The 60,948-nt window shown below is 35.5% G+C and overlaps 7 protein-coding genes and 3 pseudogenes across 8 annotated transcripts; 7 read left to right on the top strand and 3 right to left on the bottom strand.

Moving 5' to 3' along the window:
• The first annotated feature begins 268 nt into the window (after positions 1-268).
• On the top strand, positions 269-1,294 carry LOC104728024 (uncharacterized). The gene has a single exon (XM_010447066.2). It carries the CDS (start codon positions 269-271, stop codon positions 1,292-1,294), a length of 1,026 nt encoding a protein of 341 aa, XP_010445368.2.
• A 14,935-nt stretch (positions 1,295-16,229) lies between these two features.
• LOC147934012 (agamous-like MADS-box protein AGL97) lies at positions 16,230-17,952 on the top strand (annotated as a pseudogene).
• A 1,705-nt stretch (positions 17,953-19,657) lies between these two features.
• LOC104728023 (putative F-box/kelch-repeat protein At4g39600) lies at positions 19,658-21,087 on the top strand (annotated as a pseudogene).
• Positions 21,088-31,878: 10,791 nt separating this feature from the next.
• On the top strand, positions 31,879-35,398 carry LOC104723555 (ubiquitin-like-specific protease ESD4). The gene is made up of 9 exons (XM_010441936.3): positions 31,879-32,967; positions 33,271-33,347; positions 33,431-33,524; positions 33,616-33,714; positions 34,023-34,112; positions 34,188-34,307; positions 34,548-34,651; positions 34,824-34,896; positions 35,060-35,398. The coding sequence occupies exons 1-9, from the start codon at positions 32,137-32,139 to the stop codon at positions 35,120-35,122; spliced, it is 1,551 nt and encodes a 516-aa protein (XP_010440238.2). The 5' UTR covers positions 31,879-32,136; the 3' UTR covers positions 35,123-35,398.
• A 281-nt stretch (positions 35,399-35,679) lies between these two features.
• Positions 35,680-36,049, bottom strand: LOC109127625 (kinesin motor protein-like protein). Its single transcript, XM_019232630.2, is given in 2 exon segments — positions 35,680-35,831; positions 35,833-36,049. Coding segments are annotated over 2 exon segments (183 nt in total). The 5' UTR covers positions 35,992-36,049; the 3' UTR covers positions 35,680-35,807.
• Positions 36,050-37,052: 1,003 nt separating this feature from the next.
• LOC104723554 (condensin-2 complex subunit CAP-D3) lies at positions 37,053-42,882 on the top strand. The gene is made up of 10 exons (XM_010441935.3): positions 37,053-38,881; positions 39,197-39,734; positions 39,898-40,079; positions 40,350-40,841; positions 40,977-41,068; positions 41,161-41,248; positions 41,342-41,456; positions 41,578-41,710; positions 41,809-41,983; positions 42,067-42,882. Exons 1-10 carry the CDS (start codon positions 37,409-37,411, stop codon positions 42,739-42,741), a joined length of 3,963 nt encoding a protein of 1,320 aa, XP_010440237.2. The 5' UTR covers positions 37,053-37,408; the 3' UTR covers positions 42,742-42,882.
• A 1,744-nt stretch (positions 42,883-44,626) lies between these two features.
• On the bottom strand, positions 44,627-47,282 carry LOC104728022 (uncharacterized; annotated as a pseudogene).
• An 823-nt stretch (positions 47,283-48,105) lies between these two features.
• Positions 48,106-52,057, top strand: PRL1 (pleiotropic regulatory locus 1). The gene is made up of 17 exons (XM_010441934.3): positions 48,106-48,363; positions 48,470-48,494; positions 48,739-48,841; positions 48,972-49,053; positions 49,161-49,226; positions 49,388-49,472; positions 49,597-49,689; positions 49,851-49,914; positions 50,056-50,141; positions 50,215-50,316; positions 50,423-50,506; positions 50,608-50,668; positions 50,821-50,887; positions 50,984-51,061; positions 51,180-51,244; positions 51,337-51,414; positions 51,666-52,057. The coding sequence occupies exons 1-17, from the start codon at positions 48,230-48,232 to the stop codon at positions 51,836-51,838; spliced, it is 1,446 nt and encodes a 481-aa protein (XP_010440236.1). The 5' UTR covers positions 48,106-48,229; the 3' UTR covers positions 51,839-52,057.
• Positions 52,058-52,811: 754 nt separating this feature from the next.
• Positions 52,812-53,787, top strand: LOC104723552 (late embryogenis abundant protein 41-like). The gene is made up of 2 exons (XM_010441933.2): positions 52,812-53,043; positions 53,423-53,787. Exons 1-2 carry the CDS (start codon positions 52,961-52,963, stop codon positions 53,652-53,654), a joined length of 315 nt encoding a protein of 104 aa, XP_010440235.1. The 5' UTR covers positions 52,812-52,960; the 3' UTR covers positions 53,655-53,787.
• Positions 53,788-54,361: 574 nt separating this feature from the next.
• Positions 54,362-57,578, bottom strand: SWEET17 (Nodulin MtN3 family protein). 2 transcript variants are annotated; one of them, XM_010441930.3, is made up of 6 exons: positions 57,282-57,578; positions 57,114-57,150; positions 56,786-56,996; positions 56,238-56,402; positions 55,335-55,454; positions 54,362-54,766 (listed from the first exon to the last, which is right to left on the bottom strand). In XM_010441930.3, exons 1-6 carry the CDS (start codon positions 57,313-57,315, stop codon positions 54,608-54,610), a joined length of 726 nt encoding a protein of 241 aa, XP_010440232.1. In that variant the 5' UTR covers positions 57,316-57,578; the 3' UTR covers positions 54,362-54,607. The 2 variants fall into 2 exon arrangements, with proteins under 2 accessions (XP_010440232.1, XP_010440233.1); XM_010441931.3 differs by lacking the exon at positions 54,362-54,766 and adding an exon at positions 55,020-55,238.
• Between the last annotated feature and the right edge of the window lie 3,370 nt (positions 57,579-60,948).

The following is a 60,948-nucleotide window of genomic DNA, read 5'->3' as shown; positions in this document are numbered from 1 at the left end:
CGAATTTGTTTATTCAAAATTTCTTTAAATTCCTTTAAATTCAAGAATATATATATGATATATTTACAGAGTAAAAAGACTATGTCTCCTCCTTGATCATAATGGTAGGCTCTGCCTGCTTGATCATATAGATCTACATTCTTGATCAGAAAGATAGGCTCTGCCTTCTCGATCATATGTTAAGATTTATATTATATTATGGAAGACTTTGCCTCCTCAAAATCTCATGAATAAATTAATAACGGACTTATTATTCATGTAGATAATTATGTCAAATCTCGCCAGACTCGAAATCCTTGCCCTTGATGTATCTGGAAAAAATTATATGACATGGGCATCGGATGCACAAATGCATCTGAGATCGGATGGGGTTTTAAGCACCATAGATCCGTCGGAAACGACGTCAGATGAGGATAAGGCCAAGGCCATGGTGTTTTTACGCCACCACCTCCACGATAATCTGAAAAACGAGTACATCACGAAAGAAGATCCTGTAGATCTTTGGCAATCACTCAAAGATAGGTTTGATCACCAGAAATATGTGATCTTACCAAAGGCTAGACATGAGTGGTTAAATCTCCGGTTCTTGGATTACAAAAGTGTCGTTGAATTTAATTCCGCTATGTTCGGAATCACCTCCAGGATGGCTTTGTGTGGCGAAGAAGTGAGCGATTATGATATGATCGAAAAAACGCTCTCAACTTTTCATCTTAGAAATGTAATCCTGCAAGAACAATACCGGACCAAAGGATACACTCGATATTCTGAGTTAATGCACGTTCTTCTTGTTGCTGAACAAAATAATCAACTCGTGATGCTGAATCATCAAACTCGTCCAACTGGATCACCTCCACTTCCAGAAGTGAATGTCGCTTCATCCAGTTATAATAATTGGCAAGGACAAGGACGCGGACGCGGTCGAGGCCGTGGCCGTGGTCGTGGGCGTGGAGGAGGTCGTGGCCGAGGTAGAGGAAGAGGTCACTATCGTAATAGCTTCAACGTTGGCAAAGCCAAAAACGATCTTCATGTAAATGATGCCAGCCGCGTTATAAAGAAAAAAGATGAGAGTATTTGTTACAGATGCGGCATGAAAGGTCATTGGTACCAAACTTGTCGTATACCAAAGCATTTGGCCGATCTATATCAAGCATCTCAAAAGGAAAAAGAAAGAGACGTTGAGACCAATCTGATCTCAAATGAAGCCGGACCTTCCTACCATGGTCTCAATGATAAAACTCATCTGGATATCGCAGATTTCCTCGTCAATCAAGAGAGTGGAAAATCATGCGATTAAAATCTTTATGTAAAATATTCTTGTAAAACTTTTGGTGTTTAAAGTCTTTTTGTAATATATTTTAAATCTCCTAAGACTTTGTTATATATTAATGCATATTTTATGAATGTTTTATCTCCAGAAAATGTCAACTTTTGAGATTAAGGATGAAGAAATGTGTCTAGCAGATAGTGCTACTATGCACTCAATATTTAGAAATAAAAAATATTTCTCCTCTCTCAAAATGAATGACTCCGCTAAAGCGTGAGCACTATATCTGGAAATGCAAAGATTATAATGGGTTTTGGCGAAGCCAATTTTTCAATGCCAAGGGGAAAAAAATTTGAAATAAAAGATGCATTATATTCCCCTAAGTCTCAACGAAACTTGATAAGTTTCAGAGATATCCAAAGAAATGGATATCATATAGAGACTATGAATAAGAATGGCATTGAATATCTTTGCATCAAATCCGAGGAAAAACATATATTGGAAGAGTTACCAATGTTATCCTCTGGATTATATTGCACAAAAAAGAAATGTATTCGCATCGTATGTTACAGTAAACTCAAAGTTTACTAATACGTTTAAGATTTGGCATGAGAGACTTGGACATCCTGGTTCAATCATGATGCGAAAAATTGTGCAAAATTCTAATGGCCACCCGTTAAAAAACCAGAAAATTTATTGTTCTGGTGAGTTTTCATGTGATGCATGTTCTCAAGGAAAACTCATAATTAGGCCATCGCCAACCAAAGTCGGGAATGAATTACCAATATTCTTAGAGAGAATACATGGTGATATATGTGGACCTATTCACCCTTCATGCGGGCCATTTCGTTATTTTATGGTAATGATTGACGCATCTAGTAGATGGTCATATGTGTGTCTTTTGACAACACGAAATACGGCTTTCGCAAAATTCATTTCCCAAATAATCAGGTTAAAAGCACAATTCCCTGATTATGCCATAAAGAAAGTAAGGCTTGACAACGCTGGTGAATTCACTTCACAAGCTTTTAATGAATATTGTATGTCAATGGGAATTGATGTTGAACATCCGGTCCCTCATGTTCATACACAAAATGGCAAGGCTGAATCATTGATTAAACGGTTACAACTCATTGCTAGACCGTTGATATTGAGAACAAAACTCCCAATTTCTATATGGGGTCATGCTATATTGAATGCTGCAGCGTTGGTCCAAAGACGACCAAGTGCATACAATACATATTCCCCTTTACAATTAACGTTTGGTCAAGAACCAAACATTTCTCATCTCCGTGTTTTTGGATGTGCGGTTTATGTTCCTATAGCCCCACCGCAAAAAACAAAAATGGGGCCACAAAGGAGATTGGAAATATACGTCGGTTATGCATCACCAAGTATCATAAATTATCTTGAACCACAAACTGGTGATATGTTTACAGCACGTTTTGCTGATTTCCATTTTAATGAAGATGAATTTCCAGCGTTAGGGGGAGGAATTAAACAGGTACCAAAAGAGATTACATGGAATACACCATCTTTGGTACATCTTGATCTCCCTACGAATCAACGTGAGCTAGAAGTTCAGAAAATTGTACATTTACAAAATTTGGCAAATCAATTACCAGATGCGTTCACAGATACAAAAAGGGTGACAAAATCACATATTCCCGCTGCAAATGCACCATCAAGAGTTGAAATTCCTAGAGAGGAAATTAATGGGAAAAAGGTTAATGAGCCTAAAGTTCAATTGAAACGGGGGAGGCCAATAGGTTCTAAAGATAAAAATCCCCGAAAGAAAAAGAAAATGGGAGACGGAAATGAAAAGGTTCAAGAGAAACCAAGTAAAGAGAAAAGTCATCAGGAAGACGATACAGAAAATTATGAGATCTCTATTAACTATGCCCAAGATGGAAAATTATGGGCTAGAGATGAAATCGATGATGATAATGGAATATTTTCTTTTTCTGTATCTAAAGAAATTGATTATGGAAATGATGATCATGATCCAAGGTCTGTGTCAGAGTGCCAACAAAGGCCTGACTGGGAGAAATGGAAAAGTGCAATGCAAACTGAGTTGTTCTCCCTTAATAAAATAAATGTCTTCGGACCTATTGTCACTGCATCTAATGATATAAAACCTGTTGGGTGCAAGTGGGTTTTCGTGAGAAAGAGAAATGAGAAAGATGAGATAACACGATATAAAGCCCGACTTGTTGCACAAGGCTTTTCTCAAAGGCAGGGAGTTGATTATGAGGAAACATATTCTCCGGTCATGGATGCAATTACATTCAGGTACTTAATGAATCTAACAGCTTCTAATAATTTAGAAATGTACCTTATGGATGTAGTGACAGCGTATTTATATGGATCATTGGATAATGAAATACACATGAAAATTCCAGAAGGATTTAAGGTTCCTGAGACTTTAAAAGAAAAGCCTAATGAGATATATGCGGTAAAATTACAGCGATCACTTTACGGATTAAAACAATCCGGACGCATGTGGTATAATCGCTTAAGTGATCACTTATTGAAGAAAGGGTATGTAAATAATGAAATATGCCCTTGCGTCTTTATAAAAAATCCTCATCGGGATTTGTGATCATTGTTGTATATGTTGATGATCTCAATATAATTGGAACTCAAAAGGAGATTGATGATGCTAGAACTCATATGAAAGAAGAATTCAAAATGAAAGATCTTGGAAAGACAAAATTTTGCCTCGGTCTTCAAATAAAACATCTCCAAGATGGAGTATTTGTGCATCAGTCAAATTATACGAAAAAGATTTTAAAGCGCTTTTATATGGATAAAGCGACTCCTTTGAGTACTCCAATGGTCGGTAGGTCTCTGAATGTTGATACAGATCCATTCAGACCTTGTGAAGAGAATGAAGAAATACTTGGTCCCGAAGTACCTTATATGAGTGCTATCGGTGGACTTATGTATCTTGCAAATTGTACCCAACCAGACATTGCATTTGCAACTAATTTACTTGCAAGATACAACTCAGCTCCTACCCGCATGCACTGGAATGGAATTAAGCACATATTCCGCTATCTTCAAGGTACGATTGACTTGGGATTGTTGTATCGAAGAAACTCTACGTTTGGTCTAGTTGGTTTTGCAGATGCAGGATATTTATCGGATCCACATAAATCTCGATCCCAAACTGGATACGTTTTCACAATTGGAGGAACTGCAATCTCGTGGCGTTCACAAAAACAGACTTTGGTCGCCACCTCTTCGAACCACGCAGAACTAATAGCGCTTCATGAAGCATGCAGAGAATGTGTATGGCTCAGATCCATGTCAAACCATATAAAAGATGCAAGTGGAATGGTCAGCAGTAAGGAGCCAACGACACTATACGAAGACAATGCAGCTTGTGTCGCTCAAATCAAAGAAGGTTATATCAAGAGCGACAGAACAAAACATATTCCTCCAAGATTCTTCTCCTACGCTCAAGAACTCGAGAAGAACAAAGAAGTCAATATCCAATATATCCGATCAAGTGACAACGCAGCAGATCTCTTTACAAAATCGCTTCCGACTACCATATTCAGGAAGTATATTCATAGCATCGAAATGCGTCATCTACGAGATCTTTGAAGAAAAGACCACTCATATCTTTTCCAGGGGGAGATTACGTCACTGTACTCTTTTTTCCTTGTCATGGTTTTTATCTCAATAGGTTTTTCCATGATAAGGTTTTTAACGAGGCAGTACGTAATTCTCTAGTGATGAATATTCAAGGGGGAGTGTTATAAAGAAGTGATTATTCATCACTAAACATGACACATGTTTTAACACTTGTCATGTTTCTCTCTTTTGATTAGGTAACTCATCCTTAATTGTGTGCCTATAAATATGTGATGAGAGGAAACATTATATGTGGTTGTGGAATACAACTTTTGCTTTCTTATTACAAGTCCTCTTTCCTTCTCTTAATATTATTCTCATTCTCTCCTTTAATTCTCCACCACTCATTTAAGTACTAAGAAATCTGATATATATATATATTAAGATCTCTTTTATATGAGAGATAATATTAATAGCCCAATACACCCACGTTGTTTTAAAGAACTCGGCGGATTCTCAAAAAAAAAGACAATTGAGATCCAGAGGTAGAAGACGATTCAGACGTAAAAACTAAAAATTGATGCCCCTAAGATTACAAAGAAAACATGATGCCTAAAGCTTCTGCTTCACCAGCTTCTGGTCTGGGCCGGCTCTGATTATGGGGAATATATACTGTTATTAACATATCTATGTGCTAGCATCCCAAAAGCATATCTATCCAAAACGTATGAATATAGTGCTTCAAAATTGGATTTCTAGTCTGGAAAATAAAGTATGTAGCCAATGTAAACAAGCTAATCATGAGTAATAGCACGAAGAAAATTCACATAGATATGACCTACCCTTGCTTTAGGCTTCTGAAGAAGGACATCTTCACGAGTATAACCGATTGACCGGCAGTCTCCATGAACACGGAAAACGGCTTTCTGGATGATTAGCTAGAGATGAAATATTATTAATAACGCTTTTTTTTTGGTAAAATTAATAAAGTTGTAGTATGATATTAATGGGCATTTTCTTTTAATATTTCCATTATGGGGTTTTTTTCGTCTTTGGGTGAGATTTAATTATTTTGTAGGTTTAAATCTAAGTTGAATTCACACGCGAATTAGAAGTCAATGTTATTATATAAACCTTAGTTTTCAAAGTTAGTAATTCACATTATCGCGACACGTGTCAATTTTAACGATTAGAGATTTTGCTCTGTGTTATACAAAAAACTTTGTTTAAACAAATTTTAAAATTAAAAAGATAATCATAAGAAATTAAAAAATTTAAACAATTTTAATAAATATAAAATATAGTTCTTATATGTATATAAAAAGATAATATTAATTCTAATTTTAAATTACTAATTCTATAAGAAAAAAAATTAAGAAAATTATACAATCAATTACTATAATACCATAATTAAATAAATTATACCGTTAATTATTAATCCTAAAAGAAAGAGGATTGTAGATATTCACCTTTATATAAACAAATAAATTGTCTCATAACAAAACAGTTTCTTTCAAATACACCACATTAAACTTCGTTATATTATTAAAACTTTTTCAATAATTTATGAAGCTATCTCATTTTTATGAGGATATTTCATATTGTAAAATAAAGCTACGTGACAATTTTATAAATATATTGTATTTTTTCTCTCTTTTTGGGTCAAAATTTAACTATGAGATCAATGTTTTCTTTAAAAAATCATTTGTTTAGGTAATCTAGATCATATGTTTACATATTATGCATATATTCTTTGTTATTGGGATTAGTAAATTTACCTTTAAATTCATCTTTCTTTCTGACTTACAGGAATAAAAAATTGAGAAAATATTAAACTTTTATGAATTTTCAATGAATTTATTCTAATGTTAGTATAGTTTATTTAAAATTTGTTGGACTATTACGTATGAGTTTACAAAATATGAAACAACTCTATTTAAGATATTGTTACTTGTCAAATATCAGATAATATTAGTTTTCAATTTGTCCCTTCAGGGACATCTGATGAATTAGTTTTCAGTTTTTTCTTTGAGAATTATATTTTATTAATTTTTAGTTGTTTTTAATATTAAGTAAGATATAAATTTGATGCAATACATTTTTTTTTTGGTACAAGAAAATGAAGAGAAACAAGAATTATTATGATAATACAGCTAAGCGTTAAATATATTTTGATTAGTTCGTTTCTATTTAATATGTATACATAAGAAAAAATATCTATATAATATTTTTAATTAGTAGTTACATGAATATGTGATATCACAAATAATGTATGATAAAATTTATGGCCTAAAAATACAAAAAAAAATGGAAAGGGATTTCAAGGTTAGTAACATTAAATCAATGTTTAAATTCATATATATATATATATATATATATATATATATATATATATAATATTATACAAATCATAGCAAATTAGTAAAAAGAACAAATCAGTAGAAAACAGAGAGTAAGTTTTAATATATTCTATATACTCATGTTCTTACAGGAAAACGAAATCAAATATATATAATCAATTATCAAAGTTAACTATTTCAAAAAATTAGTTTTTCTGTGCAATTGTCCCATGGATCGCTTACCTAGGAATATGTTATACAGTTAATTATCTGATCCTGTTTTTGTAACCTGAATTTTAATTGATTGAATTGTCATATTCTTCTTGACCGGGATTAAATTAAGACAAATCTAATGTCGGCCTAATTTTTGTTTTTTGTACTCTATTGTCTTTGATGATACTGTGTTTTGTTCTGGATAACATCGGAAATATCAAATTACAATAATGGGTTCTAGGAAAAATTAAAATACCGAATATTTAAAAATTATCTATTTAACATGATCTGTTTAGTGGAATGTAATTTTTGTTAAATTTAAAAGAAATAAAAAAATAAATTTAAACTCAAAAATACATTATACACATAAGTTAAATTATTGACACTGTACTTTGGAAATCTTTTTCTTTAGCTTTGGTTAAAACTTAAAAGAATTGGTATCAAGATGTATACATATATACATATGTTTGATATATGTCATTTATATAGTTTATGGAAAAAAACTCGGAAATTTTTGTTGAAGCAGCTCATACATTCACTTTACTCTTAACTTCAAAATATCTTCACTCCTAGGAAAACATCCCAAAAAAGAATTAACAAAACAGTTAATTAGTTATGTTAATAGCTAGGCTCTATTCCTCTAATTTAGCTTGTTCATAAAAAATATATTTTTTTTAGTTCATAAATTTAGCTTGTGCACTGCTCTCTTCATTTTAGAATTTAGTAGAGCTGAGGTTGTATTTTTCTATGTTTATGATGGTCACCAAAAATTTGGTGTTTTTAATTTTTTTATCAATGTTTTGTTTAGTAAGAATGGTTAAATATGACCTATTAAAACATCGACTGATTTTTTTATATAGGTTTTATCCCAAAAAAAAAGTTATTTTACAATTCTATTTTCAGTGAGATTTTGTCATTTATCAAAATCAAAATTTATTAATTAGAGGAAATACTATTTAATAAATATTTAAGCAAATTCCAAAATTCCCTTAGATATATATAAGTTTTCAAAAACAAAACGGTATGGCAGTATTTTATTAGGAAAAATAATATATTAATCGATATATTAAACGGTATAAATATTAATCTTTATTGATGATATTTGAAATTTGAATAGTAATCGATATACTTATTTTAGTTTAATTTGATCTTGAGATTTTGTTTTAAACCGGAGTTCAATTGTACACATTTTATTTTGCAACTAGATTAGAGTTCGTGCTAGAGCACAGGTTGAAATTTATTTTATTTATATTATAATTATAGAATAAATTTTTAATTTATATGATTGTTTTTAAAAGTTTTTTGGATAAAACATTATGCAATAAACTCATATGCTAAATATGATGGCTTGAAAAAACCTACAAACATGGAAAACCTTATGGAATGCACGCATAACCTCATGTAACTCCAGTCTATAAGCCACTGGTCCAACACGCTCAATCACTCTGAACGGACCCATATACCTCGGACTCAACTTAGTCTCAGTCAATGACCTGTTCGGACCCCGCAACATGACCATCTTGAGGTACACTCTGTCTCCTACCTGAAACTCAAGATCTCTCCTCCTCCTATCGGCATAACTCCTCTGCCGATCCTGAGCTTCCTTCATATTCAGCTTGAGAACCCGAATCTTCTCTGAGGTCCCCTGAACAAAATCTGCCCCGCAAATGCTCCTCTCCCCCACCTGAGTCCAGCATAACGGTGTACGACACGGCCTCCCATACAAAGCCTCATAAGGAGCCATCTTAATACTCGCCTGATAACTGTTGTTTTAAGCAAACTCTACCAAGCTCAAGTGATCTGCCCAATGGCCTCCCCAATCCAACCCACACATCCTCAGCAAATCCTCCAGCGTCTGGATCGTCCTCTCTGACTGTCCACCACCAAGGCGAAACAAAGGCCACACATCTAGCTAAACCGGACCGCCACCAAGGCGAAACAAATGTCCTAAACAGGACCGTCACAAAGACCAACTGTCCCGAGGACCGCCTAAACAGGCACTCTGGCTAAACAGCCCGCCACAAAGGCCACACATTTGGCTAAACAGCCCGCCACAAAGGCCATACAATTTCTCAAAAGACCGCCACTAAGGCCACACAATGACTAAAAAGTCTGCTACTAAGGCCACACAAGCCCCTCCAAGGCTCTCTCCGCTAAAATGGACAAATTTTAACTAACATAAAACTTTCCACTTTTACCACTTTCCACTTTTGGAAACTTCTATTTCAGGAAACTTTCTTCAAAAACCCCGCCTCACGGAAACTTTGTACCCCAAGCACCACCTCATCTTGTTACTTATTCGCACAACCAACCACCCCAAGCGACCAAGTAAACAAGAGAGATGGGCTGGAATACTCCATTCCCGCTCCAGCCATGGATTACAGATGGGACCAGGGTAGACAAGCTCAAGTCGCGACTTGCTTCTCATACCAATTCTTAAACCTTGCCTTCATCCTCGCCTCAGGCTCCCAAGTCTGCTCCTCAACACCATCACAGTCCCAAAGGACTCTCATCAAAGGAATCATCTTCTTCCGAAGTTCCTTAATCCTCCTCTCGAGAACCCTCACTGGTCTCGCCTCCAAAATCATGTTAGGCTGAACATCCTCAGGAATCTTATCTAACAACTGATAATCCTCACGGAGACACTTCCTCAACATAGAAACATGTAAAACCTTATGGAATGCACACATAACCTCAGATAACTCCAGTGTATAAGCCACTGGTCCAACACGCTCAATCACTCTAAACGGACCCATATACCTCGGACTCAACTTAGTCTCAGTCAATGACCTGTTCGGCCCCCGCAACATGACCATCTTGAGGTACACTCTGTCTCCTACCTGAATCTCAAGATCTCTCCTCCTCCTATCGGCATAACTCCTCTGCCGATCCTGAGCTTCCTTCATGTTCAGCTTGAGAACCCGAATCTTCTCTGAGGTCTCCTGAACAAAATCTGCCCCGTAAATGCTCCTCTCCCCCACCTGAGTCCAGCATAACGGTGTACGACACGACCTCCCATACAAAGCCTCATAAGGAGCCATCTTAATACTCACCTGATAACTGTTGTTGTAAGCAAACTCTATCAAGCTCAAGTGATCTGCCCAATGGCCTCCCCAATCCAACACACACATCCTCAACAAATCCTCCAGCGTCTAGATCGTCCTCTCTGACTGTCCACCACCAAGGCGAAACAAAGGCCACACAACTGGCGAAACATGACTGCCACCAAGGCGAAACAAATGTCCTAAACAGGACCGTCACAAGACCATCTGTCCCGAAGGACCGCCTAAACAGGCACTCTGGCTAAACAACCCACCACAAAGGCCACACATCTGGCTAAACAGCCCGCCACAAAGGCCACACATCTGGCTAAACAGCCCGCCACAAAGGCCACACAGCTGGCTAAACAGTCCGCCACAAAGGCCACACATCTGGCTAAACAGCCCGCCACAAAGGCCACACATCTAGCTAAACAGCCCGCCACAAAGGCCACACAATTTCTGAAAAGACCGCCACTAAGGCCACAAAATGACTAAAAAGTCCGCCACTAAGGCCACAAAAGCCCCTCCAAGGCTCTCTCCGCTAAAATGGACAAATTTTAACTAACATAAAACTTTCCACTTTTACCACTTTCCACTTTTGGAAACTTCTATTTCATGAAACTTTCTTCAAAAACTCCGCCTCACGGAAACTTTGTACCCCAAGCACCACCTCATCTTGTTACTTAGTCGCACAACCAACCACCCCAAGCGACCAAGTAAACAAGAGAGATGGGCTGGAATACTCCATTCCCGCTCCAGCCACGGATTACAGATGGGACCAGGCTAGACAAGCTCAAGTCGCGGCTTGCTTCTCATACCACTTCTTAAACCTTGCCTTCATCCTCGCCTCAGGCTCCCAAGTCTGCTCCTCAACACCATCACAGTCCCAAAGGACTCTCATCAAAGGAATTTTCTTCTTCCGAAGTTCCTTAATCCTCCTCTCGAGAACCCTCACTGGTCTCGCCTCCAAAGTCATGTGAGGCTGAAGATCCTCAGGAATCTTAGCTAACAACTGATCATCATCACGAAGACACTTCCTCAACATAGAAACATGGAAAACCTTATGGAATGCACACATAACCTCAGGTAAATCCAGTCTATAAGCCACTGGTCCAACACGCTCAATCACTCTGAACGGACCCATATACCTCAGACTCAACTTAGTCTCAGTCAATGACCTGTTCGGACCCTGCAACATGGCCATCTTGAGGTACACTCTGTCTCCTACCTGAAACTCAAGATCTCTCCTCCTCCTATCGGCATAACTCCTCTGCCGATCCTGAGCTTCCTTCATGTTCAGCTTGAGAACCCGAATCTTCTCTAAGGTCTCCTGAACAAAATCTGCCCCGTAAATGCTCCTCTCCCCCCACATGAGTCCAGCATAACGGTGTATGACACGGCCTTCCATACAAAACCTCATAAGGAGCCATCTTAATATTCGCCTGGTAATTGTTGTTGTAAGCAAACTCTACCAAGCTCAATTGATCTGCCCAATGGCCTCCCCAATCCAACACACACATCCTCAGCAGATCCTCCAGCGTCTGAATTGTCCTCTCTGATTGTCCATCTGTCTGGGGATGATAAGTTGTACTCATATGCACCTTAGTGCCCATCTCTGCCTGAAACGCTCTCCAGAACACCAAAGTGAACTTAGAATCCCTATCAGACACAATGCTCGCTGGCACCCCATGCAACCTGACTATCTCTTTCACATACTTCTTAGCCAAGACTGTTGCTCCATCAGTCTTCTTAATGGCCAGAAAATGTGCCGACTTAGTCAACCGGTCCATAATGACCCAAATAGCATCAAACGTCCTGGACACTGGCAAACCTACCACGAAGTCCATAGTAATCATATCCCACTTCCACTCCAGAATGGTAAGACTCTTCAGTAACCCTCCTGGAACCTGATGCTCAGCCTTCACTAGCTAGCACACATCGCACCTCGCGACCCAACTAGCTATATCCTTCTTCATCCCGACCCAATGAATGTACCTCTTGAGATCACGGTACATCTTAGTCGCTCCTGGATGAATAGAGAACTTGCTCCCATGAGCCTCTCTCAGGATCTCCTGCCTCAACTCCTCATCATTGGGCACACAAACCCGACCGTGCACCAAGATAGTACCATTATCTGAGACCTGATACTCTGAATCGACATATTTTGAGGCATTCACCAGCCCCAAATCCTTCTCCTGAGCCAACCGCACTCTGCTCCGAAGATCTGCTCTATCAACCGCCTCTAAACCCAACAGTTCCTGAGACACAACACACAAACTCAACGCACCAATTTCTCCTAATAGAGACTCCATCTCCTGCTCCTGAGCCGAATCTACTCTCTTCCGACTCAGAGCATCTGCAACCAAGTTAGCCTTACCAGGATGTTAGGCTATCTCCAAATCATAATCTGCCACCAGCTCCATCCACCGCCTCTGCCTCAAATTCAGCTCGGGATGAGTGAATACATACTTCATGCTCTTATGATCTGTAAACACCTGCACCTTTGCACCATAAAGATAAGATCTCCAAAACTTCAGGGCAAAAACTACAACACCCATCTCCAAAAAATGAGTATGATAGTTGCCCTCATGCTTCCCCAACTACCGCGAAGCGTAGGCAATCACCTTCCCATGCTGCATCAACACACACCCCAAACCAACTCTGGATGCATCTCTGTATAAAGCACATAGGGTTCTCCCTGCTCAGGCAAAGCCAACACTGGCGTAGTAGTCAACATCTCCTACAGGCTTGCAAAGCCTTCCTTATACTCTTGTGACCAAACAATAGGAACATCCTTCCCTGTCAACTTAGTCATAACACGTGCTCTGCTCACAAACCTCCTGTAGTAACCTGCCAAACCGAGAAAACTCTTGATCTCTGTGGCATTATGCGGTCTAGGCCAACCCCTGATAGCCTGAATCTTCTCCGGATCTACAGAAACCCCATCTGCAGACACAATATGATCCAGAAAACCCATTTCACGCTGCCAAAAACTACACTTCCTCAACTTAGCAAACAACTTCTGCTCCCGCAGCTTCTCTAGAACTGCCCTCACATGCACTGCATGCTCCTCAGGACTCTTAGAATAAACCAGGATATCGTCGAAAAAATGATGACAGACACATCCAGAAAACTCCTGAAACACGCTGTTCATCAATCTCATAAACGCTGCTGGCACGTTAGTCAACTTGAAAGGCATCGCCATGAACTCATAAACCCATAACTCGTCCTTCTACTTGACGAACACCACCGACGCTCCCCACGGTGAAGTGATAAGACGAATGAATCCTCTGCTCAACAAATCCTCTTGTTACTTCTTCAGCTCTACTAGACTAATAATCAAGTATGCTGACAACAACTCACCACCACCCGAATATAAACCCCTCTAGCATGTCCAAGGGCCTCTAGTAACTTGCCTCGAAGGAAAACTTCCTCAAGATGGCTTAATCCAAAATTAGCTTCCGCTTAGCAATTCTCCACAGCAAATCATCAATACGAGCGTAATAAAACAAACAAGTACCATACGTTCGCATATTCCGATTCACCGTTTTAAATGATTTGCAGGCCGCCAACTCAACCCACTTGACTTATTTCCCCCAGCAAGCTTACCAAAACCATGAATCTAGCAACCCTATCCATCTCCAATGAACTTCATCCAACATCGTCGCAACGTTTAGTTTATCCTACCATGAAGGCTTCTCGTGAACTTATGTATCTGACAAACATGCCTTTCCCGGCTCATACATGCTGCAACTCCCCTTCCCGGGACTCCAGCACCACCGGCCGCACAATCCTGGTGCAACAGCCACACATTCATGACCGCTCCGGTCATAAAACCCTGACCCACTGGTCAACACATCCAAAACCCAAGATTAAACCACCATCACTCTCTCGAGGTCTACCTTCAGTCATTATGTTTATACTCACGTCCTAGGCATTGCTTGCTCCCAAATCTTCCACCCTTAGGTTGCAACCTTCGAGCCATACCGATCTCACTCTCAGACCACCGTCTTTGAGTTATACCGTCTCACTCTTGGACCATAATCCTTAAGATCTTGGTATCAGGGAAATTAATCATCCCTTCAGGGGAATATTATCCCCTCTGCCACTCTCGGAGCCCCCAGCCCCTCGAGCTAACGGTATTCAGGGGAATCACCATCCCCTCAGGAGCAACAACTTAACGACTATAAACATCTCCCGACCAAAAGGTACTTCCCGTGGTACGAGTATAACATACAATGCTACACCTGCCCACTCAACTTCTAATATCCAACTGGATTACCCACCAAACAGAGAAATATCTGCTGCAACTACAAATGTCCCCCTATACGCCTCTCTAGGCTCGATACCTCTCGCGAAGAATCTCGCACTGGTCATCAACCACTGCTCCATCCTCCTAACATAAGATGGAAAGTTCTCAACATCCGCAGCCCTCAGCTGCACCCTGACACATGCGGTACAACTGGAGCCTGCACTGGTACCCCTCTCGGTAACTGCTCCAACATTACACCAACAGATCCGCCAAGCGATCATCTCGACCCTGGGCTCCACCTGCTGCAACCCCACACCTGGGTTCCAAGCACCCCCGGCACGCTCACCGGCTAACCCCCTCTGGTCCCTCCTGATACGCTTGCGACCCTCTAACGTACCTCCTCGTGGAACTCTGGACCACACACTCACTGGCCTCGGGATCCGCCCGACCATGACCATGACCACGTCCCCGTCCACGACCAAAAACTCAAACACCTTTAGCCACTGCACTTCCAAGAACAGAGGCTAACAAGCAATCTTAACTTAATACAAAAAAACAAAAACCACAACTCACCGTGGAATCACACTGTAGGCTCGAAGAGGATGTTTTAGGACTCCATGCCACACACAATGGACTAACTCACATAATCAATCAAGACATGCAATCCCAAACATCTACATCACAAAGCCTAGTGAACCCAAACCTAGAACCGTAAGGGCTCTGATACCAAACTGAAACGACCCGTCCCTTTTTTTTTAATAATAAATAATAGTAATAATAATAATAATAATAATAATAATAATAATAATAATAATAATAATAATAATAAGTAAACTACAACTAGTGGTCCCATACCTACTAGGCACCTAACCACAATCACAATCAACAGCGGAAATAACCAATACCAATATCCAATAAATATCCAATAATAATCCCATAATTATAACATAAACAATATCAAAAATTCAACCAACATGAATCATAGAACAAGCAACCTAGCAATGTTTCTAATGACCCAACTTTAGCAACCTAGCAATACCAGACAACAACCAATCGAGTCCCTAGAACATCCTCCTCTTCATTGCCTTGATTCCACGATCACACTTTGCCTTTACCTGCACCACAAACACATTGAGATGTATGAGTATTTGATAAACACTCAGTGAGGCAATCCTCCCATCTACTGGGCTATACACACAAGCAACAGTGATTCCAATGTTCCATACAATCAACACAAACAAACATACAAACCAGGAAAACAAACATCATCTCGCTGGAAGGGAGGTGTCGACCGACACTGGCACTGGTGTCGACCGACACCTCCTCCTCTTCATTGCCTTGATGATGATCGGCTGGGTCTGGTCATTAGGCCTTAGAAAAAAAAAGGAAAACACATTCAGTAATTAATGAACTAGGATATTTAAATATCCTACAAATATATGAGTTACTTTTCTTTTTTGACTCATTACTCGTTACTCTGTCTCTCTCTCTTAGTATCTCTCTCTTATTTTCTCTGTAAGAAACAACAAACCCTACCGGAGACGTACACAATGACGATGAAAGGAAGAGGAACAAAGAGAAAGATTGAGATTAAGAAGCGCGACACTAAATGAAACGACTCGACCCGTTTTTAAAAAAATAATAAATAATAATAATAATAATAAATAAACTACAACTAGTGGTCTCATACCCACTAGCCACCTAACCACAATCACAACCAACAATGAAAAACAATTACCAATAACCAATAATTGTCCAATAGTAAATAACCAATATTAAACCATAACAATAATCTAATAATCAGTCATCAGGAAACATGAAACCAGCAACCTAACAATGTTCTAATGACCCAACTCTAGCAACCTAGCAATGCCAGACAGCATCCAATCGAGTCCCTAGAACATCCTCCTCTTCATTGCCTTGATTCCACGATCACACTTTGCCTTTACCTGCACCACAAACACATATTGAGATGCATGAGTATTTGATAAACACTCAATGAGGCAATCCTCCCATCTACTGGGCTATACACACAAGCAACAGTAATTTTAATGTCCAAACAATCAACACAAACAAACATACAAACCAGGAAAACAAACATCATCTCGCTGGAAGGGAGGTGTCGTCCGACACTGGCCTTGGTGTCGACCGACACTACCCCATAGTGTCGATCGATGCCGCTTAACTGGTGTCGACCGACACCAAGGGGTATCGATCGACACTACATCTGCAATCGCGATCCGCACGAAGCCGAGAGTCGAATCTCGCTCCCAAATCTCCACCAAATCGTCCAATACTCAAAACCCAAACCATAAACATCCGTAGGAACCTGTAGCAATCAATCCCAGCAAGAGGAACACACAAAAACAGCAACAAACAAGCAAGAACAAGGAATTACAGGCTTAGATCAGCCATGGTCATGCACTCACCTCTTTGCAGGAAGTTTCTGAACCACAGCAACGAATCCAACCCTCCTAGCAAGCCTCTAACTCCTTCCCAGCCTTGAATCTCTCAAGAAACATCAAGGAATCTCACAAATCTCTCTCAAAAGCTCAAGAACAAGGTTTTCTCCCTTTCTCTCTCAAAAAGGCTAAACGGCGACAAAGACAAATGCCAAAAACCCTTCTTCTCGTCGACAAACACTTAAGTAACCCGGTTTAATGGTTTCCCAAAACCAAACCAAACCAAATCGACGATTACATCAATCTGGTCGAACCAGAAATAAGTGGTGTCGACCGACACCCTCCCCCAAAACGCACAGTTTTGGTTTGCGGGTGTTACACTAAACAACAACGCTCGGTGGCTTGCAGCAAACGCCGTCAACCTCTCTTCTCCAAAGCCGCTGAGCTCTGTCTTTTCTCTGGAGCCAACATCGCCGTCTTCGTAACCTCTCTGGCAGAGAACTCCGATGTCACTTACTCTTTCTCCGGCTACTCTCCTGCCTCTGAAATTGTTGATTGCTACCTCAACGGAAAGTCTCCTCCGAAGATTACTTACCCCCAAACCAAACTAGGGTTTTGGTGGGAAGACCCTGATCTCTACCGTTATTGCGACGATCTCTGTGAATTAAAGATGATCGAGGATCGTATGATGAGAAAGAAAAAGCATCTGATGGATTGCCTTGAGAAGAAAGAAAAATCACAATTTGTTTCCGATTAAAACCCTAGCTCCTCCGCTTCTCTCGACCAAAACACTAAGTCCTTGTCTCCAGAACAAAAGAACTGTACTTTCTCCTCCCTCGAGAAGATCTGTGGCGCATAAGTTACTTGTTACGATCAAAACCCTAGTTTCCGGCCTATTAAAGATCTCTATCTCTATGGTGAGTCGGGACTATCCGATCAATCACGTTACTTGGTGAATGAAGATGATGTTAAATTTGTTGACTCTTTATGGGAAACAGAGTGAGTCTTTTCCAAGAAACACAATCCACCATAACCAATGAGGAGGATCAAAGCTTATGGGAAAATTTGTATAACGTGTTTTGTCTTAACAATGACAACAACATCAAACTTGAGGTTCCACTTTCAGATCATTCCTGAATTGACGAAGAAGAAGAGTTGATGATCGATATCAGTGAATTTGTCAACGAAGAAGAAATCGAATTGCCCTTAGTTTTTTAGCTAATTGATTAATTGATTATCCATTAATTAGGTTTTTAATAATTGTTCTTGTAAACTCTAACTTGATCTGTTCATTACGTAATTACCTTTTGCTATTAGTTTTGTGTTTAACGAACTTAATTTATGTAATCATGTTGTTTATTTGTTTTTGATCTTGCAATTTTTTAAAAAAAATGGATATTAGATTTTTTTTGTTTGTCTAGTCGAATTTGAGCCTGGAATATGTCAGTAGGATGAACAATTTCAAGTTCTCTCGATCCTCTACTAGACCCAACGGGTCAAACCCATTTGTCACCGGCAAGACTGCATTATGTTACAAGTGAGTGAGTGAGTGACCAGAACCATATACATCAACTAAACAGGTATTGAACAAACCCGGTCTAACATAGTCAAGCCAAAACAATTATTCAGGTCTAAGCTAACCAAACCAAATTGATGATTCAGTTATGGCACTTTGTATCGGATTTTGATCTAGCGTAACCAAATCGATTGCCAAGGTGGTTCCGGTTGTCTTAAACCGAAATTTGAATGTAGTACATAGTTTGCAAAATTACCTGCCGGTGAGATAATTAGGCGAGGCCAAACCGGGCAACCATATTCCTTTTTTAGCTTCAAACCTTAAACGACCTACCGGAAGGACCGGTGAAGAATCTAGGCTTTGAAGAAGTAGTGCAACGTTGGAAAAATCGAGGCCGAGGCATGGTTCATTGTAACAGGATAAACCGGTTAGACTCTGGGTTCCGGTTAGACTATTGGTTTAATTCTCTGATTTTGGGTTTAGTTGTTTGGTTCAATTATCTTAGTCACGTGAGATCGGTTATATGTAATGCTTCGGCAATTTTGGGATAATAAACCAAATAACAATTATCTCTTCTTCTCTCTCACTCTATGTACGATTGTTCATCACCATCGATCATCATCATCAATCATCATCATCATCAAATCTTAGTTCTCTGAGTTGGTTTTTCTTCCTTTGTAATCTTCTCTTAGTCTTTGATTTGCCCTTATCTCGTTCTCTCGGTGAGAGCTGATTTGGGATTCAATTTACTGTTTCATTCATCCTCCTGTCAGCTTTCCGATTTGCTTAGATATGTGAAATAATAAGTCTCTTCTTGACTTGATATAAAGACCAAAGTGCTTGACCACAAGAAAAAAGGTTTTCAATAGCACATCTTCTCTTCTTTTTCTCCTCTGCTCTACCACTTTTCCTTTTTCCTTTATTATACAATCTTGTGACTACTCATGTCAAGACACAAGATTTATAAACTAGCAGATCTGTTGCCCGCTCGGTTTTGATTTTGACTGACCAGAGATTAGTTTATGTCTGGATCCTCTCACGATCGAGAATGGGAATTAATCCTTCCATTGAACAATCATCAAGAAGTGCGATTCGGGGAATGACGCCATGTCAGAATAAAAAGACGAAGAATAAAACGAAGAAGAAGAAGGAGGTTTGTGGGTTATGGTCGTTGCCAGATGAGGTGGTTGTAATCTGCTTGGCTCAGTTGTCGAGATTGGACCTCGTGGCTTTAGCTATCGCCTCCAAGAGTCACCGGTCTCTGGTGGTTTCCTTTGAGGTCACGGAATTGAGATGGCAGATGGGTTGCGTCGAGCAATATCTCTACGTATGCTTGCGCATCTTACCAGAACCAAGCCCACACTGGTTTATCTTCCACCCCATGCAACGTTGCCTGAAACCAGGCCCGACGTAAGACAAGTGCAACATGTGCATTTGCACTGGGACCTCAATTTTTTGGCAAAATTTTGTTATATTTTAGAGCATTTTTTTCAAAGAAAAAGTCATATTTTAGGGTCTTTTTCAAAAATGTTGTCATATATTAGAGTTATTGCAAAGACCATTTTAAAAATGCAGATAGCCCATAAAATTGATGAGTTGGGCCTGCCTGAAACCCATCCATATGGACTTGTATGATCAGGCTCCGACATCAGCCTCCACTTTCGTGCCGATGTCTCATGGGATTTTTATTATCGGTGGACTCGTAGACGTCAAGCCCACTTCGGAAGTCTCGTATTTCAATTGTTTCCAGCACAAATGGTACCTCCTGCCGCCCATGAAGATGGCTCGTGCTTCCCCATCTGCAGGCCTGATGTTGACAGACTCAGACGGCTGCAAGATATATGTGTTTGGAGGGCTCGGGGATGATGTAGCTGATTCCTCAAACTGGGCAGAGGTGTTCGACATCTCCACCCAAAATTGGGATTTCTTTTTTGTGTTTACGCCCAAGATGCTCCTCAATATCCAACAAAGCGTGTTGATGATTATTAAAGAGGAGGAGGAGGTTTACGCAGTGGATGAGGATGGTCAAAACTTCTCCTTCTCACCAAGTAAATGTATGTTTGTGGCAAGGGGCCGGTAAAACAGATTCCATGCCAGGATACATTTACAGAAACGATTGGTGTGTCGTTGGGACATTCTTGTTCTGCCGTGCCACCTGCGGGGAGAATACTGTGGTGTTTGCCCGATGACTTGCATTGGAAGGAAGTGAAGGGTTTGCAACAACTCCGACAATGGGGATTTGATATCACCAAACTCTGCACCAGCCCTGCTGGGAAGATTGTCATCTTCTCGAAACCGCATCCCCACAGTCTCGAGCTTTGCTCCACCGAGATTTCCATTTCCCTTGTGAAAGGCAAACGCAATAGACGTTAGATTTGGGGGAAGATTGACTGGTATGGTCCTGTCTTCAAACTTGATCCTCTCACAGACTCATCATATAGCTTTAATGTCTTATATGCAAATTATGTCCATATCTGAAATTCTCAAACTCTTTTATTGGTGTTCCTAAACTATATATTTATTCATTTAGCTGGCAAAGTGATTTCTGATATGATCTTTTAGCTTCCATGTTATTTGATATTCTCAAAAGGTAAAGTAAAAAATGTCACTACCTAGTTCTTTAGCTTCCAAGATAACGTTATCTCATCTTAAGTTTATTTTTTTCGTAACCTTTTTCATGCGTGAGTGAGAACGCAAGAGAGTACGACCCATGTATTCCATTGATACACAAAGAAAAGGTAGATGTTGCAGCTGAAACGACGACCAAACATACTAATTATGGTTTCAAAGACAATAAGATTGGCAAACAAAGATGTGATATACAAGTCCCTAACCATTTTTTGAAGCCTCGCGCTTCCTCCTCCGTAACTTTGTATTGCTTCATATAGTACTTGATGGCATTAGAAACATACCCTCTACTCATATCATCATGTGATGCATTACAACTCATTTGTTAACACATTAGTGGTTTTGATTACTAACAAAACAAGGAAAACTGTCTATTAGCTACATCATAGCGGGACAAGTCATTCATTAGACGACCCTTTTTACCCTGATCGTCAACAAATTTTGGTCTGGATAGATTTTATTTAACCATTTATAACCTTGTTCCCTATCAATTTTTCCTAACCCGAGAAAACTGACTGCTAGCCTATATGCATCGTAATTCAACCCCCTCGTCAGATGTAGGCACCACGTCTCCATATTCCCACTTGGTAAAGGAAAATTTGGCTCTTAAATCTTCAACTGCTTAGTTCATATGAAAGAATGTTAAACAACATATCTATCTTAACATTTTTGGATTATTTTTTTGTGCTATCTTTTCTTATCTTTGTATCCAAACAAGTCCCAACTAAATTTTTTACAATCATTACAACCAAACACAATAATTTCCTTATTTGATAATATTAATTTCCTAAAATCTATCTATCTAATTTAAAGCAATATGTTAGATTAAAATATAATTCTCCTTTCACTTTTATTTGATCTTATATTTAATTATTTAAATTACTATTTAATACATTAAGTTAATAAAATTTTAGATTTTTTTTAGTATATGATGTGATTTGAATTTTTATAAACGGATATATATTTTAAAAATTGTTTTAGAATTTTTGTAACCAAACAAGTATATACGGATATAGATTATTTCACATTTGAGTTATTTTAATATATAATGAATATCTATCTTAACCTTTTTATTAATTACTGTGAAAACACACACATATATAACAATGTAACATTTATATTAAAACTCAAATAAATTTGATCTATTTATAATATATTCAAAAGTTTTTAAAAAAAAATTGTCTCGTGTTGTACCATGGGGTCAAACCTAGTCTATCTTAACATTTTTGAAGTACATTTTTGTGTCATCCTCTCTTATCTTTGTATCCAAACAAGTCTCAACTAAATTCTCTACAATCCTTACAACCAAACACAATCATTTCCTTATTTGATAATATGAATCTCCTAAAATATATCTATCTAATTTAAATCAATATGTTAGATTAAAATATAATTCTCTTTTCATTTTTATTTAATCTTATATTTAATTATTTTAATTACTATTTAATACATAAAGTTAATAAAATTTTAGATTTTTTTCAGCATATAATGTGATTTGAATTTTTATAAACGGGTATATATTAAAAATTGTCTTAGGATATTGGTAACCAAACAAATATATCCACATATAGAGCTCGGAATATATTTTTGGAGTACAATAGGGTGCCATCACTTTTTGCCAACTTCACGTCGGGTTTTTAACTAAAATTATAACCGATTCAATAATCTGGATCCTCCTTAAGATTGCCGAATATTTTGGGCCGGTTTTTAATCCATAGCATACTTATTCACATCCAAATTAATGTCAATTAATGCCCATTCTATCTTAGGAAAGATCTAATTTGCATGCCGAATTTTTAGGACCGAGTTTGACAATAAGAATTGATAACCCAAATTATGTAATCACATCCTCAATCACATCCCTATAATATATCAACTAATTCAAGATCAATACATCTTAGGAAATATTTAATTTGCGTTTAACAAATGATTACATATTTGGTAAGATCTTATTAGCTTTAAATGTACACTATTAATCCAATAATATCAATTGAGAATCATAATAAGAATATGTCATATCATTCATTCCTAAATTATAACTAACAAATCGTAAAATGTATATTCTCAACTTGCGAACAAGAATTTTTACAAAACTCTACCTACAACCGTTAACAGTATATATATCAACAAAATAATAGACCCTGGTGTACCACGGGGTTAAACCTAGTATAAATTATAATTTCAGTATTTTGTATGGCACTATTAACTTTGGTCTTTACACTACTACCTTTTCAAGCGCTCCTTGTACATTAAATGACAATCCTTTTTCGGATCTCCCCGGGCTTTCACATACTACATTCTTTGAAAGTATCTATCTTAACATTTTTGAAATACATTTTTGTGTCATCCTATCTTATCTTTGTATCCAAACAAGTCTCAACTAAATTCTCTACAATCCTTACAACCAAACACAATCATTTCCTTATTTGATAATATTAACTTCCTAAAAACTATCTACCTAATTTAAATCAATATGTTAGATTAAAATATAATTCTCCTTGCACTTTTAATTAATCTTATATTTAATTATTTTAATTACTAATTAATACATAAAGTTAATAAAATTCTAGATTTTTTCAGCATATGATGTGATTTGAATTTTTATAAACGGATATATATTTTAAATTTTTTCTTAGGATATTTATAACCAAACAAGTATATCCACATATAGAGTTCGAAATACATTTTTAAAGTACAATAGGGTGCCATTACTTTTTGGCTTTTTGCCAACTTCGGGTCAGATTTTTAACTAAAACTATAACCGATTCAATTATCTGAATCCTCATTAAGATTACCGAATATTTTGGGCCGGTTTTTAATCCATAGCGTACTTATTTACATCCAATTAATGTCATTAATGCCCATTGTATCTTAGGAAAGATCTAATTTACATGCCAAATTTTTAGGGCTGAGTTTGACAAAAAGAATTGATAACACAAATTCTGTAAATCACATCCCTATAATATAGCAACTAATTCAAGATGAATACATCTTAGGAAATATCTGATTTGCGTTTAATAAACAATTACATATTTGCTAAGTTCTTATTAGCTTTAAATGTACACTATTAATCCAATAATATCAATTGAGAATCAAAATAAGAATATGTCATATCATTCATTCTTAAATCATAACTAACCAAATTATAAAATGTATATTCTCAACTTGCGAATCAAGAGTTTCTACAAAACCTGTCTACAACCGTTAACAGTATATATATAGATGCAATTCATTATCGACTACAAACACCACTAAACTATTATTACAGTATCATATCAACAATATAATAGACCCGTGGTGTACCACGGGGTAAAACCTAGTTCGAAGCAAAATTGAAAATGGTTTGTAAAATTTCCACGTAATCTGGATCATATTGTCATATTGTCATTATGCGTAAGAGAAATCTCTTTTACATTTTGTAATCCACACGAGTCTCCCATGTATAAATAATCTTGTGTCACAGCTCAAATATTTATATATAAGATCTTTAGATGTTCAAAAGCTAGTGTGTATTTAATTTAATATGTGTATATTAAATATACACAAAAAGAGATAGAGAACTAGACAAATAATATATATATTAACTAGATTCGGACCCGCACGTACGTGCGGGGTTGATTTCATAAACTAAGCGTAATATGAGGTCTGAAATATATTATATACGTGTATATTTTTTTTATATAAACTATGTTTGTATATAGTTTGAAATTATTTTGAAAATATTAATTTGTAAAATGTATTCAATAAATTGGAAAGTACTATACGACAAATCAATATATATGTAAAACAATTATAAAAATAGTTTCATACTCCATAGTTGAGAGTAGCTTTTTGATAGGTAACATATAATTAGAAGGTATAACATTTATAACTGAAACTAAAATCGGTTCTTTACATTCATTTTGTGAATGTTAGGTTGAAATAATAGTGGTTTCACCAAGAAATTTGGATTGATGTGATGGTGGATCCGGATCAAATAAAAACCAAATTAGTGATTGATTAGATTAATTATTATTAAATCCGTAAACTATCAAACCAGAAAATCTGCTAAAAGATTAAATTTTTTTGATCAGATGACCTAAAGTGTCAAGCTTGTGAAACCCATCTCGAAAGATTTTTCCGGTAACGAATTTAATATTTGTAGGCCCGTAGAAAACTCACTCCAGGAAACCACATGAGTAATGTATGCATTAGCCTTGCTTGAATTTGTAAACACGGGTAACATACATTTCAATAAATCATTTTTCTAATATTTAGGATATATATTAAGGGAATGGGTAAAAGATTATGACGGAGTACTCGTATTTTCATTTCTGATATTCTCAAACTCTATAAAATATTCAAATCTACTCAAAAAATTTCATAATAATCATCGTAAAGTAGGCACATACCCATTCCGAAGTTGACACTTACTCAAATTAGTGAGATTTTGAGAACTGAATCTAGCTACCAAAAAAAGTTTATATTTTAACTTGTTACCCAAATTTTTTTTTACATTAGAATGTTTTTTATTTTTTGAATTACACGTTTGTATCTTATACCCGCTATAATTTGTCATGATATTTAAAATAGATAATATAGAGATTTTGAAATATTACACCGTCCCATCTTCTATTTTATCAGGAATAGTTTGTTATTTTTTTATATATATTCAAAAATAGAAATGTCTATGAAAATGTTTTTATGATACATAAAATTAAAAAAAAAATGTTTAATTCTTAAATGTGTAAACATTGTTTTGTTTTGTTTGAATAATACATTTTATTAAACTAATTAGAAATTGAAATTCACATTATCTGTTTTATTTTCATTTAATTTGTGCGTTATTTAAATATGTCATTCAAACAAAACAAAACAATGTTTACACATTTAAGAATTAAACATTTTTAGTAGGCAATTGTATAGTAGTATGCAATTGTATGCAATTGTGACTCACAAATCTACTATACAATTGCATACTAATCTCTTCTATATCTAAAGACTAAACACCATAAACAATAAAACAATGAGTCAGAGAATTAAGCCCAAGCTAAGTAACCTTCTCTCTTCATCATCTTCACCCCATTAACATTCTCCGATTCATAAACACTATTGATATTTTCGGTGGAAAATTCTAATTTCAGACAACATAGCTCCAAATTTTTAAATGAACAAATCTAAAATTAAAAGTGTCTCTTGAGTTCTTCAAAGCCTTTGAATCATATGTTTCGCTTTATCCCTTTTGTTATGGTAATCTTTAAAGTTGAAATAGAAAAACATCATTCTCTGATTCATAAACACCATTGATATTCTATTTTAAAATGTGTGACGTAGTTTACGTGTCATGAAAATTTTCTCTTAAGACAATATTCTCGGTTTTGTTCAAGTGGTTTCAATCCAATATACCTGCTTATTCAAGCATAACTATATTAGAAATGATTTCAAGTAAATAACAAAACATAAACATTTGAAACAAATTTTGTTCAAAAAAAAAAACATTTGAAACAAACAAAACCATACTATCTAAACAATGATTTGTTTTTACCTAACACAGTTTTTTTTTTAATTGGGTTGGAGAAGTACCTTTTTATTGACAAATAAATAATTCTAACTCTTGCCACCGTATGATTCACTTTAGATAAAGATCTGAAAGAAATCATTACATTAAAGCATATGAGAGGAAACAACATAAGATGTATTTTAATGGAACTATTCTCTGTCAGTAACAAAGCTACAAAAGCGTTTCACATTTACTTCGAGTTATAAATTATATGAAAAGCCAAATTTAATCGATGGTAAATCTATTTTTAAAAAATTTAGTAAATGGAAAATTGTTTAAATGTTTATAGACAATGGTAATGCTTGTAGATATATAGGATATACGATGACTATATTATGTGTGTATAAATGGTCAAATGAACTCATGTACAAAACCTAGATGCATACTTACACTATTTAGGTTTAGTTATTATAGCAGAGGTCACTTTTTATGTATGTCTTCCACTATCTGCAAACACAAAATTTCTTACTTAATATATACAAAAATAACGAAATTGTGAACCTACAATAAAATAAAAATAAGACTCATCCCATATAAAATATAGGAGATTAATGATGGAGCTTGATTACATATTCAACATCATCTGCCGTTTTCTTTTTTAAAACCATTGCACACGATTTTTTTGGAGGCCGATGAAATTTTTTTTTATATGAAACGATTTATGTTGTGTGTGTAACTTTAACAAGATATATATAGCTCGAAGGTAATGGGTTAGTAGGATCAAAATCTCAATAAAAATATACTTAATTGCATATTACGTTAATTTCACACGCAAAATAAAAGCTGAATTAACAGCATATCTTGATTAAATATCTTTTAATCCGTATTTTTAGTGAATCAGTAAATTCAAATTTTCCTAAAATTTTGGGAGTATTTGAAACTATCCAAAAATCCAATCAAATATTTGATGAAGGTAAGCTGTTAATATCGGGAGTAGTAAATTATTTAATTGTTTCTTGCAAATATTTTTTCTTTCGCTATCATTTATAGCATTTTGAAATGAGACTACAAATAGTATGGTTGTAAGGTATATTAGTTAGTATAATTTAAAATATTTCATAATTAAGGAAGTAATTAAACTAAGATCACATTCTAAGATTATGTTAACTTTCCGAGATTTTGGTTTTAATTTCCGAGATATTCCTACATTAAGTTGCTAAGATTATGTTAACTTCCCTTGTAAATTAAACGCATCTTTATTATTTTAGAAGATGTTGTAAGATTGAATTTTACTAATCGGTGGACTTAAAGATTGAATGTTTGACGTGCTAATTATGTGGGTAGGTTTTAATTGGTTGTTTTAATTCTACTCTAATTATACGGGTTGATTTATTTAGATTTTATGGTAGGTTTTAATTGCTTTGATTTATTTAGATTTTATGGTAGGTTTTAATTGCTTCCGATTTTTATGTGGCTAGTACAATTAATATCAAACTGTTTGGCTTCAAGAATTATATATATCCCTATTCATTTTTTCAATGGCATTTCATTGTAATAATCTTAAACTTTATGTCTACTTATTATTAAAAATGCTTCCATTTTAATAGTATAAGGAGTTTATAATTAGATCTAGACATTATAATGTATTTAATTTCATTTAGATGTTTTATTCTATTTCACTAAGATTTTTTTCATGGGGATACTGATGTGAGGATTAAATAATCACGAGACAAGAAAGTTTGGATGGTGCTGTGCCCTGAAGTAATCATCTCCACTTGCAAAATGATGTATAGTAGTGTTCCAAAGTGCCAAAGCGGATTACCGCAAATGAGTCAATTACAAATTCATTATAAATATTTAAAATGTATAGGTAAAATAATATAGCAGATTTTACATAATGTTGTAAAAAAAACTCGATACAACTTTGTTAGCAATCATGTTATCGAAAGGAAACAGCCCATCATCAGCCTTTCGCGAACTTATTTCTCGAGTACGTAGAGGAAATGAATCATTTTCAGAACACATAGGCTTTGAATGTTTACTATACTCCCTCTATTTCAATATATAAGATTTTTTACGCTTATTTGTTCCAATCAATAAAATTTTCTCAAATTTAAATGCATTTTTTATTAATTTAATATTTTTTGACTCTTTAAAATTTGCAGTATTTTTTCTATTAGTTGAATTATATTAAATGATTAAATCTTTGTTATTTCTTAATTTTTATGCTTCCTCTGTTCCATTGTCATCTAAGATTTGAGAGCCTACAACTTGAGAGTCTACAACCTTCGCTAAAATTTACATTTATTTTACATAAACTAGCTCAATATAGATAATAATTAATCAAGATAAAGCGTAGTAACTTTCCCTAGTCTAGACAACAAACATAATTAAAAAATATATATATATATATAGACTGCAAATCGATATATATAAAGTTGATTTTTCTTTTTTCTCCTTCCTCCACATCATCATCCGCCTAATCAATATTTTGTTTACATAAAAAATACTATTTTAAATATTCATTAATTGCTTATTTATTATTTATAACTAATACTACTAAAAATATATAAAAATGAATTAACTAAAGTTAATTAAATTTTAAAATAGTATAAACAATAATATAAATTTTTTTAGTAAATAATAAAAATAATAACTATATAAAAATGAATTAGTAAAATAAATGAAAAATTTAAAATATTTAAAATAATATTATGAATTTGTTTTAGTTATAATGTTATTATTCAAACTATAACCAAAAAATGACATATTCCAAAATTTATAATGGGTTAATGTGTTTTAGAATGGAAGTAAGATTTTAATGTATGGTGGAATAAAAAATAATTTATGTAACTGTATTTTAAAAAATCTAAACAAAAAAATAAAATTGAAGTAGAACATTAGTTTCTAAGAAACATATACTACAAAGAGTTTTTATTAAATTTCACTTATAAAAAATGAAAAATTAAGGATATGTCTTTAGACAAGTGGTTACAGCACCACTTCTGCGACCGAATCCACCAGAGTTCGACTCTACTAAGTCGCATTAACCCGCGTAGTAGGAATTGGCATTGTCGATTCAATGATGACAAAAAAAAATTAATTATTTAACTTAACTTAAAAGTTTTAATCTAAAACGAAGATATTGTAATGGTCACTTTTTTTTGGGTAAACTATGAAAAATAATTTGGAAAAAATATTTCATCTAAAAAACAAAATTCAGGGTCAGAATATATAGAAAAAAATGATATGTAAGCTGTTACAAAAAGTGATATGTGATTTGTGTAGTATATCTCATAAAGTATACTATTAGGGGATTTCCAAAAATACAATTTTTTCTATTTCACTTTTCAAAAATATCCTTTAATAGTGTCTATTTTTAAAAATACCCCTTTTTAATATATAAAATGACTAAATTCTTAACTTTAAACCCCAAATACTAAACCTTACCCCCTAAAAATTATGCATTAAATGTAAAATAGAAAACTCAAACATAAAAAAAAAATTTTAGACACTAATTTAACATATTGTAATTGTGTAAAAGAGGGCAAAAATAAAAATGTTAAAAAAATGATATTTTTGAAAAAGGTATCTCAAAAAGGACATTTCTAACAAATTCTCTATTATTAGATGGAACAACAATTTTATAACATGATAAAAATATAAAATAAGCTCGAGACTTCATCAATTTTATCAAATTGTTTTAACCCAAAATAAGGGCAAAAATAACATATTTAAAGTACACTATATTTTTTTGAGAAGACGAAGTTGAGGTTGCATCACAAAATTAATATTTGCAAATAACATATGAGGTTTTAAAAAAATATATAACATGGATTAGTGAACGAATATTCATTGTCGGGTTTAAACGTTTCCCATTTAGACATTCTTGACTTGGTCGAAAAATCTATTATGGCAGACACTTGGACAACCTCATTGTAGCGACATAGCACTAAAATTGTTCATGAAACTTTCTATATTTTCATTTAATATAAGATATCAATATGTTTAAATGGTCTCTATTATTAGGTCAGCAATCGACATTCGACGTTAGAACTTTTAAAAAGTTGTTTTCATGGGATATGATTATGGAATGAACTCTTCTAAGGATAAAATTTCAGAAGATTGTCGACAATATTGTTTACTTTTCCATTGAAGTTCTTAAGTCATTTTTTGTTATCACGTAATATATTGTTGATTTGCCAAAAAAACATTATTTCGACACTAGACAGTATATGTTATATATAGATTAGTAAAATAAGTATAGTGTTTATATAGATTTATCTTTTAATCTTTAAATAATTATATTTATATTCAATGATTCTTGTTGATAAAAAAAATAAATAAAATCCCACACAAATAGATATAACAAATAAATATTATCTTCAACAAAATATCACTTAGTAAAGTAAGTTTAGTGTTTATATATATTTATATTCAAAAATTTGAATAATTATATTTGAGCTTAACAATTTATATTGATTAAAAAAAATCCGCGCATGTACGGGTCTAAATTCTAGTATAATATAAAAATGTGAATTTAACTTAAAATACACTACTTTGATTATTGAAGGCTTGAAGCATAATAAGTATGTAAATCGCAAGTATAATATCAACTGGAAAAAAACAGCCATTTTATCAATTTAGTTTGAGATACACTAAATTTAATGACAACAGTATAATAAACCTCTTAACCTAATACCAATTTTGTTTCTTTAAAGATGTATCTGATTTATCGATAAACTCCAGGTACACAAAGTTAATGATTAAATAAAACTTCCAAATTGCAAATATAATATAAACTTTTAAAATGCGGCGTTATCGTTTATCAATTTAATTCTAAATCTACTAAATAAATGATTTGTTATAAATATAATATAAAAATTAGAAAAATAAAAAATTAGGGCAGTTTTTTTGTTAATTAAATAAATTTACACTAAAAGCGTTTTAACATACTATGAAAATCAATTTTTTAAAAATATTATATGATATCACCACAGTTTAAGACAATGATAAATATTTTTGAGAACCATTTTGTAGAATTATTTTGATTTGAAATTCAAACTTTTTAAAAATTTAGTCGTGTATACCCCCACTCATACTACAGTACTACTAACATATATTTTATTTATTTATTAACGGCAGTTTTACATTTAAGAATCGTTGAAAAATATTTTTCCTACATTTCTTTTTTTTGGAGAAACCCAAATTTAATAATAAAGAAACAAATCAAACCATTCATCTCTGAGCTTTTTTTTTTCTTCGTCTACAGAACAGAACCCTAATTTCATGTTTTAGGTTTCGATATCTCTCTCTCTCTCTCTCTCTCTCTCTCTCTCTCTCTCTCTTTCTCTTATGGTTCTCATTTCGTTGATCTCCCAATCTCTAGGGTTTAGTGATTCACCCAAACTCTTCCACTAATGGGTGCCGTAGCGATCAATCGTAAGCGAAGCGAAGAAACCTTCAATTTCAATTTCAGTCCACAATCAACCAACCTTTTACGAAATTCTCCGTATTTCCAAGCCTCCAAGAAACGAAGATTCTCATTCGGTATGTCTGATGAAGATTCAGGTAAGACCCACCAAGCTTCTTCGTCTTCAAAAAACCCAACAGTTTCGAGGATTTCAAGGTACCCTGATGCTAAAGCTCCTCTTAGACGAGAGATTCATGCTCCTAGCAGAGGTGTTCTTAGATACGGGAAAGCTAAATCTAATGGTTATTGCGAAAAGGATGGTAATTTCTTTCTTCGTAAGTATGATGATGCAAAGAGAACAGCTTTGGAGGCTTTGAGATTTGTTAAGAGAGATAAAGAGTTTGTTGATTTGTTGAGTGATGATGGTGAAAAGGAAGCTGTTTCTGAAGATTCCAGTGTTGAAGAAATTGAAGTTGTTGATTGTGATGATGATGATGAGGATGAGGAGGAGAAGTTTGTAGAGGTGAAGAAGAAGAAGAAGAAGAAGAAGAAGAAGAAGAAGAAGAAAGATTCTTCTTCTTCTCATGGTGGTGTTACTACGGATGTTAAGAAAGGGAACAGCTTGAGAGTTGATGATACTAGTTCCATGCTGGATTCGTTGTCGTTAGATAGAGATGCGAATGATGCTTCGAGTCTTGAAGCTTATAAAAAGCTTATGCAAAGTGCGGAGAGGAGGAATTCGAAGTTGGAAGCTTTGGGTTTTGAGATTTTGTTGAATGAGAAGAAGTTGTCACAGCTGCGTCAGTCTCGCCCTAAGCCTGTGGAAAAACGTGTTGAGGTGATACGATTTTTACTAATCTTTCTCGAATTGGATGATATAATCAAATGCCACTACTTTATTTGGATTGGTTCTCTAAAATGTAGCGTAGACTGAAAATAGTACAATGCTTGTTAGTTGTATTGGTCATTTAGCTGTAATTATTGTTTTTGCCCACACAGTCAAATTTCTTTTACTTATGAGAGTAGATTGCAATCTTTGCTTTGAGATCCTTAGTTGTGTGTATGTCGTTGGAACACCTTATTAAGAAGATGACTCATGTTTTTGCTGTTGTTTGTTTGTTGTGTGATTGGTCTCATGAAGGTGCCTCGTGAACCTTTTATACCTCTCACAGAGGAGGAAGAGGCTGAAGTCTACCGTGCCTTTTCTGGGAGAAATAGGTATGGTTTCTTAAGAGGCATAAATAGCATGTTAAATGATTCTTTTTTTGTGTAACCAATATCAATATGTGTCCCTTTTTCAGAAGGAAGGTCTTGGCTACTCATGAGAACTCAAACATTGATATTAGTGGAGAAATTCTACAATGCCTTACACCTTCGTCATGGCTCAACGATGAGGTACTATTTGTTCGTCATAATGTCGTGCACAGAGTTATGAGCTCTTATTATTACATATTTTCTTATGCTGTGTTCCTGTTCTGTTTTGTAGGTTATCAATGTCTACCTTGAACTGCTCAAAGAAAGAGAAACCAGAGAGCCCAAAAAGTATCTGAAATGTCATTTCTTCAACACCTTTTTCTACAAAAAGGTTTATTTTCTTTTTTGTGCTCACTGCTCAGATGATTTTTTAGAAAAGTGTTATCTTTTTTGACTCATGTCAGTTTGTTTGTGTAGCTGCTTTTTGCTTCCATAAAAAATGATAAGCACTATGTTTAAAAAGATCTTATATATAGAAACATTAATAGATTTTGGCTCGTTTCTCCTCCATGGTACTCAGTTGTCTCTGGCTTCTGTATCCCATGAATGATAGTTAGTAACCAAGACAAGCTGTGGCCTTTTATATGTTGATGAATTTCCTGGGACTTATGTTTGTCTTTCTCTAAATGTTTTTTTCAGCTGGTAAGCGATTCTGGTTATAATTATAAAGCTGTCAGGAGATGGACTACGCAGAGAAAGTTGGGATATGCTCTTATTGACTGTGACATGGTACTTTTCGAAGAACCTAAATGTTAAAAGTTTCTTTTGATTATTTGTGTTTAAATTAGTCTTTGCCCTCTGCAGATATTTGTTCCCGTCCACAGGGGTGTACATTGGACCTTGGCAGTAATTAACAACAGGGATAGCAAGCTCTTGTATCTTGATTCACTAAATGGAGTCGATCCTATGATTTTGAATGCTCTGGTATATTTCAAATCCAACTCTTATTCTATTTATTATATTGTCTATTAATGACTGAAATGTTAGAGGCATTAAAAGATATCTCCATCATCAGTTCTTGATTTTAAAATCTGTATATAGAAATTTTGGATATTCTAGACGCTGTTATTGCTTTTTCTGAGTAGGAAACTACTGTGAAATTGTTATAACCATCCATACTAGTCGTCGTAGTAGCTGATGCCAGATCTGCTTTTGTGTTTTCAGGCAAAATACATGGACGACGAAGCGAAGGAAAAAAGTGGAAAAAACATTGATGTTAATTCGTGGGACATGGAATTTGTTGAAGACCTTCCCCAACAAAAGAATGGGTAAGTATTAAGCCTATTTGTTATTCAAGTTTGCTCTGTAAATTAAATCTTGAAAAGTGAAACTTACAGCCAAATAAAGATGGCATGGTCATTTGAAATCCTATCTGCTTATGCTCTTTAGCTCTCTGCTGACTCTTATCTTTTTTCTCTGTTGCAATTTTTATATTCTCAGGTATGACTGTGGAATGTTTATGCTTAAATACATCGACTTTTTCAGTAGAGGCCTGGGGCTATGTTTCAGCCAGGTAAGCTATTAGAATCCAAACCCGTAAATGCCTCAAGAAACTGTTGTTGAGTGTTGTTAACTGGAGTCTGAATCAGTATGGGATTAGTATATCGCGCAAGCAGTTTATATCCTTAGCATGTTCTAGGAATTGATATAAGAACGTTTGTATTACATTGGTGCAGGAACACATGCCATACTTCCGACTAAGAACGGCTAAAGAGATCCTGAGACTGCGAGCCGACTGAAGTTGCTTGGGCTAATGTATTTTCAGCTTTTAGGAATGCTATTTTTACTTGCCATTGTTGATTTGAATAAACTTTAAATTCCACTCCTATTAGGCAGTGAAGTACTCAGCTTCAAAAGCAGAGGTAAACACTGAGCTAGGCCAAAGCTCTTTGCTTCTTCTGTATGATATATTTTTTTGTTTGTTTGAAACTGTAGATGGAAGCGTTCGGATCTCTAGTGTTTAAATTATGTTTGATTAGTCTAACTAAATATATGAATAGTTGGAAGGTTCGGAACTGGTCCATTTTTTAGTTTCTCTACGGTCTCGTTAAGAGTTGGTCTTTAACTACATCAAGTATCATTGCCAATTCCATGAACTATGAAAATGAGCTGCTCAATTTTCCCAATAATAGTATAATACACATATATACACAAATGAATGTGTTACGTACAACAAACAGCTGCTTTAAATTATAGAGTGTTCCCCACATGACTAATTATGAATATTCACTGAACACTATGTTGATAAGAAGTTAAGAACACAGAAAACAAAAATCCTCAAAATGAAATTAACAAATTAAAACCCCCCCTTCTCAAAAGAAATCACATTCCCCAATTCACAAAACACGAGAGGAAGGAAGATTTGTGTGTCTTAGAATGAAAAGATCACCTGACTGGAGCCCAAACTAAGTTTTACTGCTTTCTCTAGCGCGGAACTCTCTTCCGGCTAAAGTATCTCTTGTTCTTTCAGACGGTGTTGGAACCGAGCAAGACGGGCTTGAAGGCTAACGAGTCCAGCTGCTTTACGGCACAACGAAAAACTCAATTGTGTAACGTAGTTGTCAATCATGCTCCCTCCTGGCCTATCCACCTCCGCTTGTAATTTCATTTCCTGAAAGAAAAAAATAAACCGTAAATAACCTTTTTAACGAATACATAAGCCGATAACAAGCAGGTAACTCTACAGTAGAGAAAAATAATAATGTTGAAATCACATAAGTTTCTTTGACTCCCCTAAGTTAACAAAGAAAAAGAAAACGTTTAAAAAGTCTTTAACTAAAAAGAAAAAGAAAATATTGAGAAAGTTTGTTTGGCCAGTAAAATGATCATTTCAAGTCATGGTTGACTTAATTTTGAAATATTAAAATCCAACACTGATTCTGGTTTAACTCAAACATTGAGGCTTGATTGGTAACTACATTTAAACGAGGCGGTCAGAGAATTATGAACGGTTTGTAGAGAAGTCAGTTAAAAAGACAGCAGTTAAAGATGGTGCGGTTAAAGAGAGCGGTTGAGTATTTAGTTTGATTGGTAACATTGTATCGGTTGAATAATATAAATAATAATAATTAGTAAAAAAATAAATTAGTTTAGTTGGAAAATCAAAAATTAGAGTAATAAAGTATTATTTAATTCATAATATGAAATATAAACATAGTTAAATAAAAAATGTTAAAATGCTAAATAATTAGTTTTGTCATTATGATAATAGATTATAATATTAAAATATCAAAAATTATTTTAAATTAGAAAAATGTAATTTATACTATAAATTCGAAAAACTATTAAAATCATTATCTAATTCATAATAAGAAATATTAATATAGTTAAATGAGAATTTTTATAATGGAAAAAATTAATTTTATCATTAGCGTTGAAATTTACATATTTATCTCTGATCAGCCCATAACATATCAATAATTTGTATGAAGCACACATATATAAGATAAATAGAGAAAATTTTTGTTGATGTTTCTTCTCAATAATGTTTTTTATTAAATAAAAAGGTTAAAAAATTTCTTGAAAAGTGAGTAAAATCAGATTATATTCACTATTTTTCTTTATTTTGTCAGATAAAAAGAATCCAACGCCAAAAAACAAAATGCCAAAATAAAAAGCTTTGTAACTTTTAAACCTTACTAAACATTGGTTTCATGAATAACTTAAGTTGGTGTTTGCAACCACTAAAAATAAGGTTTAACTACCTTTTCAAATCAAGATGTTCAACCACTATCTCCAAACGATTGATGATCATAGGGACGGTTCGTTTGCAAACGACTTTAATTAATTAGTGATACCAATCAGAGCCAGATTCTGAGTTCACAGAAGAATTAAACTCCCAAAAATGTTTCTAGAAAAGGGCTCTAATTTTTCTCGAAATGTTAAATTTGCCCCATAAGTTTTTCTTAGTCCAATTTTGAATTTTGATAAAGAACGAACCCAGATCGCGGGAAATCCAAAAACTTTTGAAACTAATTTTACCTAAAAATTCTGTGAAATCCAAAGTCTCTTTCAGGAGTGTCGCCATGGATGAGGAGCTTTTGCTTACTAGAATCATCACAGGAATCGAAGCAGGAGGAGAAGACGATGAATCTCACTACCAAGACCTCGTCACAGATCTCAAATCTCTACTTGATACAGACGACGATGAATTTCTCAATCGATTCTACGGCAGCCTCTCTTCCGTGGCTTCTTCGTTTCTCCGCTGCATCTCCGCCGCCATGGATTCGCCGATTGAATCAGGCCGTCTCGCTATTTTAGCCTCCGACGCGTATCTCAGTCTCCTTCTTTCAACGAATTGCCCCGTTTTCACTTTCTTCTCTCCGATTGCGTTTCTCTCTCTACTGGGCTCAATCCGCCGCTACCTCAAACGCCGTAACCGTGACGATTCGGCTGGTCAAGGGAGTAATTCGCAGCGGGAGAAAGGGAATAAGAAGAAGAGAAGTCGCGGTAAGAGAAACCTAGGGTATGAAGATGATGGGGGTGAGACTGAAGAAGGTGGATTCGATGCGAAATTGCTGTTTAGAGTGCTCGAGCGATTAGGCTCGGTTCTTAGTTTTGTTCATTTAGATAGATTTCCAGATAGTTTGAAATCTTTGGTGCAGACTGTGAGTGAGATTCCTCTATCGGCGTTGGAACACTCTGGGTTTTTGAATTATGATCGGTTGATGGATATGTGTGGGAAGATTCTGGGTGGTGTGTTAAGTTCTGACCATGGAGATATGGCACTCACGGCGGCTGAGATTTCTAAGTCTTTGACACCGTTGCTTCTTATGGGTAAACATCAAGCGAGAAGCTTTGCGTTAGGTTTTGTGTCAAGGAAATTGATGGGGTTGGCTAAAGATAACTCTGAATTGAAAAAAGTTGTTTCTAATTTGCCCAAGTTTTTGGTTCATAAGTCACCTGAGAAGGCCGAGCCGCGTGGATTCGCAGTGGAGGCGATATTGGAGATAGTAAAGGCAATGGAGGTTGAGGACCAATCAGACTTTGTTGATTTTTTAATGAAGATGTGTCAAGGGAAGTCTAATTATAGAATATTAGCTGTTGATCTTATACCTCTGTTGATAAGCTCATTAGGAAATCCTTTAGGAGTTATTGGTTCAGAGGATGGGTCGATAGATTCTTGGGGATTAAGTTGTCTTGATGCGTTACTTAAGCGGTGTTCAGACACGAATGCTTTAATTAGAGCTCGAGCTTTGTCCAACTTGGCTCAAGTCGTGGGGTTCTTGTCTGGTGATGCAAGGAGCAGGTCGATCCTGAAACATGCCCTTGGGTTTAACGGCGAGACTTCAGAGGGAAAAGGGGTAGTAACTGACCTTTTGAAGAAAAGATGTGTGGATGAGAAAGCGGCTGTAAGGAGAGCAGCTCTTCTTCTTGTGACAAAATTGACTTCCCTTATGGGTGGTTGCTTCGATGGTAGTATCCTAAAGACAATGGGTACTTCTTGTTCTGATCCGCTCATAAGTATTAGAAAGGCTGCAATTTCAGCTCTTTCTGAGGTATGTTATCTGTAACTCAGTGTCTTCTTTCTCATTTACCCCTAAAGTTAATGAAATTATATATAGGTCTTCTTTGTCCTTTATTAGCTCAAAATTAAGGAGACTAAATTTTCAAGCCAACAATGTTTTAAGATGGATGAATGAGACTACGTAGTAACTGTTTCCGTCGGTTTTGGTTTTGTACTAAAATCCGATGATTTTTATACTTCACTTCTCCCTAAATATAGGTTAGGCTAATGACATGTTATCATATTTCTTCCGCTTCTTTTTCTTTTGCGGTGATGGAAATTAATTATCTTCTTATGTTTACTGTAGGCCTTTAGAATATGTACAGATGAAATTGTGACCACTGAATGGTTACATTCAGTTCCTCGAATGATCATGGATAATGAAACTAGCATCCAAGAAGAATGCGAGAATGTCTTTCATGAATTAGTTCTGGAAAGAATATTACGAGCTGGAAATGTGCTTTCTCCAGACAGTGCTTCTCTCCCTAACAACGGGAACACTACCTCAAAAAATCTAGACAGAGACATAGAAGCCTTGTTTCCAGAAGGTGTCCTGGTTCTCTTAAGGGAGCTTTGCAACAGCGAGGTTTCTCCTTGGGTTACGAAAATATGTGGAAGTTTGGGAAAGAAGAAGCGACTAAAACCAAGAGTTGCCTTTGCGCTCCAGAGTATCATAAAGGAATCTGAATCACTGTGGTTGAGTCGTTCAATGCCAATAAATAAATGGACCGCTCCTGCTGGTGCTTGGTTCCTTCTATCAGAGGTTTCAGTGTATCTTCCAAAGTCTGTCGAATGGGAATTTCTTCACCATCATTGGCAGTTGCTTGACAAGAATGATGTACAAGGTTTGTCAAAAAACAGTCTATCCATCTTTAGACATCTCAATTAACTGCTTTATGTCTTCACTTGTTGCTACTGGTAGTTTTGTTCTCTTGTTTTAATCCTGACTTCTGTCCTAGCTAAACCAATTCATGAATGCATTTATAATAATTTGGCTATTTTCTGAAGGGCTAGATGAACAAGGTGACGAACAGGGTGTCGAGTGTAACTCTTCTACATGGGCTGGCGATCGAGTTTGTCTTTTGCAAACAATCTCCAATGTTTCCCTTCAGCTGCCAGCAGAGCCTGCTGCAGACCTGGCTGACAATTTGCTGAAGAAAATCGAAAAGTTTAACCTCCATTCTGCTGAGGTAATAATTAATAGGAACTCTAATAAATACTTTACGTGATATCTCCTATAAAAAATCAAACTCATGCTTCGAAAGCGCAAAAAGTCAGTGGTTTCGGTCTTCAAAAATATTCTTTCAGATTTAAATATTATTACTTCTCTTTAACTGGGACCTGGACGCTTGAGTTGAGCAGATCATTATTTACTGGTTTGAAAAAGGAAAATTTTAGGTTTAATTCATATATATGGTCCATCTGTTCCCAGGATCTTAGTCTATGCCATTGAATGACAGGTCGATGCACATGTTAAAGCATTAAAAACTTTGTGCAAAAAGAAGGCATGCGCCTCTGAGGAGTCTGATATGCTTGTCAAGAAGTGGGTAGAACAACTTTTATCTAAGGCATCTAAGGTCACTGAGAAGTACATCGAGGGGGTCTCTAGTAATAATCACTCTTTTGTTACACCAGCAACACTCGGAAGTAGAAGAAGCAAGAGACTGGATTCTGTGTCCAAGAAGTTATCAAAAGTAGTAACAGCAGTATATACCATTGGATCTTGTGTCATTATATATCCTTCTGCTGACACCACCAAAATTGTTCCGTTGTTACATACTGTCATCACTTCAGGAAATTCTGATTCAAAGCTGAAAAACAAATTGCCACAAGGTGATGTTTGCTTGAAACAAAAAGCTCCTCCTCTCTACAGTCAGTCTTGGTTGACCATGGCGAAGATGTGTTTGGCTGATGGGAAGCTTGCTAAAAGATATATCCCTCTCTTTTCACAGGTCTGTCAATTTGCTGTTTGCTGATTCCAGTTTCCACGATTATTTTTGGAAAGGAAAATTTTTAGTTTTAGTTTCCTTTATCCCTGCAGTTAACTGTATAACCTATGTGACTTCGTTGATGCCTTCCTCTTGCAGGAGCTTGAAAAGAGTGATTGTGCAGCCTTGCGTAACAACCTTGTAGTGGCAATGACAGACTTTTGTGTTCATTATACAGCCATGATTGAGTGGTAAATCATCCACAGAACATTAACATTTCATTACACTTTTCTCAAATGTTAAACATGAATGATACACTCTAATGTTTTTTTTACCTGGATAGTTACATACCAAAGATTACAAAACGTCTTCGGGATCCTTGTGAAGTTGTTAGAAGGCAGACCTTCATACTTCTCTCAAGGTTATTACAGGTATTACTATTCTCCACAGATTCTTTATTTTCCGTTGTTGAAAAAATCTAGGCTTGAAGATTGATAAGCAGGCTTGTTGCTATATTGATTCAGAGAGACTACGTGAAGTGGAGAGGAGTCCTCTTCCTTCGGTTCCTTCTATCACTAGTGGATGAATCTGAAAAGATACGCCGACTTGCAGACTTTTTATTTGGTAGCATCCTTAAAGGTATGAGAACTCGTGGGAGCAACCATGAAATGCATTATTTTATTCCATATTATTGTAAGTTCTTACAGAGAGACATGATCTCTAGGGTTTTGATTATTGTTATGCCCCATCTTGCTTATAGTTAAGGCGCCACTTCTAGCTTACAACAGTTTCGTGGAAGCTATTTATGTCTTAAACGACTGCCATGCCCACACTGGCCATAATAATCCAGATTCTAAACAATCAAAAACTAAGGATCAAGCTTTTTCTGTCAGGTACTTGTGTTAAAGTTATATAGTCTATGCTCATACGCAAACTTGATATTTTGGTGTGGATGATTTTAGTGATTCTTTTTGTTACATTTGTTCTGTAGAGGGAATGATGAAAGGGCTAGGTCTAAAAGAATGCAGATTTACATTACTCTGCTTAAACAGATGGCTCCAGAACACCTATTGGCCACATTCGCCAAATTATGTGCAGAGATCCTCGCAGCTGCTTCTGATGGAATGCTTAACATAGAGGATGTCACTGGTCAGGCAGTCCTACAGGTAATTTCCAAATTGCTCCACAGCTTATTATTTCTTCTCGTGATCCGCCTGAGTTATTAACTGGTTTTGTTCTCTCGGTGTAGGATGCATTTCAAATCTTGGCATGCAAAGAGATCCGCTTATCAGTTTCCAGAGGAGCATCGTCGGAGACAGTGGAGATGGAGGAAGAAGGTGGAGACTCCAATGCAGCTGCTGCGAAAGGAAGAGCCATAACGCAAGCTGTTAGAAAAGGTTTGATTCAGAACACCATTCCAATCTTCATTGAGCTCAAGAGGCTATTGGAGAGCAAGAACAGTCCTCTTACAGGTTCGCTCATGGACTGCCTCCGTGTCCTCCTCAAAGACTACAAGAACGAGATTGAAGAAATGCTCGTCGCTGACAAACAGCTTCAGAAAGAGCTTATTTACGATATGCAGAAGCACGAGGCTGCAAAGGCAAGGTCCATGGCTAACCAAGGGGTTGCCTGTGGGACGAGTCGTGGAAACGGTGAACCTGAAGAACCAGCAACAAGCGAGAATGTTAGAGATTCGGGATTGGAATCGAGAGTGGTTGCCGCGGCTGCTGATGCGGTGGCAGCGAAGGCGGCTAGGTCGGTGTTGAAAGAGATAAATGGTGGAGCTGCAACGCCACCTCTGAGTGCAATGAGTGTTCCAAAGCTAAGGTCGTGCCGTGGAGGTATCCAGAGTGGTCGACCATCGGCTGATGTGTTGGAGTCTTTGAGAAGAAGACCAACTTTCATGTCTGATGATGAGAGTTAGAACTTAGAACTTTAGACTCAAGCAATAGCTTTGCTGTAAATGCATAACTTTGATATATTTCTTTTCTTGAGATTTGATCGATACTCTGTTATATTTATTAAACTGCATTAGATATTAAATATGAATTTTTTGTTTAAAAAATCTGAAATTTAATGTGAATTTTAAGCAAAAAAATTTGTTTACCTGCAAAAATATGAAATTAATGTTTATTATAAAAATATTTTAAATGTTTATTAAATTATCGAAGATTAATATTAAAAAAATATTTCACTGTAAACTCTTATAAAAATTGGGTTCACAATAAATAAATAAAAAAAACTCTTACAAAAGTTGAGAAAGATCAAACCATTAAAAAACCATTACCATAACTGATCATCCAACTTCATGTAGAAAAACTATTTTATTCACCAAAAATAGATAAAGACTAATTTTCAAAAAGTAGAATTGCTTCTTTGGACGTTTCTCAGAAGAAAAAAAAGTAATTGAAAGTCTTCAAAATGGAAAAAATATCAATTAAATCGTGAACTTATCCAAAAACGCCAATTAAACCCTAAATTTTCCCTAAGGCCAATTAAATCATCTAATTTCGTTACCAATTCTAATTAAATATCAAAGTTTTCTAAAAACTCCAAAAAACACATCGCGCAAAATTGGGTAACAGAGCAACTAACCTTCGTTTAACACCCGTTAACATCTGTTAGATTAACCCGTTAGAATAAAACTGATGTTTGAACTCGAAATCCCCAAATTACTTTGATCTCTAATCCATAATTTCACAAACCCAAAAAATCCTTCTCCTTCTCTTCTTCATGATTTTGAGATATGAGTTGCAATTTTGGACAATCAAGTTGTGAAAACAGAGGTCGGGGTTGCCATAGTTTTCCGTCAAAGTGTCATTGCGGCTTAGATGTTGCCATCCATACATCCAGTACGAAGCAGAACCCAGGAAGACCTTTCTTTCGTTGTCCAACCAGAGGAGATGTAAGTAACTAATTTTGTTATGAATTTGTGTTTTCTTGATTTGGTGATAAAAGTTTATCAATTTACGATTGTAAGAGCATTTGTTTAAGTGGGTGGAAGAAGGTGTGTACGAAGAAGTTGTAGAAGCATCACCGAAAATCTCCATAATTAACAATGAGATAAGCAATGCAAGATCTGAGATTGCTGTCGAAATTGATGGGTTAAAGACTCAGATTGAAGATTTGAAGAAAGATGCAATGTGGAGCAAAAGAGAACTTAAGAAATGGAAATTGATGATATTGTGCTTGGTATGCCTTTGTATTACTGTAATTGTCATTGTAATTGTAATGTGTAAAACCTCATAAGGAACATTTGGTCTTGGTTATTAGTGTCTTTGTGTTCTGTCTTTGGTGTTGGATCATCGGTTGTGTTTTTGTTGTGTCTTTGTTGTGTCTTTGTATTGTGTCTTTGGTGTAGTGTCTTATATCTTTGGTAATGAAAAAATTTGGTTTGGATATGAGTTTCACAAAACAAAAGGGAGGTAGAAAACAAAAATCATTCATAATGAAAAACATTTAGTTCACACAACTAGCTGAACCATAACATCGATCCACGTTCAACACACCGAACCAAAGCAGACAAAGTAACAATCCTAATGAAAAACATTTGGTCCACACAACAACAAAGCATTCATGAACACTCAAACCAAACAAAGTAACAATCCTGTCATAAAGGTAATCTACGATGATCAATCAAACCATGATGCAAATCGACCAAGTCCTCCACCAAGTCCTTGCTCTTCTTGTTTTTGTGATCCTCCAGCTTCTCCGTGTGACACAACCGCTAGTCCTTGGGATCCATGCTGAGTTTGTGACCCGACCGTTGGTCCTTGGGATCCTTGCTGAGCTTGTGACCCAACCGTTGGTCATTGGGATCCTTGCTGAGCTTGTGACCCAACCGTTGGTCCTTGGGATCCTTGCTGAGCTTGTGACCCAACCGTTGGTCCTTGGGATCCTTGCTGAACTTGTGACCCAACCGTTGGCTCTTGTGGTTCTTGGTTTTTCCTTAGTCGACCTCTTGGTCTCTTTGGTACACTAGCAACCACAATAGGATTTTTGCAGCCATGCTTGTTGCTCCCTTGTTGGAAGCAGTTAGAGCATGTCATGACTCTCTTTTCCCGTGACATCTTATTTGACGAAGATGAAGATTCATTTCTTCCTTTCCTCCTTGCATAGTTAGACAGCCTTCCTGGGTTCCCTCTTCTCCATGGTGGTGGCAATACAGCTAGCCTATTCAATCTAGGCCACAATTGCATCCCTTGGACAAGCCTAATACCATCCCTGTATGTCTCTCTCCACTTTATCCTTGTGTAACAAGCATTAACATAGTCCTCCACCTTTTCTCTCTTTCCTATTATCACACATGCAACATGAACATAAGGGATTCCAACCATTTACCACATCCTGCAACCACAAATTCTCTCATTCATATCAACACTATAGCCAACACCATTCTGGCCATATATCTCTCGCAAGCTCCTGCTCCAGCTATCATTTTTTCAATCTCCGCATGAGCTCTCTTTGTGAACCGTGTCTTCATCCGGTCAGCTATGACAAAGCGCTTTGCATTTCTCACCATGCATTGCCTCCTTATGTCCTCTAGCACTTCCAATAAAGGCTTTTTCCTTGCCTGGCTTATAGTTATATTAAAAGACTCACTCAGATTGTTGAGGTTGTCATTGCAGAGAGTACCAATCCTAAAGAAAGCTCTGCTCCAGGTAAGTGGATTAATAAGCTGCAGTGATGCGAAAGCTTGAGGATTGTAAGCCTTTAGTTCTGCCATACGATCATTAAACTCTCTTGTGGTGTAGTTGCGTGCTATTTTCCAAAAAAGCCGTTGTAGTTATTGATCGTGGCTGTCTTTTTTCCAATTCTCCATTATGTGTTTAGCACACTGTCGATGCTCAGCATGTGGCAGAACGCTATAGATAGCTTTGACCAAGCCCTGAAAAAGTAACATTTATTAGACCTATTGAGGATTGTAGAGTATAAATAACACTTTAAATAACAAAAAGTAACATTTGTTAGACCGACTCACCAATTGTTTATCTGAAATGAGGGCGATATTCCTCATTGTATGAAGACCCAAACTTGCAGCAAGATGTCTCACAAACCAATCCCAATTATCATCATTTTCTATTTCTACAACTGCCCAAGCAAGAGGAACAATCCTATTATCTCCATCTCTACCAACAGCAGCTAGAATATGACCTTTTATATCCCACTTTAGGAAAGCTCCATCCAATCCTATGATGGGTCTACATGTTTCTTTCCAAGATTCTTTCTGTGATTTAAAACAAATATATAACCTAAAGAACCTCTGCCTGCTTCCAACTACTGGCCTTCAGATTCTCTCAATCTCAAATTCAGACTCTTTGTTTTGCTGCAAAACCTCTGCTTGATAATCTCATATTCGCGCAAACTGAGATTCATGACTAGCCCTTTTTGCTTTCATAACTTTAGTCTTCGCCTTTGCACACTGGTCTGGAGTCACCTCCAACTTATACTCCCTTTTGATCTCAGCAGTCATCTCGTTTTTAGTAATCTTTGGATTCAATCTCAGCCTTTCCTCAAACAAAAAAGAAACAGTAGACCAATTCCACATCTTCGAATAGCCTGACCTCACACATATATGCTCATTGACATATACTTTTATCTGCATCTTATGCTTCCTCTTCTCATATGAACAATAGACTCTCCAAGGACATCTCAAACCATCATCATCCACATAACAACACTTCGCACCAACTATCAAAGCTTGAGACCTATAAAGTTTAATATCGTACCTTGTCTTTAACGAGTACATCAACAATGCAAGCTTGAATTCTTCAGGAGAATTGTAAGTCTTCTCCACTGCTAACAAACCCTCTGGATCGTCAACATCTCTACGACCTCCATCTTCTTTGTCTTGGACCTCATCTTCGTCATCAGATGATAAATGATCTGGAATTTTGTCATCATCCCATATATCATCACCGCTGTCGGAATCAGAACCATCTTCTATTCCTCTAACAGCCTCTGGAAAGTCATCTGCAATGTTTGCGTTAACATCTTCTTCCACACCCTGCATTTCGTTATCTTCACCACCCTGCATTTCGTTATCTTCACCACCAACTCCATCATCAACATCATCGAAGTCGTCATCATCATACACCACACAGTCATCTTCACTGTCGTGCTCTACTTCAGGCTCCATAGCCTCCTCTTCACCGCTTCTTTTTTCCGTTTTCGACGCCGTTTTGTAGCTTGAACTTTATCTCCGGCAACAACAGCCTCTGATACAACTTCTTGAGCTCCATCTCCTTCTCTGACCTCAACCTCTACAGCTCCAACTCCTTCAACCTCAGCCTCTGAAGCTCCAACTCCTTTGATTACCTCAACCTCTACAGCTCCAACTCCTTCGACCTCAGCCACCGAAGCACCAAATTCTTCTCTGACCTCAACCCCTACAGCTCCAACTCCTTCTACTTCAGACTCCGAAGCTCCAACTCCTCCGACCTCATCCTCTGGAGCTTCATACATAATTATACTATTTGATTCGACTCGCGGTGGATCTTCAACTCTTTCTCCAACAAACGAAATCACACCCTTGTTTTTAACTTTCGGCATCAAATTGAAAATAGTGTTTCGTGTTTATTAAGAGAATTAGGGATTAGAGAGTGAAGTGATTCGGGGATTTTTGTGAAATTAGGGATTAAAGATCGAAGTAATTTGGGCATTTCGTGTTCAAAGATCGTTTTATTTTAACGAGTAATCTAACAGATGTTAACGGGTGTTAAACAGAGGTTAGTTGCTCTGTTACCCAATTTTGCGCAATGTGTTTTTTGGAGTTTTTAGAAAACTTTGATGTTTAATTAGAATTGGTAACGAAATTAGATGATTTAATTGGCTTTAGGGAAAGTTCAGGGTTTAATTGGCGTTTTTGGATAAGTTCATGATTTAATTGACATTTTTCCCATTTTGAAGACTTTCGATTACTTTTTTTTTTCTTCTGAAAAACGTCCAAAGAAAATTATGAAGACTAATGAATATGAGTATGAAGAATATATTATACATTCTGTAGTTTTAATTTTTGTTAGTTATATATAGTGTGAATGGTTGCAGCAGACAAATTGTCTGCAGATTAGATTGATTTATATTTACTATTTATAAATTGTAGTTCACAGTAGTACAGTAAAAAAACAGAGACAAAATCGATACGGACCAACTGCATACTATTTACATATAAATAGGTTGGATCGAATTCACACTAAAAACAAAACGGTCTAATTTACATACGGACCGCAGTCACCATTCATATCCATAATTTTGATTTATATATCCAGTAAAATAAGTTAATTTTCTCGGTCGGCGCAGTGAAATTAATGTGTAAATAAATAACTCATCAATAATTAAAACCCCCAATTTTGCAAACTTCACTTTCGTCTTCTCTCTCTCTTTCTCTGTAAACCCTAAAAAAAAAAAGAACGATGCCAGCTCCGACGACGGAGATCGAACCTATCGAAACACAGTCACTGAAAAAGCTCAGTCACAAATCCGTCAAACGAGCACTTGATCTTTTCGCTCCTGTCCATGGCCAATTCCCTCCTCCTGACCTCGAAGCGTTAGTCTTCTTCGATCCCCAATTTTTTCAATTCCAATTTTCGTTTTTTTTTCCCTTGAAAACTTAACAAAGAGTTCTTCGTTTTTTCTTCTTCTAAATTTTGCAGCAAGAAGATTCGTCTTAGCCATAAGGTAAACGTCGCTTCTGTGTAATTCGTTTATTTGAGTCTCTATAATTTAGCTTCGAACTTCAGGTTTATTAGGTTTTCTTATGTTTCAGTATTGTAGTTAGCCTTTCTTAACATTTAAGACTACAGTTATCAAAACTGGTTAAGATGGTTGGTTTGCTTTTAACTCTCTGTTATTCACTGGTTAAACTGTGTTCTTGAGGTGTGAATTGTGTATAAGATTGGTTTTGGAAATTTTTCATGTACAGATGAAAGTTGCATATGGAGGTGTAGAGCCTGTGAGTCAACCTCCACGTCAACCTGACCGCAGCAATGAGCAGACTGGACCCTCCAACGCCCTTGCCCTCCCAGGTGTTTTTTCATATCACATCACATGTGTTTGCTTATGTTGGTGAAAGATAAAAACTAGTTTCCTGTTTTCTATTTGAATTTCGTTCAAGCATTGCGTTCTTATTGTATCTGCTCTATGAATTGTTTGCAGGTCCAGAAGGGTCCAAGAGTGTGCAAAAGGGTGTGACAGAGAATGCCCTTGTTGTTGGTCCAACTTTACAGCCTAAAGGCTTGTAAGTATTTCCTTTAGCCGTTGGTTTTGTTGATCTGATATGCTAATTGATGTTCTACTTATATCACGAGGATGCTCATTAGATATATTTTGGTTCTCAAATTGAAGGAACAATATTGGTCCCTCAGGCAAAAGCACCACCATTATACCTGCCACTGGATCCTCATATCAAAGGTTTTTTTGTCTCGTTCTTATCCTTGCTTTTCTTCTTCATCTGTATTGAAATTCATTAACATCCATGCAAATTAGACTTCCCCGAACCTGAAACTCTCTAAGCTTGTACCTTTCTAATTCTGGTTCCTTTTTTCTGGTGTGCGTCTTTCTGCATGTTAAAGGAATCTTTCAACTGCTGCATTAATGGAGAGGATACCAAGTAGATGGCCCCGCCCAGAGTGGCATGCACCATGGAAAAATTACAGGGTAATATATGTGGCACCGTACTGTTGATGCATCACAATGATTTTGGCCTTTCGCTTGTCCCCAGAAGGCTCTTTCTGTTCATTTAAGAAGTTTCTTGACTTGTGGTTAATTATTGTTTTCGCAGGTCATTCAGGGGCACCTGGGTTGGGTCAGATCTGTCGCATTTGACCCGAGTAATGAATGGTTTTGTACTGGTTCAGCTGATCGTACCATCAAGGTAATAGAGAGTATTTCTTCTTCATATGAATTGTTCCGAATCTGTTATTCTTGATTCAAAACTTCCATCCTGTGGGTTAACTTCCACAACTTTAGCGCTTGTAGATGCAATCCTGAATGAAGTACACTTTCTGAATTGCTTGCTTGTGTTATATTCACTAGATATGGGATGTAGCAACTGGAGTTCTGAAGCTAACACTTACTGGGCATATCGAGCAAGTACGAGGTTAGCCTCTTAAATTTCTTCCAGTTTCTTTCTTATAATCTCTTAAATTTCTTGCAGTTTATCTCGTTAAACATCTCAATGATTATCACTCGAGAACAAGTACAAGTTTAGGCTTCTTTTATTTTTTGAATTTTGTTACAGGTCTTGCTGTAAGCAATCGACATACCTATATGTTCTCTGCTGGTGATGACAAACAAGTCAAATGCTGGGACCTTGAGCAAAATAAGGTTACAACTCTATTCTTTTCCTTATCTGAACTTCTCATATCTATTATCTAATGCTCGTGGATTACTTTGATAGGTTATCCGTTCTTATCATGGTCACTTGAGTGGTGTCTATTGCTTAGCTCTCCACCCAACTTTGGACGTGTTACTAACTGGAGGGCGAGACTCTGTCTGCAGGGTTAGAAAATATCTAAAAATACTAAATCCTTTGTTTGTTAGTATATATTTTGCTGCTCTTTTGATGCTTGAGCTTACTGAACTTTTCCATGTTTGCTTATTTGCAGGTCTGGGATATTCGTACCAAGATGCAAATTTTTGCACTCTCAGGACATGAGAACACTGTTTGTTCTGTTTTCACTCGGCCAACTGTACGTATCTTTTCACATGGACTTCTTGTTGTTGATTTGGATTTCTTTTGGGAATCTTCTTATCATGGTAACTGGAACTCACTTGATCTGTGATGATGCAGGATCCACAAGTTGTCACTGGATCCCATGACACCACCATTAAATTTTGGGACCTTCGATATGGTATGTCTTATCATTCTAACCATCTGCTTGGACTTAAAAGCCATACTTCTTAATCCCCCTTCTCATTGTATAAACATTCCCCTTCTCATTGTATAAACATTGGTGCAAGTATATGGTTTCATTTGAATAATGCTGGATTATATAATATGCAGGCAGAACAATGGCAACGCTAACACATCATAAGAAGTCTGTCCGAGCAATGACTCTCCATCCTAAAGAGTATGTATAGTTGCATGGCATCCACCATGTCTTTCCAACAGCCGAGTCTTTAAGACACTCAACCTACTTTTCCTAATGTTCTCTCTTTGTTTGTAGGAATGCATTTGCTTCTGCATCAGCTGACAACACCAAGAAATTTAGCCTCCCAAAGGGAGAGTTTTGCCACAACATGCTGTAAGTCTCTGCTGGATAGATATATACCCATTCTTTGGCATCTCTAAAGCTTTTGAAATATGAGATATAATATATTTGTTGACGTATTTGAACAATGTTGTCTTTCTCCATGAAACAGTTCACAGCAGAAAACCATAATTAACGCAATGGCTGTGAACGAGGATGGTGTAATGGTCACAGGAGGTTAATAATTATATTTCTGAATCTCTTTCTTTATGTGATTGTTTGCTTTCATTATCATTTTCAACTAAAATTGATTCTGTGTGTGAATTAAGGTGATAATGGAAGTATATGGTTCTGGGACTGGAAGAGTGGTCACAGTTTCCAACAGTCAGAAACTATTGTACAGCCCGGTACGTATATTCACATATCCTGTTTCATGTTCCTTTTCTCTTTATCTACTGGTAATGGTAAGATGTAGAAGTCTTAGTATGTTCATTTAACGTAGTCAAGTTTGAGTCTTGGTGAAGACCCAAATTTCAGAAGTGTAATATGATTGAGAGCTCTAAGGAAACCAAGAAAGTTTTCAAGACGTAGGATTAGGATTTATGTAAGTAGTAAAAGGGTCTTAATTAAATGTGGTTGGGTACATCTTATATGGCAGGTTCACTGGAGAGTGAAGCGGGTATATATGCAGCGTGTTACGATCAAACAGGTACGAGACTGATAACATGTGAGGCCGATAAAACAATAAAGATGTGGAAAGAAGATGAGAATGCAACTCCAGAAACACATCCGATCAACTTCAAACCACCAAAGGAGATTAGGCGCTTCTAATAACTTGTATTAGCATCTGAAAGCTCTTTGTTGGAATCTCACTAATCTTCATGATTCTGTTTTGTGGATCAACTTGTGAAAGGTTTTGGCGGGGAGAGAGAGAAAAGAAAAAGGGCCATGTACTTTTATGTATTTTAAAGGCATTTGTAGTTTACTCTCTTAACAAAAAATAGATCATGTACTTTTTCTTTTAATGTTGCGAGAAACGTTTAACTTCCATCTTCCAATCTCTTTAATTTCTCTTTTTTGAGTTTTTCTCTGAAATTGTTAGGACTTTGGTATGCAGATATGATATGTTGACATATGGATCTTTTAGATTTGGTATATGCGTTCGAGGCTTCGAGCATTCGAAACGAACCTTTTAAGACGAAGATAAAATCATGAAATAATAAAATGATTAATATGGAAGCACTAAAAATTAGACGATGCTGGTCATGAATGAGCTCGTTTGGAACGATGACACCTGTGTGTATTGTTATGTGATACGCACGTAAGTAAGAGACACGTTTAAGGGTATTCAGATCGCACCACCACCGACGTCTTCTGATCTTTTGTACCGAAATTACTTGTTTATTCGCAGATCTTTTATAGACTTTTCATTTTTCTATAATTTGGAAGTATCGTCAAGTGGAAGACGTACATTGGTTTGTACTTACTTTATTTGCTCCAATACAATCAGAGCAACGCACCTTCATGACTAAAAGTCTAAAACAAACCAACGAAAATGTGATTTTATACCAAATTACACCAAATTACAAACAGTTTTCCGTCTTCTTCACTTATATTCTTTACTAATAATCACAGTTTTTAACCATCTCTTATTTACTTTTGCAGTCATTATGAGCAGTGGGCCCATAGTAAGGCCCATGAGCCCAAATTTTTCTCCCGTTGTGTATATAAAGCGCGCCCAAAACCCTAAACAAAGACTCTCAAAAAACCCATCACCGGAGAACACCTGACGGCGGCTTAGCACCGGTGGCTACTGCAAAAAGATTTTTTTTCTTCTTAGGCTTAATACTTGCCTTTGAAAGAATATAACGATCTTTGTTTTTGTGGTAGCTACGCTAACCTCTATCGTCATTTCTTTATAAAAATAATATTTCGATATATTCAAATAACAAAATGGCCGCTCGTTCACTCTCCGGCGCCGTCAAACATGTTATCTCCGCCGCATCTCGCAGTCTTTATGGTTCCGTTGTCTTAAGGTACAATTGTGCTTAGAAGTTCTATGAACCGTTTTAATTTTTCTAAGTTACAAACTTACAATATATATAGGATACGTTACAAACTCTTTTATTTGCTTATATCATCAATCATGTACAGTTCTTAAAGATATTCAAATCAAATGACTTACATAATATAAAAATTGATAATTGATGGTTTTGAGTGTAGGCTAAAGACTGATCTATCTGTATGACTATATCACGCACGTACTTACTTAGATCTATTAAAGATACTTATGCATGATATTATCACCTTTTTCGTTATATTCTCTAATTTTTTCTGGTTAAAATATATATACTGAATCTAACCCTGAAAATAAAAAATATAATCAATGTCGTATTGTTGTTATTGGGAGTGTAGGAGGAGTTACGTTGCGACACCTCAGACTGTGACAGTAACAGGATTGAGTAAGGGAGGTTCCACCAGACTTATGGTGGGGAAGATGGAACAAAGAACTTTGGATCAAGAGGTAGAGTCTGCTTGGGGACCAGATCCAGTCACGGGATACTACAGTCCCTCCAATCGTGCGGCTGAGATTGATCCAGCGGAGCTTAGAGAGTTGCTTTTGAAAAACAAAGCCAAGTCTTTCTAAGAGGATTTTGATTCGTCGGTTCCACAGGAAGATTGTTGCAGGCGATTATGTTTATTCCGTGTGTTGTCTTTTGTCTTGTATCTGTTGTGTACGGGAGAGTTTTAAGTAAAAAATAAAAGATAATATTAAAATAGTTCAAAACTCAAAAAGTATAATATGTAGTCAACAAAACAAGATACTTTCACTATCGACTTATATTGTTACCATATTGTTGTCTACATCAAATACAGCAAAGGTTGTGTACTAGTAGATTATGATGGTTTCACCCACAGTTTTGGTGAGGCTGCTAGTACTCTAATACAATGCAATCGGGCTATAAGGATTGAGAATACGATGTTATAATTATATGGCCCTATTACTGGGCCAAATTGGGTAACAACAACGTATGAAATACTTGGTTGCCACAATCGATTATGAATGAATTGTGTTAAACTGTGTAGGGATCGGATATCAAGATCTTTGCATCATTTAAGCTATGATCAACTTTTTTTGGATGCCTTGACAAGATGATGAACCTTGTGTCCTTCCTAACGAACCAAATTATTGTGCCACTATAGTGGAAAAGTTATTCAAACCAGATTTGAAAAAAATAAAAAGAGAATTGTGGAACCAATGAGAATGAGTGGTGGTATTAATTTTGTTTCATGATCCACCGGTACTTTTTTATATGAGGATAAGTTATGGTCAATATAACAGCAGCGTCCAAGAATATGTAATACTCCATCTTTAAATTAATCTAATTTTGTCCAAAAAATAACGTACACAAAATCGCACACCACAATAAATGGACACAAAAATAGAAAGATTTATATTTTTTTTTTGGTCGGAAGAAAGATTTATATTTATAACTATAATACCTAAACTAACAAGCTCTTCACGATATAAAAAAAAAAAAAAATTATAGTAAACTGATTTGTTGTAAATTTTATCACAACGAAACTAGAGAAATAGATTTAAGAGAGGAGAGGGACAGCACGTGATGTGAGACCTTCCTCTTCATCTTGGGCAATCTCACTAACGCCGTTGCTTAAACCAACCGGTTTGGCATTTCTATAAATTCCATAAAGTATGAGTTGCATTGTCCCAAACACAAACCCCACTCCATTTGGCACCTACTCATTTTTTAACCACAAAAAGAAAAAAATATATATTATAAATTAAGCACAAAATACTTTATTCTCAACAGCATAATCAATCAAAATTTCAAACACCTATCCAAAACCTCAAGAAGACGCATTAGGAAAAAGACCCCAGGAAATAGTAGTTGTTTCATATTGTAGACCATACACTTTAATTTTCTAAAAAGACTAATTGTTTGTAAACATCACCACATAAAATCATTTGTTTGATGTTGGAGGCTTGGAGTCCACATTTTTAAATTTCTTAAAAAAACATTATGCATATAAATCTACATTTTCTTCCCGAGATTTTTTTTTTCCTTATAAACTAGGTGTCATGAAAAAGACAATACATTTTAAAGTTCTTGTTGGAATATTAAAGAGACATGGGGTCGATTGAAATAGATTCGTTGAGTTTTCGTGTTTTGTTCTTTTGTGTATGTCCAAAGCCAAAGACTATGAGACACTGGGGACAGCATCAGAGCGTACGCAGGAGTTAAACCATAAATAAGTATGTGATCAAAACAGTATAAATGATATAAAAAAAAAGAACGATACTTACGAGTAAGAAGACGTCGTGTTGGAGTGAAGCATAAACAGCCCAAATCGCGCCGTTTAAGAAGAGAAAAAACGACAACCAAAACGGCATGTATTTCACGCTCTTTGTCGTCACTACTGTTTTCTGTAAGTTTAATTAACAAAAACACTATTAAGTTTGTTTTATTATAATCACAGATGATAAACTTAAAAAAACATAAATCTATTTATTTTTGTCGCACAAAAAAATATGAAAACGAAATGGTACGTATTTGTCTTTATCTAAGATTTTATATATATATATATATATAAAAGATTTTATATATAAAATGGACCCACGAAAAAAGTCGTGGTGCATTATCATAGCTGGGTAAAATAAATACACACAATTGTGACGTTTATATTCAAAATTTATATGTAGAAAAATCTAATGACGTACAAGTTTTTCTAATTGATATGTGACTGTGATTTTTTTTAAAGACGTGCTTAAAAAATGCCATATGGTGGTTGTTGGTTTATATAATATGATGATGACTGCATGTGTGAACGAAAATAACCTTTATAATTAAACTAAATGAACAACTACCACAAAAATAAACCTAGATATGCCTTATTTCTGAAAAAAAAACAAATAAAAACTCTACTATAAACGATATTCGAACTCCACTAACTAAAAAACAAAACTAAATTAATTAAAATCATTATGTTTTGATACAAAATTTTAGTCTTCAGACCAGGTGGGTCACTTTTGATTATGGACGGCCACAAGAAAAAGAAAACAATTATTAATTTATGCAATTTCAAAAAGGACCAAGTGGGATATGAACAATGATATCATAATTTCAAAACGTGGGTGATATAAAAAGTACCTAAACGCAATGAAATTGACAGATAGGTGGAAGAAATTAAGATTAAGGAATGAACTTACCATAGCAGAAAGAGGAGAACCATACATTATAATGTTTAGACCAGCAGATATGAAACCTATCGATTGAGAACGCATCTTCTCATCTTCAAACGCACTTCTCGTTGCCACAATCGCTACGATTGGGAAGAATACGTTCAACATCGCTACCACTATTATTGTGTTCAACTGTCAAAAGAGAAACAAAAGTAACATATCAATTTGAGCATAAAATTATATAAAGTCTCAATCATACGAACCAAAACACTTTGTAAAATGTTGAAATATATTGGAAAATTTTACTTTACAAGTCATCCTAGACTCCCTAGTGTATATATATATATATATATATATATATATATATATCTTATAACAAGTGGATCAAATATTTTAGTCAACTTGACTTTAGGGAGAAAAACATTAATCAATTTAAAATGTGACAAAGAAATCTGATAATCAGATCCAAATCTGAATAAAAATGCATCAAATAAAATGAAGATTTTAACCAGCTATCATATAAGAAACACTAAAGATCATACACATATAATAACAAAAAAAATGAAAAAAAAAACCTTGAGATGTCGAGGGGCATAAAAGAGAAAAAGTGAAACGTAGATGGTTTCAACAAAAGCACCAAATCCATTGACGGTGGAAACAAGATACTCTCCGGGAGTAACGATGCCGTAATATGTCCATAAAGACGATCCTAGCAACGTGCAAATATATGGCAAGCTTTTGTACTCCTCCGTCGATCTCCGCTTCACTATTTTCCAAAACGTCTCCCTGATGATTTTGTATATTAATTTTGGACCGATCGATGATAAAAAAAAAACTATAGAGTATACGACTCAATTTTGTTACTTGTTACAAAATTAAAAGAGAGAAAGAGAGTGAGCTCACACTGGTGAGAGGAAGACGAGAACGGAGATTACATTTCCTGCGTCGTTCAAACACCAAATTATTAGATAAGAGGTTACCGACACACATATATGTTACATCATCATACAAGATCGTGAAGATGTGTACGTAGTAGAGATATTATAAGAATACGTTCAAAGAAGGTGTTACCTATGACTCCAATATAGAAACTTGGCTCTGCCATTTTTGGAGAAAGAGTTTTGAGAAAGAGAGACAGAGAGAGATGGGGAAGAGGAGGAGGCTACTTACTTAATTCGGGGAAACGTGACTTTTGGGTTTTATAATGTTTTATTATTTTTGTTCACACTATAATAATGTATCCAAGTATGCAACTGTGTATATTGGTGTGAATGGTGGTTACTATTGGAGGAATGACAAGAAACACACAATTTCATGACTATAGATTTTTCTTTTCTGATTTTTTTTCATGTTATATAAAATAAGGTTAGTGGAATATAGATTTCTCTCCACAATATATATAATCAAATTGTACCATTTTAATTAGGGGGAAAATGTCGAAAAATATCCCATCTATTTTTTATTTGGACGTTTAATACTTCTTCTTTTTTGGTTGGAAGAAAAATACTTCATATTTTAATAATTATAGTTGGTCTAAAAATACGTCATATTTTAATTTCTTAGTGAATTCGAATCCGCAACCCACGGGACGTTAACGGACATTACAGAGTTGTTAATGGAGTTAAATTTTAATCTAACTATATATGTACATTCAATACGAAAAGAGTACTGTGATAATTGGCGTGGTCAGGTGGCAAAATCGCCTAATGTCATAACTCATACCACACGCAATATAAGTTCGAAGTTTGCTTTTTTTCTTTTTTTTTTTTTTGAGATGACTCGGTTTTCTGTCAACCGTATCGAACTGTATTGCAGAAACCAAAACCCTAATGTTCTTTTCTTTTCTTTTTCACCGAGGAGATTTGCTAGTGTTGAATCTAAAGTTTTGGGTATTGAAGAGAGAAAGCCTCACAATGAAATTAGATCTGGGTTGGTTTTGATTTCGTTTAGGGTTTATTATTCTTCTTCTTCTCTCTCTTTTATCTTTTTGGCCGCATCCCCCTTTGATCCGAGAAGGACCTATCAAATCTCCCTTTGTCGAATTACCTATCATGGCTATCGTTGCTCCTGCTGATCATATCCTTTTGTTTATTCGTTTTCTCGATCTCTTTGTTTTTTGCTTGATTTCTGTTGGATCTTGAATTTATATTTCGTTCTTTTGGTGATGGATGATTCAGTTATTCTTAAGAAACCTAATAGAGGAGCAAACAATCCCAACTATTTGCAGAGAACGATGTCACAAATAATTTCAAATGAACCAAATCAGTGAAGAAGGCTTCATTTGTCGGTTTGGAGAGGAGTCAGAGAAATCCCGGTTTGAATTCCGGTTCGATGCAGTTTTCAGAAAACCGAGAGCCACCTTCAAAATGAAAATAAAAAAACAAAACCGGTTATCCCGGGCATCGAACCTGAATTTTTTGGGTTAAGAGATATGGCGTCTAACCACCAGACCACGAAAACTAAGTCAGAATATTCTTCATAGTGAATGTATATATATAGTAAGGTTAAAATTTAGTCTATTAACAACCCTGTAACGTCCGTTAACGTCCCATGGGTTTTGCGGATTCGAATTCACCAAGAAATTAAAATATGATGTATTTTTAGACCAACTATAATTATATGAAGTATTTTTCTTCCAACAAAAAAAGACGGGACATTAAACGTTCAAATAAAAAATAGATGGGGTATTTTTCGGCTTTTTCCCCTTTTAATTAGCGGGATATAATTTTAAATTAGCTTTTAGAGTTTTGGTTCCACAATTTTCCAGATTTGAGACTAAATTTGACAATTAATATGAAACAATAATTTATCTTGCAAGAAGTTGCCACATGAATATAGGTTTGGTAATGTAATTTTCATCTTACACATTCTACATCTATCGTAGGATTGGGCATAAATACGCCCAGTCCTAAAATAAAAATAAGTATCGGAGGAATAAGGACTTGAGCAACTATCATAGTTTTGATACTTATATAAGACGGTCAAATTACACACATTTTTTAAGCCAACAAATTAACTCGCAAAAAATTGTAATTAAATAATTTGCAAGTAATAGGACAGTGTAGATAACCCGAAAGTAAATCAATTTTGGAAAGTATTTAAAATTGTGGATACTCAATTTTAGTAAACCAAAATATGGATACAAAGTTTTATTATTCGTACTGAGTTAAGTAGCCATACCTCTAAAGTACTTGCATTGCATTGTGGCCACCCCTAATTTATACAAACAAGATGCAATAAATGTATAAAACAATTTGTAGAAACTAAGCTAGTGTTTTAAACTTTTAAGTCAAATCTATAACAAATACCTTATTTATGAAATTGTTATGTAAGTAGCAACCACTCTATTTAACTATAAGGTTAAACTATATAAGAACCGGACGCTTTAATTTAGGGGGGAATTAGCAAACTATAAATCAACACATGTGCCATGTGGTGGCAATTGGCTAAGGCAAAAGTTCGAGCCTACATAATTTTACTACCTTTAATTCAGATTGACCAACTCTTTTTATTTTGTTCTCATATTAAAAGAGTCATTCAAGGTTTCTTAAACAAATTGAAAAGAAACTTGTTAAGTAATCATAATCAAATGAAAGCAATGGTAATCTGTACTCGTTGAGATACTCAACTTGGTCGCTACTCGCTAGTAAACTTCAACCACACAACCCTGTATGACGTTGATGTCACTTTTTAGACTAACAGACGATATTTTCTTCTTCTTTATTCGAATCCAAAAATCATGAAATTTGATCAATATAATATTTATGCGAAATATGGACTTACGTAAAAAATTAGTGAAATCAGGGTCGTGAGGACTCTATGTTGGTGGGTAGGCCATTTTGTGCAACCCCACATTCCTTCGTTGGAGTTCACAAATTATGATTCATAAACATATTACCTTACCAAATATATACAAAAAAACTAAAATTACAAAAAAAATTATGATATGAGGTGATTATTTGACATAGATTATACACAAAAAATAGTATCTATGAATAATATTCTAAAATGCCTTAGAATAATACCAATAATTACTATTAACTTACCATTCAATTCTTTTAAAAAATTCTACTGAATGTTTATCTATAGTTATTATGAAATATATTTTTTAAAACCTGTTTCTCTTAATAGAAATTAAAAAAATTGAGTCAAGCAGGAGAATAAACACAAAAGAGACGAGACCATAATTTTAGCATTACATGCCAAATAGTTGAATAAACTACTATCCTACTATATTAATTGGGAACTACAAATATAAAACTAACCTTAAAATGTATAAAAAATTACATTAAATTGTCACTAGAAAAACTTAATTAAGATTAATTAATTAATTAACTTAATAAATATAATTAATTAAAAAACGAAAGTAGGGGACACATCAAATAAAATAAATTGTAGAAAATTAAAAAAAAAATTATTAGAATCAAAACTAATTCGTACTTAAAAAAATTAACAGCTATGATTTTAAAATCTAATCGAATAATATCTACAACTACAAATTGTATCAAAAAAACTTCCACCACGGATTAATATTATTACAGATACGAAAGAAAAGCCGCAGAAAAAAAAACAATGAATATATTGTTTTCAAAGAGGTTTTTCAAAACCTTCGCTAGCTATATTTTAGTTGCTCTTTTTTTACATGTTAGTTATATCTTTTTACTTACTTCACAACTATAACAATGATTTCGTTTAATTGACAAAAATTTAAACAATTTTATTCATTAAATGCAAATGT

The sequence above is a fragment of the Camelina sativa genome, chromosome 11 (genome assembly GCF_030686135.1).
Source record: "Camelina sativa cultivar CO46 ecotype springtype chromosome 11, ASM3068613v1".
In the NCBI taxonomy this organism is placed as follows: Eukaryota; Viridiplantae; Streptophyta; class Magnoliopsida; order Brassicales; family Brassicaceae; genus Camelina; species Camelina sativa.
This window is presented reverse-complemented; position numbering and strand designations above follow the sequence as displayed.

Excerpts from the sequence above, each read along its gene's own strand:
- LOC104728024 (XM_010447066.2), top strand. The coding sequence starts at position 269 with ATGTCAAATCTCGCCAGACTCGAAATCCTTGCCCTTGATGTATCTGGA.
- LOC104723555 (XM_010441936.3), top strand. The coding sequence starts at position 32,137 with ATGGGTGCCGTAGCGATCAATCGTAAGCGAAGCGAAGAAACCTTCAAT. Across the intron at positions 33,715-34,022 it reads ACACCTTTTTCTACAAAAAG|CTGGTAAGCGATTCTGGTTA; the intron begins GTTTATTTTCTT and ends TGTTTTTTTCAG. Across the intron at positions 34,897-35,059 it reads TGGGGCTATGTTTCAGCCAG|GAACACATGCCATACTTCCG; the intron begins GTAAGCTATTAG and ends ACATTGGTGCAG.
- LOC104723554 (XM_010441935.3), top strand. The coding sequence starts at position 37,409 with ATGGATGAGGAGCTTTTGCTTACTAGAATCATCACAGGAATCGAAGCA. Across the intron at positions 40,080-40,349 it reads TTAACCTCCATTCTGCTGAG|GTCGATGCACATGTTAAAGC; the intron begins GTAATAATTAAT and ends ATTGAATGACAG. Across the intron at positions 41,457-41,577 it reads ATTTGGTAGCATCCTTAAAG|TTAAGGCGCCACTTCTAGCT; the intron begins GTATGAGAACTC and ends TCTTGCTTATAG.
- PRL1 (XM_010441934.3), top strand. The coding sequence starts at position 48,230 with ATGCCAGCTCCGACGACGGAGATCGAACCTATCGAAACACAGTCACTG. Across the intron at positions 48,364-48,469 it reads CCTCCTCCTGACCTCGAAGC|CAAGAAGATTCGTCTTAGCC; the intron begins GTTAGTCTTCTT and ends TAAATTTTGCAG. Across the intron at positions 50,669-50,820 it reads ATTTTGGGACCTTCGATATG|GCAGAACAATGGCAACGCTA; the intron begins GTATGTCTTATC and ends TATAATATGCAG.
- LOC104723552 (XM_010441933.2), top strand. The coding sequence starts at position 52,961 with ATGGCCGCTCGTTCACTCTCCGGCGCCGTCAAACATGTTATCTCCGCC. Across the intron at positions 53,044-53,422 it reads TATGGTTCCGTTGTCTTAAG|GAGGAGTTACGTTGCGACAC; the intron begins GTACAATTGTGC and ends TTGGGAGTGTAG.
- SWEET17 (XM_010441930.3), bottom strand. The coding sequence starts at position 57,315 with ATGGCAGAGCCAAGTTTCTATATTGGAGTCATAG. Across the intron at positions 57,151-57,281 it reads TTTCTATATTGGAGTCATAG|GAAATGTAATCTCCGTTCTC; the intron begins GTAACACCTTCT and ends TGAACGACGCAG. Across the intron at positions 56,403-56,785 it reads ATGCCCCTCGACATCTCAAG|TTGAACACAATAATAGTGGT; the intron begins GTTTTTTTTTTC and ends CTCTTTTGACAG.